At 36.7% G+C, this 57,398-nt stretch overlaps 3 protein-coding genes across 4 annotated transcripts; 2 read left to right on the top strand and 1 right to left on the bottom strand.

Annotated features, from left to right (window-relative positions):
* Positions 1 to 2,474: 2,474 nt before the first annotated feature.
* sf3a2 (splicing factor 3a, subunit 2) lies at positions 2,475 to 7,900 on the bottom strand. The gene is made up of 8 exons (XM_038270294.1): positions 7,796 to 7,900; positions 5,954 to 6,223; positions 5,782 to 5,828; positions 5,180 to 5,289; positions 5,020 to 5,069; positions 3,393 to 3,533; positions 3,022 to 3,090; positions 2,475 to 2,925 (listed from the first exon to the last, which is right to left on the bottom strand). The coding sequence occupies exons 2-8, from the start codon at positions 6,149 to 6,151 to the stop codon at positions 2,656 to 2,658; spliced, it is 885 nt and encodes a 294-aa protein (XP_038126222.1). The 5' UTR covers positions 6,152 to 6,223; positions 7,796 to 7,900; the 3' UTR covers positions 2,475 to 2,655.
* Positions 7,901 to 9,140: 1,240 nt separating this feature from the next.
* Positions 9,141 to 12,986, top strand: plekhj1 (pleckstrin homology domain containing, family J member 1). The gene is made up of 6 exons (XM_038270282.1): positions 9,141 to 9,430; positions 9,576 to 9,643; positions 9,753 to 9,819; positions 10,875 to 10,965; positions 11,133 to 11,196; positions 12,300 to 12,986. Exons 1-6 carry the CDS (start codon positions 9,337 to 9,339, stop codon positions 12,390 to 12,392), a joined length of 477 nt encoding a protein of 158 aa, XP_038126210.1. The 5' UTR covers positions 9,141 to 9,336; the 3' UTR covers positions 12,393 to 12,986.
* A 5,774-nt stretch (positions 12,987 to 18,760) lies between these two features.
* Positions 18,761 to 37,145, top strand: fzr1a (fizzy/cell division cycle 20 related 1a). Of its 2 annotated transcripts, none has more exons than XM_038270271.1 (14): positions 18,761 to 18,944; positions 19,622 to 19,695; positions 23,538 to 23,666; positions 23,857 to 23,920; positions 28,050 to 28,177; positions 28,260 to 28,345; positions 28,433 to 28,616; positions 28,704 to 28,769; positions 30,055 to 30,157; positions 30,304 to 30,488; positions 30,575 to 30,808; positions 34,323 to 34,427; positions 35,712 to 35,804; positions 35,903 to 37,145. In XM_038270271.1, exons 2-14 carry the CDS (start codon positions 19,624 to 19,626, stop codon positions 35,942 to 35,944), a joined length of 1,491 nt encoding a protein of 496 aa, XP_038126199.1. In that variant the 5' UTR covers positions 18,761 to 18,944; positions 19,622 to 19,623; the 3' UTR covers positions 35,945 to 37,145. The 2 variants fall into 2 exon arrangements, with proteins under 2 accessions (XP_038126199.1, XP_038126193.1); XM_038270265.1 differs by having other exon boundaries at positions 18,762 to 18,944; positions 28,047 to 28,177.
* The last annotated feature ends 20,253 nt before the right edge of the window (positions 37,146 to 57,398 follow it).

Here is a 57,398-nt window from a genome sequence, read left to right as displayed (position 1 = left end):
ATGCACAACCCTGAACGCCTATTAAACGCATACGAGAGGATGCACAAGCAGATTTCTCCTTATGCACACTCTGTTTAAAAGCTGCTGTTTGCATCGCTCATACAAGCTTACTTTCCAAAAGATTTGACATGTTTTCACAATGTCAGACTCACGACCATTAAGTCTAACATTGCGGACATAGTGAACCTTGGGACGAGCACGTAAGACGGCCTTACGCAAACATATCACCGGAATGATTGACAATTAGGAGGACCATTTATTTTGATGATCCACCTGGAAAAAAGAACATCCTCCACTATACCTTTACGTCCATATTACTGCCTATATATCTACAACGAAGGCTTTGCAGCAGTCACCAAAATAAGGTAACTGATAAAGAAGCTTGATGTTTAGAGCAAACATGCCTAATGGAGATATGAATGGAAGGAAAACATTTGATTGAACAGAGGATTGTAAAGAGAAACTCATTGAAGAGTTTATGGAGTTGGACAGGATGTGGCCTGTTGCTGGGGCCAATGCTTCTCTTACCACCAAATGTTTCCAGGACTTCAGTTACATCTGTCAAATTCCTTCAGCTGAGGGATAAGTCCCCATTTCAGATCAAATGTAATCTTTTGGGTACCAAGGTCTCACAGTAGGGGAGAAGGAACAGAATCAAGGTTGCCTGAGTGCCAAGTTTCAACAGCCAGTTATGGCTGTGCTCACATGCTAATGCTACCTTTATAAAGCCTTAAGTTTGAAAGTCAGTGCCATGTTTTACCAGGGAAAGGTCTTATCACTTCATGATTCAGCTTGGTAACAATTTGTCAGCAGGAGAAAATGTTCACATTTCCAAAAACACCAGAACCTTTCTTAATACTTCTTCAGAATCGGATCCATCACCTAAAATGTCAGACTATGGTTAAGGAAGTAAGAAAAAAAAAGCCGCAACCAAGCATTGAGAACAAATAAGGATTAAAAAACAGGAAAGGTGCAATACAGTCAAGAACACAACTCAGGGCCGGATCTATCAAAGGTTTGCGTGTATAAAAACGTGAGCTATTTCATTGCGCACGCTAAAAAATGTACAAACTGATCTATCAACAGCGTGCTAAAAGGATTTGGTCTTTAAAACGTGCTAAATAGCGCCTCTTATCCATTTAGTACTTTTTCTGCAATGAATATGCAATATGGGGCGTTTACATGCAAAAGTGCGTCTTGTGGGAGGAGAACATGTAAATATATTAATTTAGCACTCGCAAAGTGATTTATTAAACCTGAAAGCAATTTTGCTAACGGTATCTGACTCTATATTTAACACGTTTCAAAAGAAGGTGCAAATGGTCTGTATGCGTAATTGCGCACACATGGCAGCGGTTATTGTCGCAAGAAGGAGACATGGAAATGAAGCAAGGAGACGCAGAGAACGCATTTTTTCACTCCTTGTGAATATTTTTGGAATGAACGAGGAAACGATCATAAAAACATATCGTTTATCCAGCATTGCCATTTTGGAGCTGTTGGGGGAACTCCGAATGGATTTGGAGCCAGCCACAAGGAGGACCCACGCAATACCCCGGATATCACAAAACTCCTTGCAACGTTGCACTTTTTTGCATCTGGGATCTCCCAATCTCGTTTTTCAGAAGTGCTGTCCGACGTTCTAAATGCCATGTCGCCCTAATGGAGAGAACCCCGACCTCTGCGCCTGTGGAGCAACGTGCCAATGCTGCGGGGATGCGTAGTCATCTCATCCACAGTCCCATTGTGAGCCATTTCGTATGTGCATTTTTCTACAGGCCGATACAAAACACCTGTTTTTTTTTTTTTTGTTTTTTTTTTTACTGCAGTGAAGTAGAAATTCAGCCACATACCACCTTAGGGAATAAAGGTTGCCAAAGTTTATATACCGGTATATATATATATATTTTTTTTTTTTTTTTTTGGAGGGGGTGGGGGTGTCACTGTAAGATTAAAATTTCTTAATGCACTAGTTTGCACAAACTACAAACTACTTTGCCGCAAACCACAAAACGCGCAAAACCATCATTTAAATAGGGCGTCTCCAACAGTTTTGCACCTGCCACCAGTTACGCAATCACTCTTGTTAAATCACCCGCAAACCATGGTTCAGCCCCTCGCGCAAAATTCCAGTTTGCGAGCGCAAATTATTGCACGCAAAATTGGATCTTGATAAATCCGGCCCTCAGAGTGGTGCTCTTTATCGAGTACATACCTTCCCATGAGTTATATATGTTATAATTCTTATATTTTTTTAATCAGATCTTAGCCATAATAAGTATGAATGATGACTTATATTTCATTCTAAGAAATTTCTGAATTACATAAATGATGTTTTTCAGTGTTGTACCACACTGGTAATGTTAAGTAAAAGAGCTACTAAAGAGCATAAATCTGAACAGTTCATATTATAAAAACTTTGAGCTTAAAAGGTAATATTTTCAGTGTTATGTCAACAGAAAAGCACAAAGAACTGAAGACCTTTTTGTGGCATTTATTTAGAAAAATTGTTTTTCAAAAAAGTTTACAGCTGAAATTACAGACTGATGTTGATGGAAATGAAACTGGGAGATGTCAGCCCGATCCGGAAAATTGCTAAGAATCGACTGAAAAAACTGGATCTTTTTTTGAGAAAGCAAAAAAAAATAAAAAATCTTAGTTAGACATTCCTAGGCCTTCAGGAGGTGGCGGCCTCATCGGCATGGGGGGCATGGGCATCTGTGGGGGCATCTGTGGGGCACCCGGAGCCCCAGGTGGATGAGGAGGGACCGACATCCCTCCTGGTGGTGGGGGCAGACTGTCATTTGGTGGCCGGGATCCTGGTCCTGTCATGAGTTGAGGTTGGTGCTTCATGCCAACAGGAGGTGGTGGACCGCTGGACTGGGAGATCATCTTCTCCATTTTGAAGTGGAACTGCAGGAAAAACTGTAGACAAAAAAAAAAAAAAAAAAACCACATTGTACTTCATATTGTACTTCCATAAGATTAGAGACATTTCCATAGCTGGTTGTAAATCAGAACCTGTTTAGTTTCTTTGTTCCAGTGGGTCCAGAAACGGTTTTCTGCCTTATCTATTTCCCTACTGGGGACCTGAAAAAGCAAAGATCTCATGTAATGTTGATGCCATTTGTATATAGAAATAGTTCCTGCACATTTTCTAATTCCATACATGGTATCTAAACTTCATTGTTTCTGTTTTATCTTTTTATCAATTGTATTTAAAATATAAATACAAAGGTTCATTATAAATTTACTAGAAATGTTCCTATCAAGGTAAAGCCTGGAAAAAAACAGCATCTCAGAATAAAGAAAGGAGGAACTTGTCTTCTGCACAACGTAAGGTTTAGAATATTACAAACATACAGGATTTACACAGTGAAATATTCACTTACCTTGAAAGCAATAGTTTCATAAGGTTCAGCAGCGAACAGCAGGTACTGCCAGCGACGATCAGGAGGCTCAATGCGCTGTTCATAAGCAGACATGAAACGGTGCCTGGGTCCGATTCCTTCTGCTATCTCCGGATAATCGATCTGATCAAGGCAGATACAATATAAAGGTAAAGGTTACCCACACACAGAGTCGGACATGAGTGGCTGCGAATGCGATGAAGTAATGTTCGTGACACCTGGATCAGAAAGCAGCTTTTCTCATTTCAACAGTAAACAGCAGTGATGAGTTAATAAGGCACCGTGAAGCGTTTCAACATATAAGACTGTATTGATACTATGTCACTCAATACTGATACCAGCTGGACTCTCAAAATCCCTACATGCAGCCCAATGAACAGACTAAACTGACACTAATTTGAGTTATAATATAATATAAGTTATATTGTGTTGTTTTGTATCTTCATTTATATAAAAATATATTTTTAGATGCAGTAAATACATAATGTGAACATATATCATAACATGAAAATTTAGGTGAACATGTGAATGAGGATGCTTGTGGACTAGTATTTAAAAAAACATAAGTACAGTAAACTAAGGGTCCATTTGAATTCAATTTAAATACAGATTACTTGAGTGATAACTGAGAGGAACAGGGTGACATGAGAGAATTAAAAATTAGATATTGAGATTTTTTAGGCAGATGCGTTCCGTCAACAGGTGGGCTTATTTACACAGTTTGGGGAGTCAGTTCGAAACAGCTCCTGTATCAGTCACCCGATTTTCTTGAAACGATACGCACACTGAAAGAGGGTTTTGTTTTATTAGCTCAACACATACGCCGACGTATCGGCGTTGCTAGACCATCACTAGTGAATTACTTATTGGACAGAAGAAAAGTGCAGACCGATGAGTGTTTTATTAAGCATACACTCAACAGAAGAAGCCATGATAAAGAAATGTTTCTCAATTTTCCTTTTAGGAATCAAGCAAATAAAAGTCTTACTGTGAAATATTAATGAGTAAACTCAGCACAGTATTGTGTATTCATGTAAAAATCCCATGCTTTTTTATCAAAGATACAGAATTAAAAACATTTTTGTCACTAAAAGTAACAAAATTCAAATACTGGTTATTATAGTTTTAGATATAATATAAAATACAGAGTAAACTAGACACATATATTTGGGGTTGGGTATATATGTACACTGTGGAAGAATATTAGAACTTTTGCTTTTTCTTCTCTTTAAAGAGCAAACCTAATCTAACAAGGATATATTAGTTAATAAAGCAGTTTGATCCATTATCTGCAGTCGGCTATTTTACAAATTTGCTACTTGCAGCTTCCCAACCAAAAATGTACAAACATTTTGCTTTAATAATATCTACTTTAGTTTGGATGCTCATTTGGCTCTTTAAGCTCTGAAAACATTTCAAAACAGCCAAACTTATCTGTTTTTTCGTCCTTAGTCTTTATTAAGTGTGGTTCTTTCAGCCGGTCAGATAGCTGTCTCATTTTTCTATATTCCTATGGAAAATATTTGATCAATTTTTAAACATATACTTTTTAGCCCATAAAAAAGGGGTTTAGTTCAGGAATCCACAATTTGTTTATATTAGCGTTTACCTGGAACAGTAAAGACTGCTGACCAATCTCTGGGTCCCTCTGCTTTGTCACTAAAAGAATAAAGAGACAAAGCACACAGAAATCATTACCTTAACAGAATATAAAAGAATCGTGATAAATCCAATCATAATTGATTTGTTTCTGGAACAACAAGGCCTACCTTTGTATCCTGGTCGACCGATTTTGACAAACTTCTTGACCTCAACTTTTACTTTGGCTGGGGCTGGCTGAGCAGGAGCTTCCTTCGCCTCTTTGGCTGCTCTTCGAGCTCTGAAACGCAAAAGGTCAACAAGTCAAAGGACAAACCCGACATGTTGGGTGAGGACAGATGAATTGAAAAACCCTTTGCTGTGGCCCTCAGTTAAACAGCAGCATACTGGTGTCTGATTCACAGACAAAATAATACAGGTTCTACAGCAACAGAACCATCGTTATCAACATGTTAATCTGCCGACTATTATATTACAGAATTTTATGCAAAGAAACAGGATCTTCAATATAGACTACAGCAAATAAAATTATAAATGATACATTGTTTATATAGTATACTGTATATAAGACTCAAAGAGTAATAAACAGATAGGTAGAACATGGGGTAGCATGCTGTTATTAGGTTTAATGTTGTGTTATAGGAGACTATGTGGCCACACAACTCCTTCTGATCACTCCTTCAAAAATGTAAAATGTATTCTATTAAATCCTTGAAATGTGCATATTTTTTATATATATATAATCAATAAGAAATATAAGCAAGGTGCTCACAGGTTAGTCTGATGCTTCTTTCCTTGTGTGTGAGCCAAGTAGCTGCCCTGTAACACAAGAGAGAAACTTTCAGCCATTTTTGTTTTTTAAACAAGAACCCTGCAGAGATATCTGGAAGTATAACTTTAAATCTAAAACACCACATGAGCTGGTTGAGCCCGTGCCTTCTTACCTCGTTGTTGTGAAGTGTCAGACAGAGTTTGCACTCATATGATCCTAAATGATTCTTCATAAAATAGGGGTCTTTGTTAATGTCGATGGTCTCCAGGGCCAACTGACGTAAGCGCTCCCGCCTGTCACGGTTGCTCTCAGACGAAGAGGCCACCCCACCGCTGCCCGTTTTCCCTCCTGCTCGGTGCTGGAAATCCATCTTTGTGACTGGATGGACTTAACCACTTGGACAGAACACCTCCAGTCAAAACTGGAAAGACTCCTGTTTTTACTTATAAGGAAAAAAACTAACAACAAGGCAGACTGGTTAATATAGAATATTACAGAGATGCACTGAAATACAAATTTGGCTACTCAATATTTTGATACCAATATTGATTTAATGGCTCTTTAAGGATATTGACAAGTATATATTTCCCTACCCTTTTGACATGGAGACTACCTGTCCCACAATTGCTTTTCTGCTTCTATTGAAACATCCCATAATTTTGCTCGGCATCACCAACACTATCAAATGCCCAAATACCAGATGACCCAGCCCCTTTCCTTTAAATCATGTAAAAAAAAAAAAAAAAAAAAACAAGATAGAAGAAACATTGTTTTGCCTCGCAAGAGGAATATGTAGAAAAGACTGCATAATACTGCTCAGGAAAATAGCTTGTATTCATTTAGACTCCTCTATCTTTAAATAGTATAATGGCATTACAACATAAGTTTGAGGAATTGACCAGCCAGCACTGAGCTGCTGCCTCCTTGACTTGCATGTTCTTTTGTGCAATTTCAACGTTGCTGTTTTTCTTTTGTTTAATGACTATTGCTTTAGGATGTTAAAATGTGCCCTTACTAAAAAGTGTTCTTTAACATTGTTTATGTCTATAATGAACTGCTGATAACCCTCTATCTTGCTGCTGCATCTATTCTAACAAATGTGCCGTTATGCATTCATACTGCTTGTTTGTTCTTATTACTGTCTTGCTGCTTCTGCTACAAATATGTTAAATGCATGCCCTGAATGTTTTCACTATGTATTAATTTACTGTATAGCCTTTGTAGTGTGGTTTTTTTCACATCTGGCCAAGGACTTTGGATGAGAACTAGCATTTTGACTATTGTTCTATCATGTTGACATGAATTTTCATATTACTTTTTTTTTCTCTTTTGAACTGCTAACATTTTGTTGCCTTTATTTGAAAGTTCTTTTGATGCTATTTCAGAATATCTTCTTTTCCATTGAGCTTTAAAATCTGAATACTTTCCTACATAAAACACAAGTATCTATTTTTTACAATTAAAAAAAGAAGTCGGTGTCAGATCAGAGCTTTTTAAACTTTAGTGATCAAAGAAATAAATATATATTAAATCACACCCAAAAGTCCCTGATCACTGCACCTTAAATACTTAAACCCGTGCATAGAAAAGCATGTACAAAGCAAAAATATGATTTCTAAGGGAAGTTAGCATTTTAGGAGCTAGTTTGCTACAAAACTACAGTGTTGGTGTGACTGAGGGTAGCAGTTCACGTGTCTCAATGCAATAAATTCGTCAAATACATTTTGCAAATGTCGATCATAGCACATAAAAAATATAAACTACTTTAGCACAATCCCACACCGAAAGATCCCCTTCAAAAGATGTTTCGCTGTTTGGTAGTTCAGAGATTACGTTGTAAGAAACCCAATGCTAAGCTAACAGCGTTAGCACGTACGAGGAACGTTTGCCTAATAGCATCCCTGCTCATATTAGAAATAAAACTAAACATTTATATTTATGTAATCAATAAATTATACATCTGAATAAAACATCACCGACATATATAACGATACAAAAGCAAAAAAGCACTTACCCACGTATACGCGAGGTGCTCGCAGAAGTGTTAAGCTAGCTCTCCTGCCAGCTAGCTTAACGTTAGCTGTTTTTAACAGTGGATGACTGAAATATCGCCGCCTAGTGACTGGGAGCAAATTGCAGCCTGTTAGTGTTTTGTCTGTTTCATTTGACATTATATTGAATTATTTTATTTTTGTGTTGCATTTATACAATCTAAATGGGAAATTCTTAAGACTGATCAAAATTAAATGAATTTTTTAAAACTATATTAACAGAACATGAACAGCAGTCTGCCTTAGAATTTGTGGAAACTGTTTTCACCCCTCGCACCAGATGAATGGATGGATGTTTTCACATTTATCATAGTAATAGAATATGTCCATATGATTTTGAACATAATAATACATTTAAGCCTGCAGACACTCCGTGTGATTATACCTGTGTACCTAGTAATTTTACTCCCACCATCTTTGAGTGTCTTTATCATTAAGTCCAACTTGGACCTTAGTACTCTGGCCATGAAGTGCAAACCACATCAACAAATCCTTAACTGAACATAAATAAAAAATAAACATATTCAAAACCAAAAAAAAAAAAAAAAATGACATTAACCTACTGAAAGAGGGATATATATTAGTGGGAAAGTTAAGACCTCGCTGTTTGGATGATGGCACCACTTAGCTTTTAAACCTGAAGTAATTCTGCCTTGGTTGCTCATTCAACATTTAAACAAAAAGTGCAGAGTGACTTCCAGCTTTTTGCATTTTTGAGTATGTTGTTGGATTTTTTCCATCTTTTTTTTTTATATAAATTGTTGTGTTTCTGAATATGTTGCATGTTTTTTTAAGTTAATGTTATTGTGTGTTTGGAATATGTTATTTTGGTTTTGAATATTCTGTTGTGTTTTTTTTTATTTTGCATCTTTGTTTAAAGATTTGTCTATGTGGTTTGCACTTGAGAGCCATTGTACTTATGACAAGTCTTATTTCAAGAAGTGATTTAAATTGTTAAGCGTTTTCTTAACAATTTAAATTAAAATCATATATTAACACATTTAAAAGGGAATTTAAAATATGTTTCCTTTTTTTATTATTAAAAATAATTATTTATATTATATTATAAATTAATTATCATATTTTAAACAAGTATTGGTGGAAATTTTTTCTCAATTCCAGTTTTATTTGAAACTTTCCAAAATAAAATATTAGAACGTTGACGTTCTAATTTTATGTTGTACAAACATCAACCCACTAGATGGCGGTAATGAGGCCTTCGGGTTGTTTTACAACCTCCAATAATGACCAGAAATGCACTGCGCAGTGAGATTTTTTTTTTTAATCCGGTGTGTAGCTACCTTAAAGGGGCGGTGTGCCAACAGTAGACATGACTCGTCCGTCACAGCGCGAGGACATCCCTTAAGGAAGCATCGAACTCGGCATGATAAATACCGACATCACCTCGCCATTTTCATCAGATAACTTTTGTGAAATGTTTTTAGTGAGTAAAACGGCCCAGTCGTAACCAAAGAAAGCTCCTCCACCCACTTCACTGATCGATATGCGTTTCAACGAGAAGGAGCTGGTCTGTTTGAGCCGCCAACCGTCAGAGATGGCAGCTGAACTGGGAATGCGAGGTCCCAAGAAAGGAGACGGTAAAACACCGCTGCTTTCCTGCTGACTCCACTACTTTACCTCTAGTTTACTCCTTTACCGTTTTAATTCTCGCCACTCATTGGCTCCATTTTAATTGTACAGTTTGACAGGGTGTTTTCTCGTGTGTGTATTTTTCATGTATAGTTGTCAAGAGGAGGCTGGTGAAACTCGTAGTTAACTTTCTGTTTTACTTCCGGACTGATGAAGAGGAGGTCAGTTGGAGTTGACGTTTCCTCTTTTTTGACATATCAGCTATAAGCTCTCACTTTGGGAGACAGTTTGATCAGTTTCATGTGTATTAATTGTTTGTTTAACTTGCAGCCAGTTGGGGCTTTGCTGTTGGAACAGTGTCGTGTAGAGAGAGAGGACACTCAGATCTTCTCTGTTGGTGAGATACTGACAGAAACACGGATTTACACTCAGTCCAGGAAAGGACATCAGACATTACAGCCAAACTTTGTTTGCCCTGGTTGAAATAATAATTTTAATTTCTTAATGTAAGGATGAGATTTTATATCCTTAGAAATGTGTAAACTTTTTTTTTTTTTTTTTTTACAAAGAACTGTATATGCAATAATTCAAAAGCAATAATAACTTGTTCTGAGATGATAATAATAATAATAAAAACCTGTTTATTTACATTCAGTGTTGGCTAGGGCTGGGTATTTTCGCCTCAGTCCTGAATCGATTCAATTTTGATTCATACGGTTCTAAATCGATTAATTTCAATACAATCGGTTTTTACAACAATGAAAGTTGTTCAACTATGTTTTAAAATATTATATTAAACACAAAGTGCAAACTTCTAAATAAAACAGTTTAAACTTGAGATGTGAACAAAGCTGTGTAAAAAGTACAAACTTGTTTTGTGAAAAGTGAAAAAGTGAAGCCTTACTCGAGCAAGCAGACATGACAGAGCAGCAGACATGCATGAGATGCATGTCTGAAAGGACGGACACAGGCGAGAGATTATCGGGAGATGGAGACCAACAGGACCTCACTAATCCTTGGCCCTATTTTAAAGAAATTTTCGAAATAGTCGAAAAATGTGGCATCTGGCTGTTTTTTTTAAGCTTACTTTATACTTTTATACTTTAAGTAGTTTTTGGAGCACATACTTTTTCACTTTTACTTGAGTAAAGAGGTCAAGTTGATACTTCAACTTTTACGTGTTTTTAAACTGCAGTGTCTATACTTCTACTTCAGTAACGAATGTTTGTACTTTTGACACCACTGAAAAAGTTGCCTATTACTTAGCAGCAATTAAATATACCACTGTTTTAAAAAAAATAGTAGAATGGGATATATTCAGTGTCTTTGTGGTCTGTTCTGTTGAATTTAACGGTTCTGGTTTGCTAACATCCACATATGAGCAAAGTCTAATAACCATAACTCCTTTATATTTTGAGTGCATTATAAACCCGGTGGATGTTCTTCTCCCAGCATTTCTAGATGATGCGGAGAGGAAATATTTGTTTGAGTGTGACTCTGAAGAGCAATGTAAGGAGTGGATAGACTCCATTATCAAAGCAAGGTAGGGCTTACACCTCTTCATTTTAACATTATACAGTTGTGGTTTACATAATTCTGGATGATCCTATCACTAAGCTTCATATGAGTTTTTTTTTTTATATTTGTTTTGAAACTATTATAGTTTAAAGCTCTAATATAATCAGCTAATTGATATGTCTTTTGTTGCAGCTACGAGTTCATGAGGAGGAACCTTATATTCTATAGAACTGAAATCCACAGACTGACCGGAAAGGTAGGATACTCAACCACCGATGATCTTCATCCTCCTCTCATTCACCTCATCTTTCAAAATCTTTTTCTCATTCCAGTAACTATTATCTTCCTCCTTTCTTCTTTTACCATCTCTCTTCTGTTCCTCATCCTCATATTTCTCATGGAACAGTAATTATTTTGTTTCTTTCCATTTTCCTTTTCCTTCTCTACATTCCTTTTTATCTCTATTCAACATGTCATCTACGTTCTTCTTACTATTACTATTTCTTTGCATTCATATACATGTCAAAGTATGGTAAGGTAGGTTCTATTGGAAATGCATCTTCAAAGACAATCATCCTATTAAATGCAGGAACATACAGAGCTTTACATTTAATCTTGGAGCATTCCCCTGAAACTTTGAAAGTTGTTACAATAGTTGTCTTTAAAGCAGTATGTGTGCAAACAAAAGTTCCCCTTTTTCTGAATTTTAGAAAGAGTGGGACTTGGCCTCAAGTGTAGAAAGTTCTGCAAGTTGAAGAAACATCTATATATTTTTGCTTGCGTATAATAAAAGCCAAGCATAGCAGGTTATTTCTCCCCATCAAAAAGATGCAGACACAAAAGAAACATTTTATAAATAAAGATTTTAAGGCACTACATATGGCACTAATTTAATGACATGCAAACAGGAAAAAAAAAATTGTTAAAATGGTTTACATAGAAATAGACCAATATTTTGGCCCGCAGAAGGTTCGTATGATGTGTGCATGCCTTCGATTGATTAGTGCATTAAGCAGTCGTACCTTGCAATATTTCCGTTTGTAATTTATTGTTCATGTTGTGTTTGATAGTTTATACATGTTTTCTTTTTGTTTACATTTAGACTTTTGAAACATTTATTATTGTGTTGCCTTTACATGTAAATGGAGGAAGAAAAAGTAACACCAACTTGAAAAAGTGGCTAAAACACATATTGAGGACTAGTTAGACTAATGTGAAAATGAACGATATCAGCCTTAAAAAACAGTCAAACTCTGCTTTTACATGTTCTCGTCTTTACTGTTTTGGTAAATAATTATTTTTTCTCAGTAATAAAAAGTTATTAGTCTGTCCTGTATTCACAGTCTGTTTCCCAAACAGGATCCTTTGGAGCAATATGGAATATCTGAGGAAACTCGCTTCCAGGTTAACAGTGGCTCACAGCTCATGGCCAGAGATACGTCCTCACTGTAAACCAGGATGCTCAGATGATTTTTTTTTTCAGTCACCCATTCCAAACTTCAATTCACCTAAAAACAACAACAACGTTTCTATCGATCGACTGTATCCACTTACACTGGTTTGTATAACTTGGCTTTAAACACACAAGTTATTACAGGGCCTCCTTAAAGCAACCTAAGTTATAACTCGTATAACTGTTGCTTTGCCGCCATTCATTCTAGATAATGTTGGTCTATGTTACTGTTAGTTCAGGATATTTTATGCATTAGTTACTGCTGGATTTTCAGATCTCCTCTTTTGTTTTAATCTGTTTGTACTTTTTTTTAATGAAATATTGTACATGCAGAAAATGTGATATTACTTTCAAGATGGGAATCCTGCATTCATTTCGTGAGCATTTTTGTGTTTTATTACAGTTTATTTCAGCACATCTGATGTAATGTAAATCCAAGCAAATTTGGAAGAAGCCTAACAAACTCTGTTCTTAATCATCAATATCTTGCTCTATAAACTGTACTTCTATTACTGTTTGTAGGCCCTTAATCTGCTGGGCCAAACCATCTTCTCTTATTTTGAAGAGTGTTTTTTTTTTTTTTTTATTAGCTGTTCTAAGTAGGGCAGCAACAACGAATCGATAAAATCGATAAAAATCGACTTTTAAAAGCGTTGGCAACGAATTTCATCATCGATTAGTTGTGTCGCGCGATTAATGCGTCATCCGCTGCCGCCATTATCACTGCCACTTGACTGAAACGGGGGAAGAAAAAAAAAAGATACGGCAGAGCGAGTCAGCGCCGCAGGTGCGCAGTGTTTCCAACTCAGCGACTTAGTCGCTATATTTAGCGACTTTTCAGACCCCTCCAGCGACTTTTTTTTTTTTTAAAGTGACTAGCGACAAATCTGGCGACTTTTTACGGTGTCATTGGCGGCTTTTGGAGACTCTTACGTGAAAGCATGTATCGTTCCTACTCTTGTCCTCCAGCGGCAGCTGCTGCCGTGGGGCGCCTCCCCCCTCCCAACCCCGTTCTCCCGCAGGAATCTCTCTCATCGCTGCAATCAGAGCCGCAGGATGTACTTGGAGAAGCATCCCGCTGCAGCCTGTTTCAGCGTCCAGACTGCAAATGAAGCGCGCATGTGCCGGGATTGACGGTGCAAATTGATCACAATAATTAAAATAGCCTTCATAAATAAATTATCTTGCAAATTATGAGGGCAAGGCTTTTGAAGTTTAAATCTTCTGGCAAAGATAAAGTAAAGAAGATCCTGCAATTTATGGAAGTAAAGTATAAAATCCAGCAAGATCAGTAATATGTCAATTAATTATCTGCCACATTCCCATGTAAATATCTGTCTTTGGTGGATGTGTTTTTTAGCACCCCTAGTTCTCTCATTTTTATTCCAAATACAATTTATAATTTGAACCACAGGGCTATTTTTATCTCTATGGTTCAGTATTTTCTCAAGTAGCAACTTTAACTGCTATACTTTCCTGTCTTAAAAGGCAGAACTCTTCTAGTAAAAAAAAAACAAACTCATTTGTTGAAATGGGGGGGCCTATTGTTTGAACCCGTTAGGGGCTTTAGAAAACAAAAATGCCTTTTTTTGCGCTTTATGAAACAAAGTAGCCTATATTTTGTGGATGTACAGCTACATTTTTCATGTAAGTTTGCATAGTTTTAACACAAACATTTATCTTTCATATTGCACCAGTACAGTTAATGAGCAACATGTACTTGTGTGCTTGTTTGTTCTGTCTAAAATGTTTATTTTGGAAAAAAAAAAAAATATATATATATATATATATATATATATATATATATAATAAAATAAAAATATTTTTTGTCCGATTCATCGATTAATCGAAAAAATAATCGCCCGATTCATCGATTTTTAAAATAATCGTTAGTTGCAGCCCTAGTTCTAAGTGCATGCACTAAGCATGCAACATTTACATTTTTTAAAACTTTTTTGTTTTCCCTGCACACATCACTGGAAATGTATTGTATTAGTTTGTTTTTTTTAATTAGAATTACAGTGATTTACTTGAATCTAATCTACGTTTTTCTGTCACTGTGAATCAGATTATTTTAGCTAAGTTATTGGACCATTTAAAAAAGACATGATTCCTGACATGGACACTTAAATATTATAACGCCACTTTTAGAGTTGCAGTGAATCATCATTGGAAGTATTTTTTTTATCTTCAGTTATGAGTTTCCACTGGGGTTTTTTTGTATCATAGAAGTGAATGAATTATCTATGCTGTTTGTCAGGAGTCACAGCACTTGTCACTGAATGTATGTTCTTTTTAAACTTTTGCACATTTAATTTCTTTTAGAACTGCTTTACAGTAACTTGTTTCGCTGGTATTTTTTCCTTTTAGACCAATAAAGTAATTCATAACAGGTTCATGCAGCCATTTTGAAAGAGAAAATGTTTCACGGTTGCAGCTTTATAGTCGTGTTCATGCAGCCTTCTTCAGACATCACAATAGATGAAAATAGACCAACCTAAGTCACCGTAGTAACTGCTTTGGTTAATTACTAGGGAATTGTAAAATTAAATAAATTTATAACAAAAAAAATATTAAAAATGACAACCAGTTGTTGACCTGAAAAAAAAAAGAATGTGTTCAGCAAAATAAATAAGCTGGTATGTGTGTTTTTATATTAATCTAAGTTTTGGGCAGCACAGCCTTCTTCTGACGTCACAAACAACCAAACTGTGTGATCTATCACCTTGGTTTTATTACACAGAAACCCATAAAATGCTCTGATAAGACTGCCTTATGAAAAATTGTCTCACTGCTTCAAAATAAAAATAAAAATCTAAGCTCATGAAATGTCCCACATCTATACAAAAAATAAAACAAATAACCATGTTCATACAAATTACACTACATTGCACAATCTTTACTTTTTATGTTGTTTTTTTGCATATTTTTTTAACTACATGTTTCACTTATGGATAAAATAATGTGGATTATGAAGGAAAAGGAAGATGATCCATGTTTTTCAAAGCATTACACAAATAGAAATAGGGGAGGTGTAGAAAGGATTCAATTTAATTTAATCTCAGTCAAACTGTTGAAGTCAAACTATCAGATTTGTGAAAATTAGTGAGCAAACTACAAAGTGCAATAAAAGTGCCTGACATGTTGGAGATAAAGATGTGGAGAACCTTTAGTCCGTTGTCTGAAAATACTAGTGAAGTATAACTATAATCCTACCAAGACATTGTGTATACAACTAAACTGATGGGCTTTACAACAATGAGCGTTTATTAGAGAACCAGTCCGGTTAACCTGGGAGGAGCCGTGGAGATTCACAACTCAGGTATGAGAATCTGTCAACAGAACTATCAAACACAGACTTATCTGGTTTTGTTATAACATAGTGGATGTGTCAGAGATGTGAAGATAGTGCTCCTTTCAAATGAATCCAAACTATTTTCCACAAGCAAAATTATATAATAATATACAAGGGCATGTACAAAATCTTTCCATGGTGAAGTTTGTTGTGAGCAGCATGCTTTGGAGATGGTTTTCAGCAGCGGGAACAAGATACCGGCTATGATCTGATGGAAAGGTTAAATGGAAAAGTGAGAAGTTATCGATTCAATCTGAAAGAGCTCCGACATTTTTTCCAAAGACCATGAGATAACAATTTTACATTTACAATGGAGAATCCTGCATATTTTTCTTTGTATGTGAAAGTAAGGTGATCTAGCATGCTGTTGGATGTAATTTATATTATATTTAGACTCTCACTATTATATACAATTCAGTAAAAAAAAAAAAAAAAAACATTACCGGTAATCCCAAAGTGAAATGAAACGGGTTAAATGGCTGTGGGCATAAACGGTGTCTGGTCGCAGATCCTGACAAGCCTCTGCTTTCAATTAATGTCTTTCATCTTTTTTTTTCTTACCAGCTAAAGTCAGCGTGACTCTTGGAGAACAGTCAAATTCATTATTTTTAATTATTAGTTTCTGTATCACAGCTGTTAGGAAATGTAATCTATTCATGCCTGAAGGTATAATCTCAATCATTCCAGTCAGTTTTCCAGCATTTATTAACCTGCATTAAAACTCATTCCAAAGAAATTACAAAAATTATCCAATCAGGATTCAGGTGAAATAGAGACAACCACTGACATCAAATGACCTGGGGGAATGGTTGGTCTTTATTTGCATTTGGATGTGACTCCTTGACATAAATGCAGCAGCTCCCAAACTGGTTATGGATGCGGGAAAGCTGGAACCCTTGTATGCTAATTACTGGGACTTGGATGATTGATAATATTCACATGCATTAATAAATTAAAATTTCGTTTCTATTAATTTATAGTAATGTGTTTGTGTTTTTCTTACCATCATTATTCAGTTAATCAGCTGTAACCCCTCCAGGATTGATACAGACTGAAGTTAGCAAAAAACACTCCTGCATTGATCAAGGTGAACTGTTATTTACTTGTCCCTAAAAAGGCGAATTAATATTTAATTTAAAATATGACAGTTATTACTGTGTATAAGTGGCATTTTATTTTCTGTACTTTGTAAGAGTCTCTGTGATAGTCTTTCAGACTGAGCCTTCTTATTTTGAAACTATAAATTTAAAGAATCCTCATTGCTGTTACATACGGAAGAGCATTAGGGCCACTGAAAAAAAAAAGTTAACTGATTTTTAAATATTATTTCAGTTTAATATGGGGAAAAAGTCAGAATTCTGACTTTTTTTCTCAAAATTCTGACTTTAATCTCAGAATTGTGGATTTTAATGTAGATGGGCACCTTGAAGGAAGAGATGTGGGAGCACTCAGCTTCACTGACAAAGATGCGAATGGTTTGGGAGGGCCAGTGAAACATTGGTGAAAAGTGACAGGATTAGGCGAGTTTTTAAGTGCATGAGGGGTCCGTGGTGATGCTATTTCAACAATGGAAGAGCAGAAGGTGATTAAAACAAGAGAGCTAGTTAAGTCTCTAAAACAGACATGGCTACGGGTTGATGCTAACATATTTGTTAGCTGTCGGAATTCTGAGGAAAAAGTCAGAATTCGTAGATTAAAGGAATAGTACACCCAAAACATGATTAGCCTTCATTTTCTACTCACCCCCATGCTGAACAACACTCTGGAGTACTTTTTTGATATCTCAAATGCATCTGGAGATCTAGGAGGCTTCTTGCTGTCTGCTGACATTCAAATAATGGAGGTCTATGGTGCCCGAGACAGAAAGGTCCATAAAAGTCCACAAAAAACATGTCAATATTCCTCCATACTGCTCGTCCAATGTATTCCAAGTGTCCTGAGTGGGTAGCATCCAGAATTTACTCAAAACGAAGTCATTTAGAATGTTTTTAGAGCATAAACAGTAGTGTATAGGATTTCCTGAAAGCGCGCACATGCGCGATCACGACGCTACGGAAGCTGGCAGACCAAACCAGATGAAAGTGCGCATTCAGCGTCTGCTCTGCCGATAATGCAAGCGTAGAAGAAGAAATGTGCTGTTTACCTGTGCAAAGAAAGAAACAACGAAAGAAAAATGTCTGAGGACTTCAGTGTTGAGGAAGAGCATGAGTTCTTTGCCGAGCTGAATGCGCTGGTTTGGTCTGCCGGCTTCCATAGCGTCGTGAACGCGCATGTGCGCGCTTTCAGGAAATCCTATACACTACTGTTTATGCTCTAAAAACATTCTAAATGACTTCGTTTCGAGTAAATTCTGGATGCTACCCACTCAGGACACTTGGAATACATTGGAAGAGCAGTATGGAGGAATATTGACACATTTTTTGTGGACTTTTATGGACCTTTCTGCCTCGGGCGCCATAGACCTCCATTATTTTAATGTCAGCAGACATCAAGAAGCCTCCCAGATCTCCAGATGCATTTGAGATATCAAAAAAGTACTCCAGAGTGTTGTTCAGCATGGGGGTGAGTAGAAAATGAAGGCTAATCATGTTTTGGGTGTACTATTCCTTTAAAGTCAGGATTCTGAGAAAAAAATCATAATTCTGAGATTAAAGTCAAAATTCTGAGAAAAAGGTCAAAATTCCGAGATTAAAGAGAGGATTCTGAGATTAAAGTCAGAATTCTGAGAAAAATGTCAGAATTCTGAGATTAAAGTAATAATTCTGAGAAAAAAGTCAGAATTCTGAGATTAAAGACAGGATTCTGAGAAAAAAGTCAGAATTTTGACTTTGTTATATGTTATACTGAAATAAAATTTAAAAATCAGTTAACTTTTTTAATTTTTTCAGTGGCCCTAATCATCTTTTGTAGTCACATACCCAAAGACCTGCAGAAGTTTATTTTATCACAAGTACAACAGAATCGACAAGAGAAATGCGTTTCCCTAGCAACAGGAAATGTACGATTCAAAATCTGTGACATCACGCCCTTCCCGTGGTACTTTGCGAGCCCGAATTGAATACTCGGTTAAAAAATACATTTGTAATTTGTTAAATCGGTGTTTTAAGGGCCTAAAATAAGACCTTGCATTAGAGTTTGAAACTCCAGAACAAACAGGGTTCAACGGCACCACAGAGGGAGAGCGTATCGGAGAGAGGTAGGAGTTATCGCAATCAGGGATTGTTCACAAATAATGTTGACAAAGCATTAGCCGCACAGCTAACATTAGCTTAGCTTAGCCCTCTACGCTAGGTGATTGAATTGTTTTCTTTTTGTACATTTAACCGCTGCTATTAAATATCAATAAAGAACCGAGTTATTTGCTCCTTGTAGTGGCGAGTCCAGCCAAATTCCTTACGTTAGTTTACTGCTTTAGAGCTAAGTTCATAGGGATGTGGTGGCAAGTAGATACATTGCTCTAATAGCATCTGTATAGAGGAAACTAAATGTCAGATAAACTGCATTTAAGGCTACTTTTAATTCCAGTTTACCGTCAGATTAATCTAAGGTCCACCCTTTTTTTTTTTTTGTTGAAACTGTCATTTACTAAATCGTTTTTTATATATATAATATCTGTGACCAAGTTAATTCCTAAGCTGATTATCTTCTGTCTGTTATTATTTAATGATGTTTTCCTTAAGATCATGGGGTTTATATATCAAATACATAATGCATGTGCTTTTTAGTGTGTCAACATTGTAATTTTAAGAAAGATAAATTGTTACTACTGTCTTTAGACTGCAAGATTTTCAGAAAAATGTCCCAATCGCGCTTTTTATTTACATCCTAATAGCTGTTGCCATTGTCTATTTTGTTTTGTTTTGCTTTTTAAAGGTATGATGGATCAGGACTATGAGTGCAGGCTGCTCAGACAAATTAATATCCAAAATGAGAATGCAAGCCCCATAGTAAGTATACAACTCCCTACCTTTCCTGTTTTTGCTTCCCCATCTCCAGCAATGTTATTTACCATTTTAATTTGTTAAAAAAAAGAGAAAATAATTTAAACCTACACTTCTCACAAATTGATCATAATTCAGGATTAAGTATGTGTAATGAAATGTGAGAGCAAGCGTTCCCTTTCTGATGTCATCTGCTTTTATTTTGTTAAACTTTTGCAGTACATGGCATCATTGTTTATGCAGTGAGATACTTCTAGACACAGGTTGCCTAATATTTTCCCGATGCTAATATTATTGATAAAGAACCATTTGTGATATTCCTAGATTTTCTGCATTGCTCTGTCTCAGCTGTCACATGGATAGCTTCAACTATTTTTTGGCATTCGGAAACTTATGCACTGTTATCTCTATCGGGTTCTGGGAATTTACTAGAGTGAGATTCCACTAAACAGACTGATGGCATTACTGCAATGCATTAATTCTTGGCACTTTACTTGCCAACCAATATTGCCTCCAAAAACAGGCTTTTGTGGGTTTTCTATTGCACCGAATGTCATTGCTATGAGGCAGTTTGCACCTTATTGCTCAGCTCAACTAAATATTTTTTCTACCTTTTTTGTTGTGTAGAAAAAACATTATAATGTCTTTTAATACAATGCAATCAGTTTCTCCTTTCAGTTAAAAATTAAAGTATCGTAAATTCTGTAACAACGTACTATTTTATTTTTCTTAAATGTTTGTAACATTGAGGATTTACGAGCCATAATAAGAGAAACCTAATTACATTTAGCTCGTCTGGCGTCTACACTTAAAAAATTGTTGGCGTCTACTAACATCAGAGCAAAGTCATTTTTAAGTTGTCAGATATTTTGAAGTGCAGATAGAGCAGAATGAGCCACTTTCCTGCAGGGCATGCATGCTTTTATTTAAGGAGTCATGTTGCTCCTGTTTTCATTAGGCAAAGTTACAGGAAAAACTGATGCTGACCTGTAATTGCAGATTTGATGTTGAGTTTAATCAAGCCTCAGATGTAAGGCAAAGGCTGGCTGATTTAAAGCTTATGTAAAGATAAAACAAGAGAGCAGAGGTTCAGGTTTTTGAAAAACACACCAAGTGCCCTCTTGATTGGCCAGGCTTGACCCTTTTCCGACCTTAGAAATGCCTTGTTTCTTAGTGGCTTAGTTTTAACAAGGTGTTAAATATTGAGAGGTTTCTTTTCATGATTGCAAAACAACATCTCACTGATTTGTCAGCTGCACATCTCTTTTTTTACTACACACCAAGTTTGATTTCATGAATTCAGATCTGGAGACTTTTGAGGGTGTTAGAGTAAACTGAAATCATTGTCAGGCTTAAGAAACGTGTGAGATTGGTAACAGGGTGTATCAACCAGCACAGTGCCTTACCGAGAACCCTCCTTAGGGTCATGTTAGCAAACTCAATTCGAAAAGCTTTTTGTTTCAAGAAAACTTTGTAGGTCGGTTCTCTGTAAAAAAGTAAACTTATTTTTTTTTTTTTTAGGTTTGATTGCAGTAAAGCTCTTTTTGTGGATTTAAAGATGAGAACATTTTAATGTTAGCAGCTGTCTATTTTTTAACCCTGCTTGATCCTTATGGGGTCATAGGAGGCTGGTGTCTGTTTTCATGATTAAATGGGCAGTGACACACATGACAACCATGTGTACGTATGCACGCAATAAAACAATTGGCCACTGTAAATTTCTCTAACATCTATGTTTTGAACCAGGGGAGGAAGTACCAGGACAAACCTAAAAGTTTCCAGAGAGAACATGCAAATATACTGTAGTAATGGTCCATACACAAACCCAGAGGCCTCTATTTCTAATCATATTCACATATTCTAAAGCAGGACTGTGCAATATGGCTGGGAAATGTATTACACTAAACTCTTCATATCTATCATATTTATTTTATCACGGTAATTTGGTCTTATCTAGAACATAATAGTTTTGCCAAAAATCCTTGTTTTTTTTCTTTTTTTTTTCTTCTGCCAGTATTACTATTGGAACGTAATCAGATTTTTCTCTGAACTAGCGACAAGAATGTAGACTATGTTGTTTTTATGACCTAAGAATCTTTCTTGCCCTGAATCCAAGTTCTTACTTGCATGCTAGCTAGCAACTCTCTTTTCCACTCTGTATTGACAAACCCATTTTAAAGGGGAACGCCGTTTTTTTTACATTGGCCCCTTGATTTTACGTTATTACATCATGTTCTACTCACCCATATTAGTTTTGTGTCATTTGGAGCTGTTCTGAAGATATTCGGTTTTGTAATATCCAAGAAACATGTAGGTGAATCACTGTCCCCCAGACATCCGCACTTATATTTTTTATTTTTTTAAAAGCAAAGCAAAGTGTGTAAGACGTCATCCGTGCGCCGGACTGGAGTTGTGACAGGCAGCCCGGGCCACAGGCGGCTATGCTCAACTCTTTCTATTCATTTGGCTAGCTAATCTGAGTCGTTCAATTCCATTTCGAGAGCGAGATCATCTGTGGTAGTAGCACTAGACATCTTCCAGGCATGTGAGTAAAACTAGCAGCAGTTCAGCGGACAGGAAGAATGAATGGTAGCCGACGCACACGGATGACATCATACACACTCTGCTTTGTTTTAAAAAATCTAAATATAAAAAATATAACCGCAGCTGTCTGGGGGACAGTGATTCGCCTACATGTTATGAATGCTGGCGTACCATAGAGAATAAATTATGAACAGTTTAGTTTGTGCCTTCAACTTGTTGCCCATAGGAAGACGTTACCTGGATATAATGAAACCGAATAACTTCGGAACAGCTACAAATGACACAAAACTTATATGGGTGAGTAAAACATGATGTAATAACGTAAAATCAAGGGGCCAATGTAAAAAAAACTGTGTTCCCCTTTAAGCGTGTGAGCACCACCTAAAGCTGGAGTAAGAAAGAAAGTGTCTTAGTACTTTAAAATGTAATGTGAAGTCCCTCTGTGATTTGAGAAGTGCATTGTATAGTCTACCTAATTGCCCAGCCCTAGTTATATTTATATAAGATAAGTACCAGGGGGAAAAGGTTGAATATAAATTGTAACCCTATTGAAATGTAACTTTTAACTTAAGAAGGAGGTCAGGCCTACCGTTGGTTTGCTTAAAATGGCCACGAGAGGTTGAGAGGATGAATCTCTTCCTCTGCCTACATCCCCCAGAATGCTGTGTAGTTCTGGATCAGAGTTTAGTTAAACTATAGAAAATTCTACAGATTTCTTTTTTTCTAAAAGGTGTCTTTGATGATGCATAGTATTGATTTATTGGCCTCCTGTTACTTTTAGTACATTCATGTTCGATATATTAGCATTTATAAAGTTTATGTTTGTCAAAAAGAACATTAGATCTTAATTTCGGTCTAATCCCCAGTCCTGAGAATGTAAAGGGCAGCTGGCGACAGCCGAGAAGACAGCAGCACCATGCGCCAAAAGTTGTGCCATCTGTCTTAACTAGTATGTTTAATTCATCATCATCATTGAACAATATTGACAATTTCCCAAAAAAATGGTCGCAAACTGGCACACGAGTGAGAGAAGAGGTTGTAACTGTCCATCTGTGTGAAAATGAAATGTCTAACAGACTAGTTATTTGACATTGTTACCAGGGTTGAGCTAAAACAGGGCCTCGTTGGCCAAATGATTGGCTTTTGTAAATGTTGCCTCCTGTCGCTAACACCTTAAATGAATGCACCATCTGCCCCGTAAATTATCCTCCTGTTTTGTTATTAAGATTTCAAGTCTGTGTCCAAGAGCGGTTTATGTTTGGCCTCCAGTCAGAAAATGGCGTCTTCTCTCTTCCCTCGTGTAGAAAGCTGTGGGAGCAGTGCGATCTCTGACACCCACCAGCTCCCCCCTGTCCTCTCCCAGCAAGCACGGCGATCGCTTCATTCCCTCCCGGGCGGGAGCCAACTGGAGTGTCAACTTCCACCGCATTAACGTGAGTCTGCACCAAGGATTTCTTTATCTGTCCTAGCAAAAGCATAATGCTCCCAGAATCAAAGTGTTCAGTTTGTGCTGTTCAAACATGTTTCCTATTTCTTTGTTTTGATCAAGTCTGTTAAATTAATGCCTTCACACAGTCTGTGTCCAAATTAGCTTTATTTTGTTTCTTTTATTTTCTCTTCCAGGAAATTGAAAAGTCGCACAATCAAAATAGAAAAACCAAAGATGGCACAACCGACAGCAACAAAGGTACCTTATAGTGTGCTTATGTTTTCTCTCTTTCTGAACTCTTTTTGGCCACGATGCGCCACCAGACACCTTGGTAGGATTATTTCTCCTGACATCTCAAAGCTGCAGAAAACTGAAATGCATCTCATTCTCTTTAGGTTTATACCATGATTCTGGTTTAGTTAAAGTAGCACAGCATTATGTAACAAAATTGTATATCACTGCTTTTGTTTGCTTTTTTAAAAAAGGTTACCGTATTTTCGCGACTATAAGGCGCATATAAACGTCTTTTTTTCCCTCAAAATGTGCGGCGCGCCCTATAGTGTGGTGCACCCTATGTGTGTTGTTACTGCGGACGTTGTTGAGACCGCCATGAGAACGTTAAAGGGGGAAGTGTGGGCGTGGATTGGCTGCCACGCAAATGGACAGAAACTGCCGCCTATGGTGATTTTTAAGAGAAAGACTTTGCCTAAAGAGATTTTTCCAGCTGGAGTCGTTATTAAGGCAAATGAAAAGGGCTGGATGGATGAGGAGATGATGAAAGCGTGGCTGAGGGAGGTGAATGTGAAGAGACCAGGTGGTTTTTTTCACGCATCATCATCGCTGTTAATCTGTGACTCCATGCGTGCCCATCTTACAGCCGATGTGAAAAACGAGTTGAAACAATTGAACGCTGTGCTTGCTGTTATTCCGGGAGGTCTGACAAAGGAACTTCAACCGCTCGACATCGGTGTGAACCGGCCGTTCAAAGTAAGGCTGCGAGCGGCGTGGGAGCGATGGATGACCGATGGAGACCACAGTTTCAGGAAAAGTGGAAGGCAGCGCCGGGCATGTTACGCCACAGTTTGCGGATGGATTGTAGATGCTTGGACTAACGTGTCTGCTGGCACTGTTGTTCAAGCTTTGGCAAAGGCCGGCATCATTTCCGAGAAGCCGCGCGGCACGGAAAGTGACTCTGACAGCAAAGAAGGGGAAATTGGCATGTTAGTGCAGCTGTTTAATTCAGAAACAGAGGATGATGACTTCGATGGGTTTGATTAACACTTTGTAATAAACACATGAATAAAGCACAAACATACTCAGTTTTGCTCCCGCTCTATTTTTAAATACGCAGTAGAGGTATTTAAATATAGTAGAGCATGTGTATCGGTATATAAAACCCGTGCCCTAAAATCCGGTGCACCTTATCTGTGTGTTAAATACAGAAATGGCACACATAACTGAGACTGCGTCTTTTAGTACGGTGCGTCTTATGGTCGTGAAAATTATGGAAGGAAGCTACTAGCTGGCACGTCACCCAATCAGCTTTAAGTATTGTACTAAACGTCCCTCCTTTTATGGACAGACTGAACGGCAGCCATCCCAGATTGATAACGTAGAACTCAACTCAGTTCTACACATATCAATCTGGCTACTGCCAGGTTATGAATATAGACAATTTTTTATAGTCTTTTCTAGGTGCAATATGACCCTTGGTTGTTGCACAATAATCCAACAAAGTCTTTAAAAATCAATATGAAAAAAAAGCCCATCTTAAATTAAAACATATGAAAGAAGGTTTAAAATTGGCTGGTAAACTGGTAATCTCGGATCAGATTTTTCTCTGGGCCAATAATCTTGTGTGGGGGGAAAAAACAAGACACTACAACAGGAGAGGCTTGTTTGGATATTTATTCAAAACATCTTAACCACAGACTCTTTTGGTGTGGTAGCTTTTTGGTTGTTTGTATTCCACTGCTTTCTTTCTGTAAACATGACCTGATAAGATGATGAGGTGTGGTGATATCTGACCCTCAGCTGCTTTAAGAAATTAAATTAAAGTGTTGATATCCTTCAACCCAGACAGAAATCACTTACCCTTGTGGTACACTGATCAAAATCAGCCATCACCATGGACAGAGCTTATAATGGGTGCTAAGGTTAAGCGATATGAAAAACATTTTCCACCGATGTCCGTCGGTCCAACAAATGGCGATGAACAATATATTCGTCTTCTGCACCACTAGTACTATTGTTAACCAACTGCGCACACTGTTAAAACCCAATAAGGTAAACATGCTTGTTTTTCTGTCATAAAATGTGTAAGTTTCGTCCAGTGAGAATAGTTTCCTCCTTTCCAGTTGTTCTATGTTCTGAGACATTAGTTTTCTAATCGGTATTGATTTGTTTATCTGAATACACAAAATCCAACAGACTGAAAACTGGGGTGGAGATTTTTAGTATTATTTTTATATATTATTTTATGTAAAGTACACAGCTTCACTTTTTTGTATCTGCTGTGTTAAAATCAAATCTGTAACAGACAGAGCGTTCTGTAAACACGCTTAAAAAAGAAGAAAAAAACAAAACGCTGCCTCTCTCTTCTTCTGTTTAGCGGTTAAAAAAGCCCAACAAAAAACAGCTCTCTGGTTAGGATCAGCTCTTTCGTCTCAAGTTTAAGTAGATAAATTGCTGCTGCACGGTGGCACTGGGGGAAAAGCTGCAGCTGGAAGGACTTTATGTGTACCGTTAAACTGCATTAGGGTTTTTTTTTGGGGGGGGGGGTTGTCCAAAAAAGGTGCAAAAATACCTTAGAAAAAAAAGATTGTCGTTGATCAATAGATTCATCCAGTCGCCCAACCTCAAGCTGAAAACTCTCTGTATGTGTTTTATTATTTTTAATATGGAGCTGTAGATAAAGTACAACATGTTAAATAATGAGGTAAATTCTTTATTCATGAGCCAACAGACAGGTCTGTGTGTCACAAAATGCTGTGTCTTTATCCAAGAGCATTGATGGTGGTGGGTCTGTCTCCCGTTATAAGGGCGACCCCAGAGACACCACCAGGGTAACAAGTGGGAGCCTGAAGCTTGTCACATACTCTAGAAGCAAGAAGTTATTTTCTGGCTCACAGCTTCGAGAACAAAAAGACGTCATTTTGTTCTGCCAGCTCTGTGTTTCTCGACACAATGCATGGGCATAACTTTTTTTTTTCGCAGCTTGTCCAAGAACAGTTGTCAGGATTTAAACAGACGTTGTTAAGCAGAAAAAGGATTTTCCTCTTTTGTTTTTGGGTTGGACATTCAGATATTACTTAAGGTGCCTAAATCTGTAGTGATATGTAATGAAAAGTTTATGGATCGGCTGGCAGCAGCGGAGAGAAAATATGAAAATTTTTATGATGCCTCTTCTGAGTTATATAAAGCATTTTGCTGTCCCCGTCCTCTAATAAAAAGCCTCCTTTGCCTTGGTGTTGCTGTTGTTTTGTTTTGCCGGTGTGACATAAGCTACAGTGGTTGCAACATTTTGTTGTTCTACAGTTAATCGTCTGGTGAACTGTAAATAATAGAAGCAAAACATACGGTTTTCCTGTTTCTGCCACCTTTAAAAACAAGAAAAGGTTTTCTTTGTTCTTAATGTGCAACAAGCTATAGGAAGAAATGCAATAATGTCATGGAGCACCCTGGCCAGTGTTCAGACCTCAGTCCTCCAGCAATCTGTTAGCAAGCTGAAGCTTTGTGTTGCCAAGCAACAGCCAGTAAACATAAAGGATTTAGAGAATTTCTCTCCGGAATACTGAGCCAAAATCCTTCCTGCGATATTTGCAAACCTAATGACCAAGTAAACAAAATCTCTGAGAAGCGTTTTTTTCCATAAACATCTTACTCATTTGTTGCGGAGGAATTAAACAATTGTTTTTTTGTTATTTACATCCTGTCCCAATACAGTAAATCAAAGTCTAGCTTTATTTCCACATTAGTGAGAATTTTTTGTATCACTAGGCAGTCAGTCACTGCAGATTCAAACTTTAAACTGTTATTAATTTCAATTTCAGCATTTTTTTCCAGTCTAGATGATTTACTTGTTACACCTCAACTTTTTTTTGTTTTGATAATTTATTGTAGCTGCACTTGGAGCTGATTTTATCTAGGTTTTTAGAACTTTTTCCTCAAACTTTGCCTCATTCTTAAGTCCAGTTTCCATAACTAGAATGTGAGAAACCCCAAAGAAAAGAGCTGCCGTATTAAACCCAGCTGCCTGATGCTTGCAGACCTTTAAAATGTGAGCAGCAGTGGAGAAATTACTGAGGGAGCACAGTACATGGAAGTTTGATTTTTAGACAGCCTGGTTTGGGTTTTCACCTCTCCTCTGTTTCTCTATCCTTAGCGGATGGTCTAGCTTATTCCGCTCTGCTAAAGAACGAGCTGCTAGGGGCCGGTATCGAGAAGGTCCAAGACCCCCAATCAGAGGACCGCCGATTGCAGCCGTCTACTCCTGCCAAGAGAAGCCTTTTTAATGTAAAACAGAAACCCACTATAATTTATATTTATTTTAAGCTTGGAATTTCCCAAAGTTAATTCCTATCTGTGTGTTTCAAAGTATTCTGTAAGTACGAAGAGGACTCTACCTGAAGAAGATGGAAACACAGTTTCCCCGTATTCTTTATCGCCTGTCAGTAGCAACAGGTAACCCTTTCAGGTTCCCTCTGATCCTGATTTATGGAGTCTTTAGTCTTAGGATCTTCTCTTATCTTGTTATAATTTTTCTTGCAGCCAAAAATTGCTACGGTCACCAAGAAAGCCTACACGCAAGATTTCCAAAATTCCCTTTAAAGTTCTGGATGCTCCCGAGCTTCAGGATGACTTCTACCTCAACCTGGTGGACTGGTCCTCTCTGAATGTGCTCAGTGTGGGACTGGGGACCTGTGTTTACCTGTGGAGCGCCTGCACCAGCCAGGTGTGTGCCACTTCTTTTCATATTAGTTTTTCTTTTTTTTTTTCCTGTCACTCACATTAAGAACAATTTCTGCTCCTGTTTTTCTAGGTGACACGTCTCTGTGACCTTTCTGTAGAAGGAGATTCAGTTACATCGGTGGGCTGGTCAGAGAGGGTATGTTTTTCTGTACTTATGTTTTAAAAAAGGGACAAACTCCACTTAACATTAAAAGTTGAGGTTTCTACAAATAAAAAAAGAATTTTAATCAAATTAACCTTCCTTTTTTAGGGTTTCTAAAGGACAAATTTTCCCTCAGATATCAGCGCCTTTATTATTTTACTGTCAACTATTTGCAATTCCTACATTCCAGAAAGTAACATTTAAATGATTTTCTATCCATCAGATATAAAGTATAGAGTGTTTTCCCCAGCATGACAACATAGTGACGTTCTTATTATTTATGTGCTATATGTAACATGTTACCAGACTAAAATGGAAATACAATAATCACAGTGAAATCTAACCTTGAATTGCTCCATTTGCAGACTAACATTTTCATATTATTTAGAAATTACCTTAATTTCAAAGTGTAATACAAGATGTGTATTTTATAGCCTAGATCAACACCATCTACACAACCATATTTGGTCAAGTTAAGATTGACAAATATAGTCTGTCAAATGTTCCTCCAAATATTATCATAAAAAAATTAAACTGTTAGGAACACTAAACCCATAGAGCTTAATACAGCTTTTAAAAAAACACCTAAAGGTGATGACTCCTAGACTGTTCTCTGTGTGTCATTTCCAGTCAGCTAAAGCCAAGTAGCAGATTTAAAAGTAATAAAATTAGGAGTTGCATCATAACGCCTGCGTAACCTTGTATTAGGTTAACTTCACTTATACAGTGGGATCAGTTCTCTGCAACAGAACAGCTGGTTACAGAATGGGACACAACATTGTTAATCCCGACCAGTTAAGCTCAGGTTATATCTTAGTTGTCAGGTTGAAATATCTCTAAAAGCTTTGAAACGTCATGGGAAATCTGTAATAGATTTTAAATGAATTGCAGAACATCTGTCAAAAAAGAAAGGAGGGAGAAAAGTAGGAACAAAATCCCTCGAAACTTTGTTGACATTTGGATTATAATCTGACAATTTAGCCTTTAAGTCTTGTTTGTTTATCTTAGCTACTTTGTTACTCTTTATAATTGAAATCGACTACCGCTCTGCTTCCCTAAGCTATTCTGAGTTTTTCTTGTTAAAAATGTCCTGAAACCAGAACATCTACAACTACAGGGCATCCATCACTAAGCACAGTTTGCAATTTACATAAAAAATTATATTTCTTTTTTTTTTCAATCAGAATGTGAACCGAACAAAGGTTTGAGCACAAACCTTGACAAACTGACTAAAAACATGTTTGAGGTCATTGGTTGACTGTTGTGTTGTGTTCTTCAGGGTAACCTGGTGGCAGTGGGTACTCATAAGGGCTACGTCCAGATTTGGGATGCGGCAGCAGGGAAGAAGCTTTCTGTGCTGGAGGGACACACGGCCAGAGTGGGTGAGTCAACAGGCAGACAGATGGAGGAGGAGACGGTGTGAAGATGAATTTATTAGAAGCTTTGGATATTTCCTTGCAGTGGTTGTCAGTGTCTTGCCCAATGAATCACCTCCCCTTCGACCTGCCTTTCGTATTTTCGCTGCCAGGTGCTTTGGCGTGGAATGCGGACCAGCTGTCATCTGGAAGCCGTGATCGTGTGATCCTGCAGCGGGACATCAGAGCACCACCTCTGCAGTCAGAGCGGCGTCTCCAAGGGCACAGACAGGAAGTCTGTGGGCTCAAGTGGAGCACAGACCATCAGCTTCTCGCCTCGGGGGGGAATGATAACAAGGTGCGCAGAAAGAAGATCCTACCTGTTTTCTGAAAGTGACACATTTGGACAGCAAGCTTATTTCCAGCATTTCAATGTTTCCACAGTTGCTTGTGTGGAATCACTCGAGTGTGGTGCCTGTGCAGCAGTACACCGAGCACTTGGCTGCTGTGAAGGCCATCGCCTGGTCGCCTCACCAGCATGGCCTGCTGGCCTCAGGAGGGGGCACTGCTGACCGCTGCATCCGCTTCTGGAACACTCTGACCGGCCAGCCGCTGCAGTGCACCGACACCGGCTCTCAGGTCTGCAACCTGGCCTGGTCCAAGCACACAAATGAACTGGTGAGTCACCTGAAACACCACATTTTTATATTGCTTGTGCAAATTTGGATGCTTGGCTCTTCTTTTTATATCCTCTAAATGCAGAGAAAAATATCTATAGCCGGTCCCTGATATTAGCATTAATAAAAGTTCAGCATGTAGATAACTAAGGAATAATATGTCAGGCTCTCAGTGGCAGAAAAGATTATCAAAATATAGCAGTTTGTTTCTAACCTACATCTGATCGATTTTTAATTTTTACTTTTACTATTTTTTTTATTTCTTTCTATAACAGTTCTAGATGTAACTCTAACTTAAGTGTTTGACTCAAAGGAACCAAACAGTTTCTTCTTCCTGCTTATGTTCTAAATCAGACCAATCTTCTTTCGGCTTCCGAGCCTCTTTTGGCCCGGCAGATATCAAGAATTAACGATATGTCGGCATTAATATGACAGAACAATGTCCCCAGGAGCAAGGCATCTTTTAAGTCCAGTCCACTGTTGTCTCTCCTGCATCTGGCTGGGCGTATGTTTTTTTTTGTTTGTTTTTTACCGATGTTGTGGCATAGCTTTGACAACACAAAAAAATCCACAAGGGCCACAGATGCACCAAGGACAAGTAAGTTATGCAGGCAAAATGAAAACAATTTTCCAGGTAAACTCCTTTAGTTTTGTGCTTTACTTTTCCTTAAGCAAGCAAACAGAAAAGGACAAACATTTCCTCTGTGCTTCTGTTGTGCTGGTAAAAACCATAAGCCCACCCAGCTGCATGCTGGTCCTACCTTTCACAGCCTATTTATAAACTTAATTCACCTAAATTGCTCATAACTAACCAGAAACAAAGAAACATAACTAAATAACCAAAAACAGAATCTCAAAACAAATATCAAACAATAAACCTAACTAGATTATCCACAAAAAATAAAAACATAGTTATTTGTTAACAAAAAATAATTAGCTCCGCATAGGCATTAGCTAATATTGGTCATTTTCAAGCATATCGGTCTGATAGGTAAATGTGATCATTGCGGCAAAATTAATACCAGCTAAGATTTTTATATGGATGCATTCCTAGTGGATACACCACTTTGGCCTAATATGCTAATGGTACATTTTATTTTATTTTTTAAGGCACGTACATCAACGCTTATCTTGTAGAAAATAAAGTTGTTGATTTTTTTTTTGTGGGTTTTTTTAAGGTAGCACTAGTTTTTTTAAATTTTTTTATTGATTTAAATAAGTAGCTATTGGACAAACTGTCGGTAAATAACCTTTGTATCATGACAGCTAAACTGAGAACTAGAGCGTCAACATATGGTTCCCTGCTCTATATTGTGATTCTTCATAATAAAGATTCTAAAGCATATAGATTTCTGTGTTAAGACTTCACAACATATCTCCCCAATATTACTGAGCACATCAATGATATTGCAAATATTCTTCTGTCTGGCGTGGTTATACACTAGGGTTGTCACGATACTAAACTTTTCAACTCGATACCGATACTAAGGAAAATATTCGATACCATTTTCGATACCACAAGGATAAAAACAAAGACTCCAAAGGTCTACAGAAATATTTTCATTAATAAATAAAATACAATAAATAATTAAATATAATAAAGGTTGTATGCTGTGCATAATATTAAGCAAGCTTGATAAAAAACTCAAATTCAAATTAAGTGTTCCTTGCTTGGCTATGCTTTGCACACATAACAATGACACTAGCCAAACCAGTTAAGAAACAAAAATAATTCTCAGCAGCTGCACCTGTTACAAAAAAAAAAGTCTGAAACTGAAAAGTGCACAGAATTATTCAATCACAGTGTTCAGAAAGTGCATTTTCCTCTATTCTGCACTTTAGATGAATGACTGCTTAGGTGCCACTGGTGACGGCACTGTATCGATACTTTTAAAAACGAGTATTGTATCCGGATACAACATTTCAGTATCGATATTTTTTTGAGTTTCGATACTTTTGACAACCCTATTATACATTTATACACTTTGCAAGCAGATTAGTTCCTGTTTGGCTGTGACACCATCCTTGAGAGAAATATCAGCTGTGTTGCTGCGTATCAACATCATTGTTTATACATGTTGGAGATCAGCCTGTTTTTCAGAGTAGTCCTGTTTCTCTGACTGATTGGCTGCACGTGCTCTCTTCATCCTCTGGCATAGGAGCTGGCTTGAAGCTCGTCTGCCTGGCTCTGTTTCCCCTATGGAGCAGGTTTACAGTTGCTTTTTGTATCTCTACTTTTGTCTCCTTGAACCCCAGTCGGCCTCAGCAGATGGCCGCTCAGTTCTGCTGCAGGTTTCTTCCTGTTAAAAGGGAGTTTTTCCTCTCCACCGTTGCTACAAGCATGCTTAGAGTGAGGGATTGCGTTCGAGTCAATGAGTCGATGCAATCAACTGATTTTTATTAGATAGAAAACTTTAAATCAATTTGACTGTATGATCTGGTTGAATTTTAAAGTGCCTTGAGATGACATGTTTTGTGAATTGGGGCTATGTAAATAAACTGGATTGAATTGAATTAGATATTCAGTCCGTTGGTTGGATTCAAACTGTAGTAGATGCCTACACCTGACGCTGATGATGTTTGCTCTATTATTGTCTCAATAATCTCATTGCTTTTGCTGCAGTGAAATCTTAGGTGAACCAGGCTGCTATTCTCAGGGTTACAGCATCGGTGAACAAAATCTGACTACATATAGACTGAAATTGAAGACCAGCCCATTTGCTGTTTGTTTTTTTAAAGATGAAAATGGTTGTATAAAGTTAAAGTCAGTGTGGTATGCTGCATTTTTATTGGTAAGTTGCAATGTGTTTGATTATCAACAGCAGATTTAAACTCTGTCTGTTTAGATTTAATTTAAACTATTTTTCACAATTTTCATTTATTCTTTCTTTTTTAACTTTAAGATGTATATTTTTACATTAATATACCCTTTTATTAATAATATCACCGTCTTATTTATATTTATAGGATAATTTTTTCTCTTGCTTTACAGTTTCACTTTTACAAATGTGTTCTTCACACTATTTAGTCTGGTGTTTACCTGTATGTCTGTCTGTCTGTTTTGCCATGAGTTCTACCAGTCATCCAACACACAACAGCAATAAGGTTTCTCATGTGGACCTTTGGGAATACGAATGATCCTCATCTACACTAAAAGCACCAGTTCAAGATTTATGATTTAATTACATGTGAAATCTGTTTTAGGAGTGAAACTGTTAATTAGATTAATCACCAGATTAATCACTGATGCATTTCTCTGTAAATATTGCCTATTTAAAATTCTGTTAAAAAAAAATCTCCTAAGCACCTTTTTGCTATCCAAATATTAAATCAATTTAATTGAGAGGTTGTGAACAAATAAACCATTTAGCAAAATACGGGGTTTAGTTTTATGTTCAGAACACTTGTTTTGTTTTAAGTATGTTAACTTGCATAGAGTATCTCTTTTTAGACTAATCAAAAAGATAAATAGATACAGCAGCATTAATTGTTTTTCTTTTTGTTTCTTTTTCCAGGTTAGCACTCATGGTTATTCCCAAAACCAGATCCTGGTGTGGAAATATCCGTCTTTAACACAAGTGGCCAAACTCACAGGACACTCCTACAGAGTACTCTACCTGGTAAGGATACTGTGTTTCTATAAACAAGAAAAAAAAGTCTGATGAGAACGACTATAACGAATGTTATGTAATTAAACTTTTTTTTTTTTTTTTTTTGAGAAGGATCATGAGTATTTTTATTATTTTTATAATTTTTATAAATACACATTAAGTACTTAAATTATAATGAAAAAAGTCATCCAGTGTTTCTTTCTCAGTATTCCTTAAATGTGTCCAAAATCCTGAGTTAGATGAAGCAGTTCTGCTGTATCACAAAAAAAATTAATTCTAAGTGAAAGAAACAACAGCTTTGGTCAGAGGTTCTAGACAGACTTAATCTACAGAGTTAATGTAGCTGATGATCTGAATCGTTTAGGCACGGAATACGGGAAATTTAGAGTCCAAGGCTTATTCATTCACTAGATGTTCGGGCATTCATTTAAAATGCCCTAACCGCTATATAGTTGCGATATACCCCATATAGCGGTTAGGGCAGACAGTCGGACGCAGCCAATGAGATCTTGCCAGTCGGTGCCTTGTTTGTTGTGCATGACAGAATTAGAACACCACATAACATCCTTTATTTAGAGATGTTCACCTATTGATACTTAGTCTCGTTTTTTTATCTATAAACAAAAATGATTTAATCACAGTTAAACACCCAAATTAGCCTGCTACTACTTGCTTTTTTATTTTGGGGGTAAAATGTATCAATAAAATATTTCCTGCTGAACAAGTTAAGACAGCCTTTCCAACTAATCACCAGGCTTTCCTCATATGGCTTAAAGAACGTCAGTCAGGTTTCTTATAACCAGCTTCAAATGTCTGACATCAGTCTGAGCAAAATTTACTCCAATCTTTGCTTTCAGCTGTGAGATGGTTCAGATATTTAACGTTCATCGCAGTTATATCACAATATAGCATCTCAATAAGATCAAATCTCCCTGTTTATTCTTTTAGCTCATTCATGTCACAGTTTTCCCTCAAAGTTCTCTAAAGGTCATTTCATCTACTTTAAATGTTTATATAATCTGAATGCTTATGTGTTCAAATTTATGTAGAATCTTATTTTTTCCAAAGATGCTAGAAAAACACAGTGTCTTAATTTATTTAGCTGTTCTGCTGATTTCAGTCTAACTCCCCTATCTGGTTCCAGATCAAAGCTGGTATTATGATCCACCGGCCTTTTTCAGCAATGGAAAATAATGATTAGCTGGAAGATAGAATGATGAGGACGGTCCTGTGTTCTGATCGGACAGTGAGGCATTGATCTATACCTGATGTGTAATGAGGATTTATGTGCAGGCCATGTCACCTGACGGAGAGGCCATTGTGACCGGTGCAGGAGATGAAACCCTTCGCTTCTGGAACGTCTTCAGTAAAATGAGATCCACTAAGGTAGCAACAACTGCCTAAATGTTCTATTCCTTTAACTCCGCTTTTCAGTAAGCTTGTAGTGTGTTTCTCATGTGTGATTGATCTGCCTTCCCTTTCAGGAATCCGTCTCGGTGTTGAACCTCTTCACCAGGATCCGGTAGTTGGTTCTGCAAGGGAACGACAACAGGAAAGGAAGTCATCTCTGCATGCCATCCTCAGAGGGGGTTACCTCTCCTTGAATTCCCTTAAATATTTGAGCCATGTTGTAGCTGGGGTTGGGAGGTGCTGCAGAGGAGCACAGTCAGATTGTGGAGAGCTGAAGGGATGAGGACAGCACACACTGAGTAAACCACTGCCTCTTCAAGCAGAATTTTTGCCGCCGTCTGTTTGACCGTTTTGTTTACAAACTGACTCTGTGCATACCTGCCAAAATATATTAAGTTTGTCCTTTTGATTGTTTATTTATTTTACTTTTAATCTTTCTTTTCTTTTTTTTTAAAGGTATATTCTGATAATTGTGTTTGTTTGAAAGGCCGGTGGATTTACTCTGATGTCTGTGGCTGAAGTTTTCAGCCTAATATCTGGACTGTGTCTGGATTTGCTTAGGTTAACTAAAAAGAATCATTTCTACTGTTGGGTTTTCTGAGAGCTGAGGTGGGTCACGGACACTGATTGCAAACAATACAAACCGATTGTGTTTTGAGAATTCAATGAGGGTCAAAAAGGATGTCATCAAAAACAGAAAAAAAGCCTTATTTGTTTTAACCTCAAGAGTTCATTTTAGGACAGATGTTCAGACATTTTTTTCTTATTATCTTAAGTTCAGGAAAAAAGTGGACTTTTGAAACATTGTACATAAGAACAATATTACAGGTGTAATTACTATGAAGCTATATCATTTTAGTTTGACATGTATGGGATTCTTTTCCTTATATTATCCTTTTTTGTGGATTGCAGGATAAAGAACAAAAAAAGCTGTTTTTGTTTTACCAGTTGACTTTAACCACAATTTAACCCCTACAGTAAAAAAGTCAAACCATCAAACAAGAAAAATTATGTTTGCAGAGCTCAAAGCGATTCACTCATGCTTTTAGATGAACATATTTGACCATATCATACAGCCACTGCATTCATTTCATTCCTGGAATGTTTCTAAGAATGAGGTACCAGGCTTACATGGATGACTTCTATTTTTCTTTACATAGACGCATGTTGGGAACGGATGAGCAGTTTTACTGCAAACATCTCAATTTCTTTTGATGCCACTTCAAATTTATCCTGCCAGTGTAAACTACAGAGATTAAGTAGGCTTTCCTTACCAAGATTTGATCATGAAAATAAATGCCCATATCTTGTCTGCTGTTTTGCTGTAAGCCTCTTTTTTTTTTTTAAGATTTTGTGACAAGCCTTTTTTTAATGTGTTGAGCAGGAAATTGTCTGAAAGAGAAGATAAAATGTGCAACAAAGGAGCTGAGGGTTTGGATTAAATACCAAATGTTTTGAGTGAGGACTGATATCCTCCACATACCTTAACTCACAGCCTTCCTACATTTCATTGCAGTCCTGAACCAGAGCTTTAATTCTTCATTGTTAAAACTTCCTTACCTTTAAATATACTCCTCAGGATGAGGATGCCTAACGATTGCATAGCAAGTTGCAATTAGATGAATGAAAAGCACTGAAGTAAAAATACTTTACATTTCTCTCAGAAAATATATGGTGCAGTTATTTGCAAATGTAAAATTTAGAAATGCTCAAAGAGGTATACCATGAAAATGTCTTATTTAAAAACATTTTTTTAGATGGCTATACAGTATATGGACAATTTTGCATTAATCCACAAGTTGTTGGGTGTGTTTTGGTTAAGTGTCTTGCCCAGAGGTCAGCATCTTATACCAAGATGTAATCAAATCTAGAAGAGAGTGGCCCCAGGTTGTTCTCTTCATGCATCCTTATATTATTTTATTTTTATACATAAGCTTTGTCTTAGTTTTAACCCTTTCAGCCAGGCGGGCCCGGTAATGGGCCCAACTGACACCTGCTCACGTTTATCTATTTCTAGAAAAGGCCAAGACACAGTCACATGGTGTTTCATCCACACACCTTTTAAACAGGGCTTTAAAATGCCTAAAACATGCTTCTAAATGATTTTAGCTGTGTAAACAAAAAGATTTTAAATTATTTGTGACTGTGGGAGTAATGCAACAGCAGGTATTCATTTTTAGCCACACCCCCTAATGGCCGGCATCATTGGAAACTAGAGACTCAGGAGGTAATGGTGCGACCATTTCAGGTGATGTAATCGGCATGTGTTACATAAGCTTTCTCTATTATTCTTATTTTCTATTCAGTTTGGTGATATTATTGGTAAATTTCATTGAAACAACAGCTAAATCTTAGAAGCAAAGGCTTTGTCTTATGCAGAGGGTCTCCATTAATGTAAATCAGCATATTTGTCTGGCCAGATTCCCTTTAATGAATGGAAACTTTTTTTTTTTTTTTCACCTTTGGCATTGTGCCAAAATCAAATTTCTGCCTGGCACACTGCCCAATGAAACCTTTGTGGAACAAACATGCTTCAACTTATTCAGTCCAAATTTGCTTGAGTTATAGGCAAGATGTAGATCTATAATGTCGGGGGGTTCATGGTGTTTTGCAGTGTTTTATTTTGGAAAGAAAATTATCAAGACTAAATATTTTTCATTTTTTTTCTTTGTTAAGTCACCTACAAATCAGATATGATGACATTCAAAATAGTGGTTCCACCTGGAAAATATTATTCAATGCCTTTTGGTCATAAAAATACAAGTATTTCCAATTTATAGTTTGGGAGCTGTACTTGCTTTAATTCTCATATGTAATTTCAGGCAGAGTTTGCTCCTAAGACCCTCTGGGCTTAAGGGGTTTTAAAAGTGTATGTTACGTTACACTAGGGGAATCTTTCCTCACCTATCCATGTGACCATGCATGCAAATTTCAGGACTGTGTCATATAGACTTAAAAATTGTTTTTATTTCTGTGGTCAATGGGTAATTTTAGTTTTGCTACTTAGACATCCAAGTCAAGGTTTAGTTTATACCATAAAATGTGCCATATAGTGTTTGATTTTGATTGATTTATCATGTATTTTTCATTGTTTATTTCTAATCTGAACACTTTTAAAGTGGAAGAATCCCTTTGTGTGCCAAATCCAGAGGAAACACAAGAGGGAGCTATTTAAATCCACATCTGCTCCCACACCCAAACATTGAACCTTAAACAAAATACCTTGAAGGCAACGTTTAGATTTAGCGTGCCCATTAAGAAAATGTTCCCTGAGATTGAGATTTTCTGCTCTCCAATGGATAATGAACATTTTCTAATAGATTATCCAGTTTCATTTTAACCAGAGCTCAGATTTGTTTAGATTAAAGCATATACAAGCCAAAAAGCTTCTTTTTTTCCCTGGGAGTTTGTATATTTCCATCATATTCCTGGAACAGCCCACACACACAAGCTTAGTTTTGACCCAGAGAATGAAACATTATAAATGTTCACAGCCTTAAAATGCTCCCACACCTCTGCAGGTGCCCTGCAGCTTATCCAAATTCACTGCCACCCATTAAAAACAGCAAATGGATTTTATCAACAACAGCTGAAGAGCCCAAATACATGCAAAATGATGAGCGAATAATTACACTCTTTTTGTTTTAATTTAAAAATAAGAAATAGATTTTGCAGTAAAGTAAATAAAATACATTTACCAAGAAACAATGATCAATAAGCTCATTAACTGAGTAAGTTTGAAATGAGAAATAAAGGTGTTTTGTTTGTTGTTTTTTTTTTTTTTTGGTTGTTTTGGCCCAGGTGACTCAGCTTCCATCGACACCAAAGAGCCGGAGCCTTTCTTCCTTTCGTACTCCATTATAATATCGAAATAACATGCCTGCTCCATTATAGTGATCAGATAAATCATCTGAATGGAGGACTTTCAGCACAGTCTTCCTGCTCATCTATGCCTCATCACGGTAGGCAGATGTTAACATTAAGCCTTGAAAGCAGTGGGGAAAACAGAGGGGGGATCTCTAATATGAATAATCCTACCTCCTGATGTTCCCATCAAGAGACCCAGAGTGTGATGTGCATTATTCCACCAAAGCCCCTCAACGAGAACAGGATCTTTCCCCAGGTTCCTCTAAGCCCGGCTCTTGTGTGTTCCTGATAACTAGGTGAGAGTGATATCAAAGGAACAAAGCTTCTCTGATCAGTATTAGCTGCAGCAACAAGGCTCCTTTATTTGGCCATTTTGTCCAAAGAAACAGAACCCAGAAAAGGCCCTATTTACACACAGAGAAATGTCAATCACCTCAGCTCTGCTTACTCTAATAAAATGGGGGTTGGGTGTGTTTTTTTTTCACTACCTCAAAACTGCAATGAGCTCAAATGATTTCTGCTGCTTGGATTTGAATAGCTCGATATGCTAATGTTTATTACGTGAGAGAAAATAGAAGCTAAGCCATGCTTCTGAAGGATGTACACCAGAAACACAGGAGAATTTCAATATATTTCAGCAACAAAAGCAATACTTTCAATGTACACAATGGGTGATGAGGTAAGATTAGTCACATGCAATGAGAGGTTTAATTGAATTTCTAGGGTATAAATAGTTTTTCACATTACAATTGTAAAAAAATAAAATAAAAAGACATTCAACCCTGTTTTGTTTGTAATTTTGAACCTGTTGTTGCCATATGGAGGCCAGGGTACAGACACCAACCAACTGTATAATTTGTAAATTAACTCCTTCATTGTCTATAAAGTCTACTAACCATCTAGTCGTACCCCTAGCAGAGGGGAACTTAAGGTTATACACAACTTTCTAATTACATAATCCCATTAAAAGATGATCAGAATTGATCGATTGCAATGCAGCTTTCATCACCTGATACAGGCTTCAATCTAAGGATGTTTGCCCACTGCGGTAAGTCAAATGAAATAAATACTATTGGTTTACCATTTTATACGTTTTTCTGGAATCTACATTTAAATCCAGAGACAGATATATATTCTATTTAGTCATTTTTACCCATTTTATGTCTGCTAAATGACAAAGTGAGGATAATGTTTTTCAGATCCTTTTATTTAGATGTTTTTGTATTTAGTCAATTTTCCTCAGATCATTGGTTCTAGTTATTTTTCTACAATGTTCTAGCTTTCCCATTCAACCTGAAAGAACAGGTCTGTAATCAGGTTTTTAGGCTTGTTGTGCAATTATGATACATTTAATCCCAGTAGGAGAGGCAAATATGTTAATATTCTACCTGTTATTTAATGTTCTGTGAAAACACGCTCTCCTTTGTGTGTTAGAAAAACAGATAAAGATGTGAATCAAGCTCAATTCATGGTCAGATAGATCATTCTCCACACATATGGAATCAATTCCCAACTTCCATTTAAAATGTTAATTTATTAACAAAAATCATTCAGCCTAAAGTCAAATTTATTTTTGTTAGAAATGCTTGACCAAACTGGAGAGACTCTAACTAAATTACAATGTAGACAAAGAGGAAAAAGAAAAACACATGGTTGCAAACCATAATCAATAAAAGGGTGCAAAATATCACATGTATATATATTTATTTGTATTTATCTTTGAAAACCAAAGTTTATCTTAAAGAATCTAGAATGAAATCAAATTATCCTTTAATTTAGAACAATTTGAATTTGTTCAAATCAATTCACAATGCAAATCCAAAAGGTAAATGAAACATTTGTTAAATTATATTTTGTTAAGTGATTTGCTTAATTAAAAACCAATAGCCTTTATTTAAATGATTCTCAACCTTCTGTGATTGAGCTAGTAGAAAGCAGACATGAGGGTACTCACGTTAAATTGCTCTTTGGATGACGAAACATAAATTATAACATTATATTAGTGTTAAACATTTAGTGAAATAAAGTTTGTTTTAGCTTTATAAACAACAACTTAAAAGCTAGAAATTAGGTGGAATTTGCTCCTAAACACATGAAATGATCAAAAAAACATTAAAACTTTGCCAGACCTGTAACCCCTGCTGATTTTGGAAAAGGTTGAATTGTCTGCAGTATTCAGCAGCTTAAAAATAACTAATAATATCAGCAAGGACATTGGTTGGTAGCCCAACAGGTTGCCTTGGTCACACACTTTGTCACCTGTTCCAACAAACCTTGTGTTGGATTGAGATCAGGGCTGTTTAATGGCCACTCCAAAGCTGTGAATGTGTTGTTCTTAAGCCTCTTTTTAACTAATCTGATATCTTTGGAGTCATTGTCCATTTGGAAAAACTCTGTTTGTGCAAAGTTTTAACTCTCTGGCTCAAAAAAAATTTGAAAAATTCCACTCAATGTTCTTTCATAATCATAGCCTTTATTTTGTGATGTGAACCAGCCCATCTTAAAGCTATCTATCGATAAAACTTAACTTTCTGAAACTGTTAATAAGTCAACACACCTGTGGCTGGGTTAATAACCTATGTGATGAAGTAGATGTTTGTTTTTATTTAGATTGCAAACCTTTAATGAGAAAGATGCAAATTCTGTTTCAGTGACAGGTTCCAGAGTAAAAACAGAAATGGCTAATTTTTTTAAATGTTTGGTAAAATATTGTGCAAAACGCATCTTTTTTTGTCCAGTTGCACAGCATAATTGATGTTGCGTCATTCTTAAAGCGACTGAAGAGCTAAACAAACTGGTATAAATCAAATATGGTAAAAAGTGCTGCCTATGGTTCAGCAAGTCTTTCAAAAACATTTCAGCATTGGTTTGTTGTGATAAGAGTTGTGATTATTATGTGAAGGTTTACTGTAAAGACCATATAAACCACTGTGATGATAGTAAGAATGCAGCAGTTTTAAGATGGTGAAGTCTGTTTGTTGTGGCCTCACTGTGTCTGGCCATTAGATAGAAACACGCTATAAACTGCCCTGCATGTGCCAGTAAAGGTGCTAAGATGAATGTATCTGAGGATGTATTCCAGTCCAACTGCTTCAATATACCATAGTGTGAAACCCAAGGGGCTGTGATATTTTTCCATGGCAAATGTATTATAAGAAAAATAGATTATTTACTCTGCGATTTCTCTTTTAAAGCTTTGAAATTAGTGTTTGGTCATCATCGATCTGGAATTATAGCAAAGCAAATTAAAACTGGATTTTAATGCTGAAAGCCTGTTTCAGCCTAATATGAAAAAAGGTTAATCCTGTTTTTTTTATTTCATTAGATACAGATTCACTGGTTGTACATTTGAGCCATAGAGGTTTTTGGAAGCAGCAGCTCCCAGAAGTCAAACACTTGACAGAACCTTCACTATCATGATTTCTAAGAACAATTTCATATAGTTCTTAGAAAGTGTTTTTTTATTTATAGCCCTTCAGGACCTCTGATGGTCTTTACAGTTTTTGTATAGATGTGACTGCTTTTTCACACAAGCTTAGGTAAGACATATTTTACTATTTCATAAAAATAACTAGCCTCGTGAGACCATACTGATCTCGCAAGCTTTCAAGGTTTCACTCGCAGATCAGTCTGGAGACTCTCCGTTAGAGAAAATTTGGAGCCGTTCACCAAACGAATGTCCAATCAGCGTTGGCTTTGAGGCGGGTTGAGGTGTGACGCAACGAGAAGCACAACAGTTCAGTCTAAAGAACATGGCGGCTTCAGCCGATGAAACTAGCGTTAGAGTGGCTATCGAGCAAGTTTTATTAGAGTATTTCTTCACTGAAAGAAGAGGTAAACACTGCTCTGGAGGCTTTTCTCAGAGGAAAAGATGTTTTCGCTTTTCTCTCGACAAGAGTTTGATCTATCAATTGGCTCCTCTTCGTCGTCGCTCTGTTAGTACGTCATATGCTTCGTTGATCTGATTGGTTTATTTGGCTCGTCTATCACCAATATAGGCCAATCAGCTAACCAGTATTTTCGCCCCTTCCCAAAATTACTTCAACGGAAGGTTTCCAGATGGATATGCGGAGCAAATCCATCTGGCGGAGTCAGGTTAAAAAATAACATTCAGAATTTAAAAAAGAAAAAGCATGAAATTTTTAATTTGTATTTAGTTTTTTTTTGTTTTTGTTTTTTTTGTATCTCTTTAAGTTTCCTTTTTAGCTCCAGCTGGGCTGAGTAAGGAGCAGTCATAATAGAAATCATGCATTTGGTTATTTATGAAAACTCTATCCTTTTAATGTAGTTACTCTCCTGGAACTCAATTTTCTCTCAAAAGTAAAAAACGTTCACTTTAAATATATTGCTTATTTAATGTTATGAAGTACCTGTAGACTGTCAGGGCATAATAGAAGAGGATGCACAGCTTCAAATTAAATTCCTCCATTATAAATAGTTCTGTAAATTCTTTCAAGCAACATTTTTGTCATATTTCCAATGAAAAAAGTCTCACTACAGTTTTATAATCTTTTACTAGCTTTATAAAAGTGCAGTGTAGTGACTGTTTTTGTGTGGTTTGAGCCAAGGGCAACACATTTATCTGCTTTGTCGTAAATCAAAACTAACTTAGAGGTCCCCTGTTCTCCTCAACAGATTGCACATTTTATCTTTAAACTTTATCCCAGACCTTATTTTCATTTAAGTAGCCCCAGTACCCTAAAAAGATATTTATATTGATTTACATTTTTCAAATTTTAACATTTTACAACCAATATTTTATATGTATGTTATTGGGACTTTGTATGAAAGATCATCCAAAAGTATTTATTATGATAACCTAGTTGCCTTGTATTCACCTGTTTCTTACATATTGAATGACTTACGTTTGAGCCTGGACCTTAACTAGACTACTTGTTTCATGAAAGTACTTTATTTCAATAGGAATATTGATTTATTCAGTAGGAGCTTTGGCTGTATGTTTTTTCTTACCATTTGTCTGGAAGATAAACACTCATAAGTCTCACATCTTTGTAAACAAAAAAAACAGGCTTTCTTCCAGATTTGGACTATGATTAGCTCTTTTTTTAATAATATAAAATTTAACTAAAATGTAACATCCTTGATCTCACAATGGAGAAATTCACTTCTGCATCTTAACCCATCCCCTTGGGGAGCGGTGGGCTCCCACTGTTTAGCGCTTGGAGAGCAATCAGGTTACGGGTTTTGCTCAGGGAACCAGAGTGGAGGCTGTGGGGATCAAACTGGTATTTGCAACCTTCTCAGATCACAAGCACACTGCTTTAACCACTATTTATTTACCATTCTCCTTTTCTATACTAAAGAAAATCAAGCTCCGAGCATTAAGCTGTCACCACTGCATTTTACCGTGGAGTTGGTTTGTTAATTTTTATCTAAAGTGGTAGTTTTCCTTCAACACAAAGCATTTATAATCTCAGTGCAAAGGTTCAGCTCTAGTCTCATTAGTTTCTTCTCAGTCATGCTTGCTGTGTCCTTCGCAAACTTTAAATTGCTCATCTTATGGGTTTTCTTTTTCAACAGCTACATATATTTTAAGATTCTTTAAAGGCCAGATGAAGGAGCATGAAACCAGTATTTGTCCCGTTAGCTGATTTCTCTCCTTGAACTGTGGATCTCTGCGGCTCTAAAGGAGCAATTTCTCTTAAAGATTCTGGTCCAAAGATGACAACTTCTGTTCTATCTGATTAATAGTCCTCTTGTCTTGGTTGATTAGGACTCTGAGATGTTCAACATTTGGGATATTGTCACAATCGTAAGGTGTTTGGGTGATTTGTCTTTTATGATTTAATCAATTCTTTGTTATATACTTAAAGTTTTGCTCTTTTATTTCTGTGTTCATTTTAGAAACATTTCTTTTTCTCTCTGTTCTCCTTTATTGATAGTTTCTTTGTGTTTCAGCTCAGCTCAGCTGCATCGATAAATCTCTTAGTTTGGTTGACTTATCTCTACACCTCCCTCAGTATATAGGCAACCTCATTGAATGTCATTATTCTCTCCTACATCCTCCTGTTTGCCTACACATTCTCTGCCCATTCTATGCCAGGGTTCTCCCTGGGTTCAACATCCTGTGCCTTTAAGTAGATTTGTTGTTATTGTTGTTTTTACATAATTATCCATTTGTATTACGATGCAGCAAACCTTATGACCTTTCATAACAAACTCTCCTTAAAATATCAATACAACTTTTTGCCTTATTTCTCTGCTGTGTTTTTTTGTCTTCATGAAGCGTCTTGTTCATTATGATTCTTCAACAAACCCTTGAGGCCAAAACAGCTGGACTTAAACTGAACTCAGAGTCAGGCATTGTTGCCTTTGTGTTATTTTTATATTATTTATTCATTATTTCTTCACCAGAATCAATTACCAGCTAAAATCATAGCAATGATATTACACTAACTCAGACCTACAGGAACAAAAAAAATAAATTAAAATAAAAATAACCTCCTGAAATAGAAACAGTATATTGGCAATATCAACATCCTCCATAGAAATCCTGCCTCATTTGACATATGTTTTATTCATAGATATAACCTTCATAAAATGTGATTTGGCTACCGGTTCGGGCCACACCCTTAACGTCGTCTAAAAAAAATAAAAATAAAGAAATAAATAAAAGTCACGTCAATTGGTCTCCTCTCTCAGTCGTCACTCCGCATCGTCCCACCTCCTCCTTGTCTCCTCCGGGCAGCAGACGTATATAAACACGGCTGATCCATCTTCCTCCAGCTTACCCAGTAACATCACGATAACCATTACGTGGAGCTCGGATGGGAGGGCTTAGACTGTGGCTGTAAGAAAGAAAAGCTGGGGGGAAAAAACGCAAACAGTAAAACAGCACAGGCCTCGGATGCTCAGGTTCGTCGGAATAATTAATCGGTGAGTATTTGATACACTGTATTATGATTTATAAAACAGAAACAGTCTGGTTTGCTTCTTTTGCAGAATGTTGGCGCTTTAAAGACAAGCTTTTTTTATTTTTTTTATTTTCGATTAAACGCAAATAAAATCTGTTTATCAAAAGAAAAAAAGAAAAATGCTGAAAGGTTCTAACGTGGATGTAAAATGACAGCCTTTCCCCTCTTCCTTTAGCCTCGCCTGAAGGAAAAAAATAAGTGTTTATCATGTCGTCACGTGTAGCTGTGATTTGAGACCGAGAAGAAAAGGAAAAGAAAGCAGAAAAAAAGGCGAAACCGAACATTTATACACTTTGTAACGATGACAGATTTTATATTCCAGATATCAGATGTGTTTTGGCTTTTTTTTTTAGCCTCCTGAGAGAAAAGTTGGGTGCAGCAACAGGTGGCATGTTTTTTCTTTTCTTCCTGGGCCTAGGCGAAGAGCTGAGGAGGAGATGGAGGAATAGTAGGGCGTCATTCAGCACCGAGACACTGGACAGCTCCCACGTCTGTGGCCAATCATTCCACTCCCTCCAACCTGCCGATCGGAGGGAAATAACAGCTTCTTTTTTTCCCTCAATGTTTAAGCTTATTGCTGATCACACCACCACATCCATTGATTTTTGTACTTAGCATTTGAATTGATGCTTTTGAGCAGGTCTTTTTATTCTTTAGAGGAAGTTGCCTAATTTACTTTAAATCGACACTGAAAAAATTAAGTTTGTTAATGATTATCTGTAACAGGTTTTCCTATTAGTACGAATTGTCCTTTTTTTTCCTAGTTTGCACTCAAAGACCCTCCTCCCCTTTTACCCTCTTGCCTCACTTCCTTCCTCTCACTAAACTGGTCCCTATCTTCCCATCCCCCCACTCCTACTCGCTCCCAGTCTTGTTGCATAGCTACCAGCTCAAACACATACTGGGGATGCAGGACATTCTCCACGTCTGTTCTCTCTCTTTTACTCCAAATGTGTCCTATTAGACAGAGGAACACACAAAACCCCCCTCCGTAAGCTTTTAGTTGTGCACAGTGTAAGATTTCTGTGCTGTGATCCTCATTCTCTTTTTCTGTGTCCCCCTACCCCTCTGCGCAACCCCAGCACCCCTCCTATCTCACTCTTCTGAGAGGAGCTGAAAGGTTGGCATTAAAACAACAAAGGAAGGATGGAATGTCAACAGGCTTCAGAGAGAAATAGGTTGAGGAAAGAGCAGAGATGGGGATTGCATGTACCGTTTCCATCGGTGACTAAAGTTCACAACCTGACACGATGGGAGCTCATGCTCTGCAGGAACAGTGACACATGCTGTGTGCAGCAAATGCCTCTAATTCATAATTTCACTCCATGGCACAAATTAAGGACCAGGACCCCAATCAGAAAGCAGTTTGAAGTTTTCAATTTTCTTTTTTTTTCTTTCAGACTGATGCACAACGTTGTGGATGCAGTCGAAGCTGGGATGAAGTATTGGTGATGCTGAGTGGAAGACTAGTGATTTTGTTGTGACACTCATCAAAGAACAACAAGTCCCAGTCTACCTCTCAGCACAAGCAAGTGCCCTTCAGCATGCATCACCTTTGCACCCCTGCATGCACAGATGGTGCTGACGTTAATGACAAGATTTCCAGTTTGTTCACCAGCTTGCTGCCCTTTAAAATCCCCCTAAAACGCTCTGATTCAGTCTCTGTGCGAACCAGCGCTCAGTAATGTTAATTACCGGCAAAATTGCAATCAAAAAGCATAATTTAGGCATGGTACTGAATCGTGTGGTGAAAGCTGCTCAGGGAAAAACTGTAATTATGTCATAAAGTGCCTTGAAAAAAAAAGAAGGGAAGCAGCTTTGTGCTATTGTATTCCTCCCATTTCCAGAGTGCATACCTTTATAACAGATTTTCCTGAAATTATTTCTGATATATCATAACACGAACTGCCTATAAACATATATTCTAACTCCATTATAAAGTAAAATAAACCTTTAAAAATCTTACATGTGTTCCAGAAGTTTTTCTCTTCAGCACAAACACCATCATGACAGGATGATCAGAGGAGACATGAGTGTAAGGTACTTTAAAAGTGCAATCAGGCATGTTATTTGATGGCAGCCTAAGCTATAGCCATTTGTTGCCTTTATGCATCACTTATATTATTACTATAGATCAAATATAAATAGCATAGCTTATTGTAAATGGAAAAATCAGCCTTGGTAACTTACCTTCGCTTTTTCAAAGTAGGAAATTATCAAATAAACGTTTAGCTAAATTTCAGGTTTAACCACAAGAGCAGATCAGAATGTGTGAATGCACATTATTGAGCAAGTTAGAAACTCAGGGACATGATAAGTTAACCATTAATATATACAGAGAGACAGCAAAAAGCAATGAAACATATATAATGAGTCTTGCACCTTGTTTTCTACCCTTTATTTGTCCTCAAAGTCAGTCTTCAGTTTGCAGACCTCTGGTAAGCTCATATAAATATTGGTAAACAGCCTTGAGCAAACACAAGATACCTGCTGAAGACTAAGCAGGATAATGCAGCGCACACTAGTCCTGCTCCCTGCTCAAAATAAACAGAATCAGCATCTAATCTTATTTAATCTTACACAATGTAAAGAAATCTGCCTAATGAAGAGAAAAAATAGTTTACATTAGGCACCTGGTGGAGTTAAAAGGTGTTTTCTCCTCCTGCTTTGCAAGAATACATAATGTGTAAGTCCAACAAAAGGCTATTGAGTATCAAAAGGCAACAGAAGCACAGTAGACATGGACAAAATCATAATTCCTATATCAGCTTTGGTTTGAGACTATACAGATTAATTTGAAAAGATAAACCCAGCAAAAAAAAAAAAAAACATACTGCATATACTTATCTTTGCTCGTTACCAGGAAACCTGCATGACTGAGCTGACAGTATCCCAGTCTTTGTTATTCTTAATGAACATGGTCCCAATCCTGCTTTTACCGACCAGACATCATGTACTTCTATTAGAACCTAATAAATCACAAATAAATGGTGTAGCTTTATTGAATTCAAAAGCTATCAGGAGTCAAACAGAGGTAACATATAAACAATAAAAGGTCTTAATCTCCAATGACACTGGTGGCTTAAAGCAGTCCCTCTATGAGGCTGACCCCTGCCAGTGTCTTCAGCTCTTTATACCAATAAAAGCTTGCAAGGATGGAATTAGAAATGCATCACAGCAGCTTCTCCTGCACACTGCACCCCGCAAGTCTCCAGATTGGCAGCATCCTGGTTTTTCATATATAAAAAAACAGGGACTGGCTTCCGTTGCTTAGCAACACAAAAGAGTCAAGTGCATTTGTTTATTAGCCAATAGGAATACAGACAAAGTTTCAAGGTTTTTCTCAGGAAGGTCCTGTAATAATAACATCAAAAAGAGGAGGAAGACTGTTTCAAAGAGAGTTTTCATACTTGGTTTTTGAATATGTTTATATATATATATATATATATATATATATATATATATATATATATATATATATATATATATATATATATATATATATATATATATATATATATATATATATATATATATATATATATACTGTATATATATATATGTTTCTATGAATAATGCATTATCACTCTGTGCCCTTTCATAAAAATAGCCTTTTCATTGTAGGAATAGGTATGTAGTAGCAAGTAGCAAAACTGCATCAACATGTATTTTCTGAGGTTGGTATAAATGAAAAACTTTAGCTCTAAGGTCTCTAACAATTGACAAAATCTGCTATTTGAAAAACTCTTACTTTAAATGGATGAATACCTTTTGCCACTCATAATTTCCATCTCTGCTAACCATCTAAAAACTTCAAATTTTGTCTCAGTCCACAGAACATCTTTCCAAAAGTATTTTCTCTGATCAGCAATTGTTTCCACATTGAAACCATTGGAGTTTTGAGCTGTTTGGAAAATGCAGTTTTTGTCCCTTCACTAGTGTGCCCTTTGGTCCTTTAGATGATGTTCAGCGTTCTTTTCTTACCTCTTAGATTAATCATTACTTTTCTCTTACAGCACTAATTTGTAGTGGCCAGTACAATACTCTAAGTTCTCTCTTTTGCTGTTAAAATGAGCCCTCATGGTTCACTGGTTCCCCAATTCTGAAAGTTCCTCTGCAACCCCTTTGGAAAGTTGTGCCTACTTCATGTTGTCATACTGGTCCTTTTTAATTGATTTCCTGAATAAAAAAATGTGGAGCTTATTGTGGTTAGTGAAACTGAACCTGGCTAAATGTGGCTTATCACATTTAATTCAGTATTTAACAAGGAGGCGGGAAAAGGGGTGGGGGGTAGGGGCAGTTAACCTTTTCTCTAGTAATTAGTGAAACAATTTGGAGGCTGTAGTATGTATTTACACAGTTTATTGGTGAGTGAAAAGAAAATAAGTCTGTTAGACCTTTTCATGGCTTTAAGCGTATAGATCCTTTTCTTTGTTTTGTCTCAAATACAGCCAGACTCAGAGACAAAAGACAGAGCCACAGTTAAAGATATGTGTGTAATTATGTCTTAACAACAAAAGCAATTGCTAAGAGCTGAGAATAGTAGTAACTACTGATAGATGTGTAAAGGGAAGTGCACAACAGGTGACAAAATTACATCATATGCATTCTGGAGAGTTCAGACCTTAGGCAATGGGTGCGCTCCTGGCTTGTCAGTATTACTATCTGGGCATGCAGCCTGGTGTGATGGTATGCCAACTGTTCCCTGATGTCTGCACTAGCACCCGTTGTCACAGCCCCTGGCACCTTGGAGAGACTCCGGGGGAGGGAAGAGGGAGTCAGCATGTGGCTACATGTGTGATCAGGGAGATCAGGAATCAGGCGAGAACATGTCGACATTAAAGCAGGGCTGACATTTGATAAGAACAACACTATTATCATACAGGAGGCTCCACTGAAATGACAGATTGAGTGTGGTGCTAAGTAACAGCAAATATTGGAGCTAGGTCATTTCTTATAATATTCTATTAGTTACATGACTTCTAGTAATAACTGTTAAGCTGGCATGACGAAGCAGGCAGTGGGAATACTGGTTCTGTTTACTGGATTTCTAGAAACTAATAACATCATGAACTAATGCCCATAGGCTGTCTGCATTGTGTTGGACAAAAAATGACTAAAGGCTAAAACTTGTATGATGTCTATAGCTTTGAATCAGATGCATAACTGGTTCTGATCACTGGATCAAATTCTGCTGTGTACATCTTGCTTATACAGTAGTAGTGGTTTAAAAGTTCCCCTGTTTCCATGATGGGTCCTTGACTGGCTGGCATTTATGATTGGCTGAACTTGGCTGAAAACTAGAGGACATGGCTTTTGGCCTGAAGGGGAACTTTTAAATAGCTGTTACTGTACCATGTTGGGTCCCTTTTTTCACCAAAAATTCCTTAATATTTTTGGTGAAATAAATTGGGAAACATTTCAAGATTTTGACTTGCTGTACCTTCATTTTCTAATTCTCCTACTGAGCTTTATGGCTCTGCTCATTATAATAACATAACATCACAAGATAGGTCCAGTTTGATCATAAACACATAGGCATCTTCATCAAAAGTCATGTAGGCTGCAGCATTTAAAGGGCGATCATTATGGTGATATGTTTAAGTAAGGCCTTCCTAGGTGCTCACCCCATTAGAAATCTTTTTCTCCATATGCTCCCTTTCAGGCGTATACATCTATATATGTCTGTCGTGTTACGGTTTCAGTCGGTCATTGAAGCTCACCTCTCTTACCACAGTTCTTTGAAAATGGTGGAGGGCCAGGGAAAAAGTGTGTACGAAGTTTATGAGAAGAAAAGAAAGGCCTCAGAAGAGGCAGATATAGTGGAGAGCTCTCCTCACAAAGCATTATGGGATTTGCTGTCAAAGCGGCCCACTGTCCCCATAGGCTGTCACTACCCAACTGCGGTGACTAATAACAAAGATGACACAGTCACCGCGCACTGAAGGAGGAGTTGCGTGCCAACAGAGAGCTAAAAGCAGTGATCATTTGTCAGAACAGTAAGTTAACTGAGTTCACTATAGTCCCCACTCTATATAGTGATTGAGGTATTTAGGGTTTAGGGTAGACGTTTAGACACAGTAAGCTTGTATGAAGTAATAGAACAGCAACGTGCATGCTCTGTCATGCATTCAATAGGCGTTAACTCTCTCGAGTGACTACAGGGGTGTGCATGTGCATTTTTTTTTTTTTTAAGTGGAGAGGGCAAGTCTTTTTTTTAAAAATCGCGAAAATCCTGCACAATACTTTCAAGCACTGGCTGTAGACCAAAACAAGATGTGTGACGAGCAAAGCCTCGCTCCAAGACCATAAACCCATACAGAATTTCAATAGGAAGAGCTCCCTTTAGTTTCTTCTTTATTGACAAAAAAGAACCTGTCCAGAAAACTTACACAAATTTTCTTAATTTCTTTACCTGGATTACTTAAATGTGTCAAAACATCGCTTTGAATTCCTTCATTGGACTTTTAGCTGTAGTAAAAAAATGGTCAATGAAGTAACTTGTGTCTACAGTAAGATCTACTGTAGTTCTACTAAGATCACCAATAAGGAGTGCTAAATTGCTAAGCTGGTGACTGCAGATAGCTTTTCTTAGCTCTACAGGTAAGTGCCATAAAATAGCAAAGCATGGAGATAAACTATTCATAATATAATATAATATAATATAATATAATATAATATAATATAATATAATATAATATAATATAATATAATATAATATAATATAATATAATATAATATAATATAATATAATATAATATAATATAATATAATATAATATAATATAATATAATATAATATAATAATTTGGTATTTCTGAAAAACATCTCAATATTTACCAATGCCATCATGACATCAATAATTAGATCAGTTTTCAAAGGACTGACCTTTAGATACCTTTTAACTTGATCTGATTGTTATTAAAAGTATGCAGTCAAGTGCAAGGTGAAAGAACCCCCTTTGACATCTATTTTAGAAATAAAAATAGAGCAATTGGAAAGCCAAGACCTCCGCCAAGCAGATAATTTTGCTCCTTATTGTGACTTACGCCTAAAGCTAAAACTTGCGCATGATCTTAATCATTACCAAATTTTAACAATTTCTATAAAATCCCAAGTTTTCAATTGATCCTGCTAACAAACTAACAATGTTTCCTTTTCTTAGATTTTTGACTTCAGTAAAATACCTTTTTGAGTCTAATGCTGAGGCTGTCAATAGTCACTGCTGCCACCCTTTGGTTTAGGGGGGATCTGCTTCTTCAGCTAAATATTCTTATCTCACAATGTTTTTTTTGTTTTTTTTTAATCCTGTATCCAGATTGATACAGGATCTGGATCATCACCAAACTTAAATGGATTGTTCCTTGGCACGAGGGACACTTCTGGTAAAGATTTAGTTAATTCCATCAATACATTTTTGAGTTATCCTCTACACAGACAGACAGACAGACAGACAGACAGACAGACAGACAGACAGACAGACAGACAGATTTTCTAAACAACAGAACCTCCTTGACTGAGGTAAAAAGAGAAATACAGGAATTAAAAATGTATCAGAGTAAATTACGCTACATAGCCACAAGTTTTAGCTGCAATGGAAGTTTTTCCTAATATGTGGAACCACATTTCTCTCTTTCTACAAAATAATTTTAAAAGATTTTCATTTTCCTTTTCCCAATTTGGACATGTGCTGAGCATCACAAAGGGAGTTTTCCCTTTTTAATTTAAACCACCTGCTGGAGAATGACCGACCTGTTTGGCTCCATTACCTCCTTGTTTTCTCATAGCGCACCTGCATAATAATCTACCTCCAGTCAAGTAGTTTTCTACAGGTAAATACATAAGGAATTTATTTACTAACAAACACAAAAAAGGGTAAATCAAAGAATCAAAGAATAATAGGCAAGCAGGCGTCATAATTAAATCAAAAAGCCTTAATGTGCAACTAGGGTGAGCTATTGCTGTAGAAATTCATAAAATTCTATCATCTATCAAACTTTTAAAAATATTTTCACTATTAGTTTTAGTTGTCATAGTCCGAGTTCTTTCTCCCTGATAAAAGAACATTTTCTTAACAGGTAGTTTGTAGAATAACTAGTTGTTCATCTTTGTGAGTCATTTTAGATTTGTTAAGTTTATGATTCATTTGTTTAATTATTTAACACTTTGCTTATTCTAACATTTCAAAAACTGTGAAGAACTAGGTTCAAATTATTGTCTCTAATTAGGCCTCATGAGAAAACTATGAATTTATCGATCAGCTTCTATCAATCTTTTCAGTTTTACTAAAAGTAGAGTGATCTTTTTGTAACCATAGATTACATAAAAACATCGAACTTCCATATAGCAAATTATCATAATAATTTTTTTCACGCTGATTTCGAAGAGATTCGAAGAGATACTGAGTTTACTTTCAGCAACATGATTTAAAATACCTTAATATTGCTAGTTAGAATATTATTTAAAACAACAGTTGAAAGATAATGATTCAGAATTTGCCCAAACAAGACATTCAAACACTATAGAAATGTATAAAACATAAATTGCTGGAGTGAATTGACAATGCAGACACTTTAGCCCAAGAACGAGCATAATATTTATTCAAGGTCTAACATTGCATTCAAGTTGAAGGACAAAGAGTCCTTTTCAGTCTTTTTCAGAGCCTCTTAAATGTTTCTATGCTCAACTAAACTATGCAGCTACTAAAAAAGCTCAATCAGCCCTGTATCTTAATCTGGATTTTGCAAAAAGAGAAACAGAATATGTGTTTTAATGCTAAGAGGTTCACACCAAAAATCATGTAAATTCATAAAATTTGATACATGTTTAAAATCAATGTGGAAATGGAGGAAAAAGTAAATAGTATAAATATTGCGAAACCGGAGATTCACACGGCCTGCTTTAATCTAAATAAGCTAAATAAAGCAGGGGAATTAAACTACACTGACATATAAAGCACAATAGGTTTAGGACCCAAGGTAAGAAAACAGAGCCAAATATTTTTTAAGTTTTATGAAGCCAATGAAAACCTCCATTTGACAACATTTACCATCTCTTAATCCAAATAAAAAAGCAGCCAGTTATCACAAAAAAAAGATTCTTCACAACTAAAAAAAATATATATATACATTAAATACTTAAATTATCAAATGACTCTCTTGTTCATAAGAGCTCAGAAAATATTGCTGTGGCCTCTGTGTTTTACTGCATCAGCAAAACAATTAACAAAATATGGTCAAAATAGATTGCAAGGACAGCATAAAAGATCCAAAAAGGGATTCCTGATGGACCGCTTAACTGATGAGCTATGCAAGCTTCCTTAATTATGGTCCAGCACCTTTTAGCCATGTCTCTGCTTCCACACCTGAATCAAATGGATAAATTATCTTCTCAACATGCAGTCCAGTTTTCCAGAATCCTGCTAATAACCTAATTATTTGACTGTGTTGTGTTGAAGTAGCGACAGATAGCAAAGTGCAGGACACCTGACCTTCTAGATCAGAATAGAGGAACCCTGAACAAAATATAAACTGTCTCTAAAGGTAACAGAGAAACTCCCATCTGTGGTGAACCAGAGATTAGTCATTAACCAGCAGTGGAGGAAAGTAACAAAGTACATTTACATGATAACTGTACATAAGTAGTTTTTTATAGTATTGTACCACCATTTGTTTTGTTAGTATTTTTACTTTACTTGAGTCATTTTCAGGGGGTACTTATAACTTTCACCTCAGTACATTTCCAAGTCTAATATTGTACTTTCTACTCCTCTCCATTTCTAGGAAGCTGTTAGTTACTTGTTCCTTTTGGATCAGCTTAGTTTTGTAACCTCTTTCTTTCTTAAAATGAAATTTCGACATGTAAGACAGCAGCCTTGACTTTGGGCACTGCTGTTTTAGAGATTTAATTATGTTTCATAAATGTACAAAACCCAGGGCAGACTTTATTTGTAGTTCATCAATTTTATAAAGGTGTTTGTCGGCTCCTGAACAACTTGGCAATGTGGCTAGGGTTGTTCAGGAGGATGAGTTCTTAAAGCAGAGTTGTTTCTTTGTGGTAATAGATTTTACCGTAAACCTTTATTCTCTGGTGAAAGTTTGAGGAGAATCAAGACACTGTTTTTTTTCTTTTTGTTGTTTAAAAAAAAAAAATAATAATCAATAAACAGTGATAATAAAGTCACAAGGTTCTAAAAAAAATGTTCTAGGTTCTATAAAAAATGTAATTTGTATTTCTAAATACGTTAGTACTTTAAAGTGCATGTACTTTTGAATACTTAAGTATTTTCAAAAATAGGTACTTCAATATGTTGAGTAAATTATTGATCAAGTAACTTATACTTGCAGTTGAGTAAGATTTGACAATGAGTATTAATACTTTCACTCAAGTACTATTTTCGAGTACTTCGTCATCCACTACAACCAGATATTTTTAGCTACAAACAACCAGAAACCTGGTTTACCAGTTGTAAGCCAGGCTATAATTATCCCCAGGACCAAATGCTCCATAGAATCCATATACCAGCTAATTAAGCCCTGCTGAGAGAGCTGGTTTAGTGTTGGGGGTGTGTGATTTAGGGTCGTTTCTCTCTGTTAATTTCATTGGCCTTTAAAAGCCAAAGCTAATCAGGAATTTGATTATAAAGAGCTTAAAAAATGTTTTGTAGCAGACATCAAGATAGCTCTGACTGGTACATACTTGACTTTTAAAAGCAGCAGAGGCCGAATTTGCTTTCCTTTTGAGTTGTTTTTCATTTATTGTTTTTGCTC

The sequence above is a fragment of the Cyprinodon tularosa genome, unplaced genomic scaffold (assembly GCF_016077235.1).
Source record: "Cyprinodon tularosa strain WSP-4 unplaced genomic scaffold, ASM1607723v1 ctg12, whole genome shotgun sequence".
In the NCBI taxonomy this organism is placed as follows: domain Eukaryota; kingdom Metazoa; phylum Chordata; class Actinopteri; order Cyprinodontiformes; family Cyprinodontidae; genus Cyprinodon; species Cyprinodon tularosa.
Note: the sequence above shows the minus strand (reverse complement) of the source record. Positions and strands in the feature narration are given on the sequence as shown.

Coding starts and splice junctions, on each gene's coding strand:
- plekhj1 (XM_038270282.1), top strand. CDS start 9,337: ATGCGTTTCAACGAGAAGGAGCTGGTCTGTTTGAGCCGCCAACCGTCA. Junction 9,431..9,575: donor AGGTCCCAAGAAAGGAGACG/GTAAAACACCGC, acceptor TTTCATGTATAG/TTGTCAAGAGGAGGCTGGTG. Junction 9,820..10,874: donor CACTCAGATCTTCTCTGTTG/GTGAGATACTGA, acceptor TTCTTCTCCCAG/CATTTCTAGATGATGCGGAG.
- sf3a2 (XM_038270294.1), bottom strand. CDS start 6,151: ATGGATTTCCAGCACCGAGCAGGAGGGAAAACGGGCAGCGGTGGGGTG. Junction 5,070..5,179: donor CGGTCGACCAGGATACAAAG/GTAGGCCTTGTT, acceptor TTATTCTTTTAG/TGACAAAGCAGAGGGACCCA. Junction 3,091..3,392: donor ATGAAACTATTGCTTTCAAG/GTAAGTGAATAT, acceptor TTGCTTTTTCAG/GTCCCCAGTAGGGAAATAGA.
- fzr1a (XM_038270265.1), top strand. CDS start 19,624: ATGATGGATCAGGACTATGAGTGCAGGCTGCTCAGACAAATTAATATC. Junction 28,178..28,259: donor CCAAGAGAAGCCTTTTTAAT/GTAAAACAGAAA, acceptor TGTGTTTCAAAG/TATTCTGTAAGTACGAAGAG. Junction 30,489..30,574: donor CGGGGGGGAATGATAACAAG/GTGCGCAGAAAG, acceptor ATGTTTCCACAG/TTGCTTGTGTGGAATCACTC.